At 50.9% G+C, this 68,961-nt stretch overlaps 4 protein-coding genes and 1 long non-coding RNA gene across 7 annotated transcripts; 3 read left to right on the top strand and 2 right to left on the bottom strand.

Moving 5' to 3' along the window:
- The first annotated feature begins 1,265 nt into the window (after positions 1-1,265).
- Positions 1,266-5,912, top strand: FOXF1 (forkhead box F1). The gene is made up of 2 exons (XM_059857462.1): positions 1,266-2,888; positions 4,518-5,912. The coding sequence occupies exons 1-2, from the start codon at positions 1,829-1,831 to the stop codon at positions 4,676-4,678; spliced, it is 1,221 nt and encodes a 406-aa protein (XP_059713445.1). The 5' UTR covers positions 1,266-1,828; the 3' UTR covers positions 4,679-5,912.
- Positions 5,913-17,771: 11,859 nt separating this feature from the next.
- Positions 17,772-31,743, bottom strand: MTHFSD (methenyltetrahydrofolate synthetase domain containing). 3 transcript variants are annotated; one of them, XM_059857460.1, is made up of 7 exons: positions 31,492-31,743; positions 30,885-30,998; positions 29,549-29,662; positions 27,758-27,848; positions 26,901-27,013; positions 26,564-26,689; positions 17,772-18,691 (listed from the first exon to the last, which is right to left on the bottom strand). In XM_059857460.1, exons 1-7 carry the CDS (start codon positions 31,627-31,629, stop codon positions 18,176-18,178), a joined length of 1,212 nt encoding a protein of 403 aa, XP_059713443.1. In that variant the 5' UTR covers positions 31,630-31,743; the 3' UTR covers positions 17,772-18,175. The 3 variants fall into 3 exon arrangements, with proteins under 3 accessions (XP_059713443.1, XP_059713442.1, XP_059713444.1); XM_059857459.1 differs by lacking the exon at positions 30,885-30,998 and adding an exon at positions 30,710-30,823 and having other exon boundaries at positions 31,492-31,741; XM_059857461.1 differs by lacking the exon at positions 30,885-30,998 and having other exon boundaries at positions 31,492-31,742.
- A 4,057-nt stretch (positions 31,744-35,800) lies between these two features.
- FOXC2 (forkhead box C2) lies at positions 35,801-38,748 on the top strand. The gene has a single exon (XM_059857457.1). It carries the CDS (start codon positions 36,353-36,355, stop codon positions 37,838-37,840), a length of 1,488 nt encoding a protein of 495 aa, XP_059713440.1. The 5' UTR covers positions 35,801-36,352; the 3' UTR covers positions 37,841-38,748.
- A 3,923-nt stretch (positions 38,749-42,671) lies between these two features.
- FOXL1 (forkhead box L1) lies at positions 42,672-46,908 on the top strand. Its single transcript, XM_059857458.1, has 2 exons — positions 42,672-44,016; positions 44,839-46,908. Exon 2 carries the CDS (start codon positions 44,988-44,990, stop codon positions 45,852-45,854), a length of 867 nt encoding a protein of 288 aa, XP_059713441.1. The 5' UTR covers positions 42,672-44,016; positions 44,839-44,987; the 3' UTR covers positions 45,855-46,908.
- On the bottom strand, positions 46,718-58,877 carry LOC132332827 (uncharacterized). The gene is made up of 2 exons (XR_009487993.1): positions 58,516-58,877; positions 46,718-55,948 (listed from the first exon to the last, which is right to left on the bottom strand). It is a non-coding gene; the product is annotated as an uncharacterized LOC132332827 (long non-coding RNA).
- Positions 58,878-68,961: the final 10,084 nt, after the last annotated feature.

Here is a 68,961-nt window from a genome sequence, read left to right as displayed (position 1 = left end):
GGAAACCCGATCGGTGCCTATCTTTCATTTAAAAGGTATTAAATTATCATTAAAACCTTGAAAAGCGAAGCTGGAAGACGAGGGGCTTGTGGAGGGGGATGTCCCCTCTTTCTCTTTGCACAGGGATGCGCCCACAGCCCTGCGGCGCGGCCTGCAACGGGGTGCGGGGGGACGGGATGGATTTTTTTCCTCCTTTTCCATTCTCTTTTCTTTTCCCCAATGTCGGGAGGGAGCAGGCGGCCGCAGCCGGCACATCGGCAGCCCTGAGAGCCCAGGCTCCTTCCCCCGTGCCCTCCCACAATGCCACCCCCCCGCACCGCGCAGCTTCCCACGCGCGGGCCGCGACAAGGTGACAAAGGTTTCAAGCGGCTTACCTCGAGTGACAGCTCTGCCGGCGACACGGTGCTCAAAGAGGTGGCTTTTGGGGAAGAGGGGAGGGAGAAAAGGGGGTCTCTACCCCTCTGGCTGTCTGTTCTCCTGCCCCCCACCCGCCGCGTGTGCTCGTGGCACCGCCGGAGCTGAGCGTCAAACTCCGGGCACGGAGCCGCGAAACTCCAGCACGGATTTATACACACCCGCCTGAAAAAACCCCAAACAACACAAAACAAACCAACCCACCCTCATCCCTAAAGCACCTCCGGAGCAGGCGAGGGGTCCGAAGCCCGTTCCCGGCCCCGGAGCGGCGGCGGAGGCAGAAAAGGGCATTTCGCGAGGCAGCGGCAGTTTTCGCCGATTTCTTTTTATTAAAGCACCCCCGAGCCCATGTTTACATTGCGCAGTATAAACATCCTGCCCGGGCCCGCCGAGCTTAAAAAGAGCGCACGAAGAGGGGGTTTGAAGCGGGTGAAGCTGCGCGCAGCGCGGAGCCGGCGGACGGGCAGCGCCGCCCTGCCCCACGCCACGCGCGGAACCTCCGCGCTGCCCGCACGCCCTTCCCCGGCCCGTGGGGCCCGGCCCGTTGCTTTCCAGGGCTGGAAAAGGGGCAGGGAGGGGATGGAGGAGCCGCACGGAGCGTCGCGGTCACGCGTGGCATAAATCACACACACAGAGCTACACGCGCGGTGCCCTGCGCGGCGGGCAGGGGCGCGGCGTGCAGCCCCCCCGGGTGGGGCAGGGCGGCGTGGAAAGGGCTCTTTAAAAGCTGCCCACCAGCGGGGAGCGGCGGCGGAGGGGGCCGGCACGGGGCGGCGGAGGGGCCGCCCGGGAGGGCGGGGGGGAGCGGCTCGGGGCGGGGATCTCCGCTCCGCGCTTACGTCTGTCAAGGAGCGGCAGACGCCGCTGCGAGAGATAAAGTAGAAGGCGAGCGGCGGGGCCGGGGGCAGACTCGACAGCCACCGAGATGGGAAGCAGCTCCCCGCAGCAGCGGCAGCGCCAGCCCAGCTAAAGCCTCCGGAGGGGACGGCGGCGGACCCGGGAGCCCGGCCCGGCGAGGGGCAGCGGGGCAGGCGCGGGCGGCGGCCCCGGCTCCTCTCTCGCAGCAGCCGAGCTCAGCTCGCTTCCACCCGCCCCCCCATCCCGCCTCCCTGCGGCCCCCCCGACCCTCCGCCTCTCGCTCGCCTTCTGCAGCCGCGCTCGGATTTAGGGATAAAGTGGGAGGAGGAGGCAAAGGGGGGGTGGGGGGTGTCGTCGCTTCCATTTGTTTATCCACGGAGGGGTGAAGTCTCCCGGTGGAAAGCGAAGCCGCCGGGGGGCCGGGAGGACGCCGGAGGGAGGGCGGTGGGTGAGTGGCGGCGAGCCCCCAGCAGCGCGGCCTTTTGCGGGGGCGCTGGGGGGGCGGCAGGAGGAGGAGGGCCGGGGCTGGGGCTGGCCGCCGCGGACCTGGCCGTAGATGACTGCAGAAGCGCAGCAGGCTCTGTCCTCTCAGCCCCCTCCTCCTCCGGTGCAGAGCAGCTACGGCCCCATGTCCTCCGTGGCTGAGAAGCAGCCGCAGAGCTCGGCCATGGACGCCGCCTCCGCGGGGACCGGCGGCGCGGCCGGCAGCGCCCCGGGCAGCGGCGGGGCCCCGGGCAGCGGCGGCCCCAAGGCGAAGAAGACGAACGCGGGGATCCGGCGGCCGGAGAAACCGCCTTATTCCTACATCGCCCTCATCGTCATGGCTATCCAGAGCTCTCCCTCCAAACGCCTGACCCTCAGCGAGATCTACCAGTTCTTGCAGAGCCGCTTCCCTTTCTTCCGAGGCTCCTACCAGGGCTGGAAAAACTCGGTGCGCCACAACCTCTCGCTCAACGAGTGCTTCATCAAGCTGCCCAAGGGCTTGGGACGCCCGGGCAAGGGCCACTACTGGACCATCGACCCGGCCAGCGAGTTCATGTTCGAGGAGGGCTCGTTCCGCCGCCGGCCCCGCGGGTTCCGGAGGAAATGCCAGGCGCTGAAGCCCATGTACAGCATGATGAACGGGCTCAGCTTCAACCACCTCCCCGACAGCTACGGCTTCCAGGGCTCGGCCGGCGGGCTCTCCTGCCCCCCCAACAGCCTCTCCCTCGAAGGGGGCTTGGGGATGATGAACGGGCATTTGTCCAGCAACGTGGAGGGGATGGGCCTGGCGGGACACTCCGTGCCTCACCTGCCCGCCAACGGTGGGCACACCTACATGGGCGGCTGCACCGGCTCCTCGGCCGGGGAATACCCGCACCACGACAGCTCCGTGCCCGCATCCCCGTTGCTCCCCGCCGGCGGCGTGATGGAGCCGCACTCGGTTTACTCCAGCTCGGCCTCAGCGTGGGCGCCCAGCGCCTCGGCGGCCCTCAACACCGGCGCGTCCTACATCAAGCAGCAGCCCCTGTCGCCCTGCAACCCCACGGCCAACCCGCTCTCCTCCAGCCTCTCCACGCATTCCCTCGACCAGCCCTACCTGCACCAGAACAGCCACAACACCGCCGACCTCCAAGGTAAGGCGCGGCCACGCGTGAGGCGCACCCGCGGCCACGGGGCTCGGCCGGGGCTGCGGGCCCCGCCTGGATCCCGGCGGTGCCGCTGCCAGCCGGGATCCCGCTTCGTGGGCGGCTTTAATGCTGCTCCCGAGGGGAGGATTTCTTGCCCTCGCTCCTCGCCTCCTTTCTCGGGAGCAGCCCGTCGGGGCTCTCCTCGCTGTGGGGCCGGGGCTCCGCTCTTCCCGGCGGCTCCTTCACGTCCAGGGCCGCCCCGGGCCTAAGGCCGGTGCGCTCAGGCAGCGGGGAGCGGCGGGAAGGAGAGGCCGGGAATGCTCCCTTGGGCTCTCCCACCTCCATCGGAAATTGGAGGGAAAAGGGAGGAATTCCCCATCGGGTGGTCGGCCACCCGCGCCATCCCACCCCGTGCCACCCCGGCCCCTTCCCCGCCATCAGCTATGTTCTCACACATCTCAGGGCCGTGTTTTCCAGACCCATCACCTCCCTCCATCCATCGCCCAAGTCGAAGCCGGTGGCCGGGACCCCCAAATCCTCCGTGCCCCTAAACCCCGGCTCGGTCTCGTCCCTGGGGCTGTCGGGGCTGCATTTGCCCTGAGGCTTGGAGTGGAGATGGTGTTTGGCCGGGAAGAGGCCTCGGAAGGGACGAGGCCAGCGCTGGGTTTCGCTTTGCTGCCCAGATTCCCCTCGGGGTGCGGTGGCTGCGGGGCTCTCGTGGCCCGGGGGAGCCCTGGAGCCATGGGCGGGTGATGGGGCAGATTTGGGGGTCCCTGCCCATCACCGCGGGCCTTCGGGGGACGGGACGTGCCTGACAGGAGCGGCTGCGAAGCGGAGACCAAATGGGTCCAAAACACAAAGCGAAGCGGGGAAAAAGCATCAGCCGGGCCGGGCCGGAGCTGTAGAACCCGGGCAGAGCCCCAGTCCCGGACCGGGGCAGTGCCCACCACTGGGCAGTTCCCGGAGCAGTTCCTCACCGGTCCCGGGGCAGTTCCCGGAGCTCAGCGCATCCAGGGCCTCTGGAAAACGGAGCTGGGAATCCGCCCCGAGGAGCCACCGGGCCCGTGCTCGGCCTTCACCGAAACGCTCTGATTATCACCCAAAGGAGCGGCGGGAGCGCTCCGGGGCAGGGCACCCCCTGCCCAGCGCAGCCCCAATTCCCGGGGCCCTTTTCCATCCCGAGGTGGCGGAAGGGGCGGCAGGAACAGCCCTGCTCCCGGCGGCTCTCGGCCCCGGCCTCCTCCCGGTCCCCACGGCCGCGAACGGAGCTGCCCCGCTCCGCACCCGGCGCATTTTCCGCACGGGCCGGGTGGGAAAAGCAGCCAGGGAGAAAGAAAATAAATCCAAGTGTTGAAACAAACCCAAAAAAACCCTAAACCTAAGGCAAATCCCTTCTCCTCGCAGTGCCCTCGGGCCGGGCAGGGAATCGCCGTCCCGGGGCCGCGGGGCTCTCTCTGCCGCACCTGCCCGCACCCGCGGAGCCCCGATGTGCCAGAACAGCCCCAAATCCGCGCTCGGAGCGGGGCGTGCGGGCGGGTTGGGTTGTTGGGATTTTTTTTTAACCCCATTCCGCATTGCTCACCCTCTGCTCCTGAACTTCTTCGCGCTGCTGACCATCTCTCCCCCGTCCCGCAGGCATCCCGCGGTATCACTCGCAGTCTCCGAGCATGTGCGACAGAAAGGAATTCGTCTTCTCTTTCAACGCCATGGCCTCCTCCTCCATGCATTCGGCGGGCAGCGGCTCCTATTACCACCAACAAGTGACATACCAGGACATCAAGCCGTGCGTTATGTGAGCCGGGCCGGACAAACCGCGCTCCTGGGGCCGGCCAGGCCGGAGCCGGGCGCTGAGCATCCCCCAGGACGCTCTGGGTGCCAGGGGGGTGTCCCATGTCCCCTGTCCCATGTCCCAGCCCGGCTTTGGGCAGCAGGAACGGACCGGAGCTCCGGGCAGCGCTGAGCATCCCCCTGGACGCTCTGGGTGCCAGGGGTGTCCCCTGTCCCATGTCCCAGCCTGGCTTCGGGCAGCAGGAACGGACCCGAGCTCCGGCAGCGAGCTGAGCATCGAGCCCGTCTGTGCCTTCTTCTGCTTGGGGAGGGACGGAGGAGAAAGCAAAAGCAGCCCCCCCCGTCCGTCCCGAAAGCCCCGGCTGCGAGTTTGGGGTGAGGCTTTGCCAAATGAGGTTTTGATGCTTCTTTAAAAAAAAAAAAAATTGCGAACACTGTTTGGGAGTTGGCGGTGAGCGATGCCACCGGCTCGGGCTGAGGGGGCTGGAAAAGACCCCGAACTCAAATCCCCTCGGTGCCGTCTCACTTCGAGCCCGGAAAAATACTTTTAAATTTTTTTTTCCTTCCTTTTTTTTTTTTTTTTTTTTTTTTTTTTTTTTTTTTTTTTGCCGGCCAACACCCAGCGGGCAAAAAAAAAAAAATCTCTCAGAGGGATTTTTTGGAACTATGAATTTTGGTTTTTTTGCCTGCATAAAGACTGCAGGATTGGACCCTATGCAGAGAGAACAAGGCACTTTGGAAAGAGACAGCCGTGCTCATCCTGTTATTTATTCTACAATTCTTTTCTTTTTTTTTGTTGTTGTTGTTGCTAATAATCGAGACACGAATAGTCTCAGTTGATCAGTATTAAATCGGGGAATCTCTGTTGGCAATATTTGCCATATAGATTTGGGTTTTTTTAGTTAACCTCTGTAAATTTGCAAGCGACCGTGGTCTCTGTGTAAAGACAATCCTCCATTTGTTTTTATAGAAATATATATATAATGAAGGATTATTCCCCTCCCTCCCCTCTCTATTTTTTTTCCCACCCTGACGTTGTACAGTTCGGTGACACCTATTTTAATTCTTTCTGCACTGTATAAAATTGTAATTATGTGGGTTTGTTTTTTTGATTTTTTCGCCTTTTTTTTTGTGTACGTTTTGTCCCTAAAGAAAAAAAAAATCCCGAAATAAAACCTGTATGTTATTTGTACATGGGCTTCACGATTGTATGAGCAGCAAATAAACGAGCATGCGGTGTAATTAAGCTTAATTAATGAGGAGTCCGGCCCTGCAAACCCTCGGGCAATAATTCCCCGTCCCGGCACAGACTCAAAATCGACTTTTTTGGGTTTTTTCACCTTGGCGGAGTCCTGGTTGCCAATTTCCCTGCTGGGAAATATTTCAATTGAGGCTATTGAAATGCAGAAGGAGGAAAAGCGGCGGTGCTTTTTATTTTTAGCTTTTTATTATTAGGATTATTCCATTTTTTTCCAAGGCTAAAGGCGCTGTTTGACAGCTCTTTGCCTCTCCCTCGAATTCCAGGCGTGAGGCTGCCGGGATGGAGCCCGCGGCTCCTTTTTCCTCCTCCTCCATCCCGGGAATTTTCTGAGCCGGCAGGAAACTTCCCGCGGGCTTTTTCCTGTGTGAAAAAGAAGTAACAATTCATAAAATTGAAGGAAATTTACCCAAATTAACTCAAATTATTAGGAATTAATAAGCAGGAATAAAAATTAAGCAGATCAACTGCACCATTTCCATTGTGCACGGGGCAGTGATAAATCAGCATTTAAATATTGGTATTTTCCTGCGAAATTTGGGGGGATTTTGGCTAATCCAGGATCCTCCAATATCCAGAATTTTGTGTTTTAATTCGTGGGCCAATCTGTCTCTATTAATATTCAATATCAATGCCCATAAAAAAGAGATGCAGGCAAATTATTCTGATTACGTGGTTGTGGATTTCTGCTTTTAGAGAGGGAAATTTAATCACTGCACACTAATTAGCCCAGCTCTGGAATCATCTTAATTAAAATCCAAGTTCGCTGTAACAAGGGAGAAATTTATAATATTATTGTAATTAAGGCAAGGCTTTATTAGAGCTGGGGAGGCCTTTTCAGAGTGGGGTTTTTTATTATTGTTTTGTGGGGTTTTTTTGAGGAGCATTGTGGGGTTTTGGGTGGATTTTTTTTTTAATTTTGTTAATGTTTTGGGGTTTTTAAAAATCTCTGTTTAGATCTCTTTAAGCCAGCAGCAATCTGCCTGCAGCATTATTGGTTTTCCTCGTTTTTAAGCTTTTCTGGGCTGATCTTTCCCACATCCCTGTCAGAGGTGAGCACGTTGTCTCCATCCTTTTAGGTACAAGGTGAAACCAGAAGTTTTTTTACTCCTGAAGCAAATATCTGTACTAGGTGTGGCTTCAATAATGGTTCAGAGTTGGGAGCTCAGCTCCTTGACATCCCACTGTCACTCCCAAGGTTTGTTTTCATCCCTTTGGATTGATTTTGGGTTGATTTTGGGTCCTGTTTGGCATTTGGTGCTGCTGGAGGCTGGGAAGGGCAGGCAGCACCTAGTGAGGCTCAGGCCCAGCTCGCAGGGGTTCTGTATGTGCTCCCCACCAAAGCCTGATGTGATTCATTCCTCTCTCCCTCCCGTGGCTTTCCAAACCTGGAAAAACAGAGCAGCTGCATTCCGGGGACGCCACATATTCCTCAAGCCAGTGAGCTCAGTCTAAACAGGAGCTCTCCATCCCAGGGCCCTCCAGCAGCCAGGAGAGACCAAACCCCCCAGATCCTACAAAACTCCCAGTTCTCCATCTGCAAAACCCCCGTAACTCCTGCAAACCCCCAGCAAAACCCCCCAGCTCCTGTAAAACCCCCAGCTCTTGCAAACCCCCCCAACTCTCCATCTGCAAAAGCCCAGTGCGGTTTTTCCCAATATTTTCAGTCCCAGGGGATGGCAAACCCCAAGGCAAACCTCCCCAGCTCCTCCAAAACCCCCCCAGCTCCTGCAAACCCCCAGGTCCTGCAACCCCCCCCCCAGCTCCTGCAATCCCCCCAAATCTCCATCTGTAAAAGCCCAAGGGGTCTTTCCCAGTATTTTCAGACCCAGGGATGTCAAACCCCAAGCTGCTTGTGCTTTTCCAGGAATGGCTGGGCTCTGAGAGGAGGTGAGGAGGGATAAACTTGCCCAGAAATGCTGTGGGAGCCCTGGGAGAGCAGCAAGGCAGGGCTTGCTCAGAAATGTGGGATTTGCTGCTGGAAAGGCTCAGATCTGGCTGTGCTCAGCTGCTGGGGCTCAGCTCAGCACCAGCGAGCTGCTCCCTGCTCCTCATCCCTCCCATTCCAATCCTTAGGGGAAATATCCCATTTTCTTTGGGGGTTTTGGCATTTCTACTTCAAGAAACAGCTTCTAATTGCTGATGCCTGTGCAGGCCCAGGAACTTTCTACAGGGATGGAATTGCCCGGGAATTTTTTTACAGGGATGGAATTGCCCAGGAATTTTCTATAGAGGTAAAATTTTGGAGTGTGATGAGAAACACCCTGGTGTCTCCAGGCAGGTTGTCCCCTCTGGATCAGGGCACACTGGTGTCCCCAGGCCTTGTGCAGGGATTCTGGTGGCAAATTATGGCAAATCCAAAAGATTCTGGTGCTTCCCTCTGCGCCTCCCAGGATGTTTCCCACCCATCCCTACAGGGCCACCATGGAGCTGGAGCTGTGTCTGCCACTGTCACCTGCTCGTGGGCTCGTGTCCCCAGGGGTGTTTGTGAGCCCCACGTGGGGAGAGAGCTGGAGGGAGCACAGGGATAGTGCAGGGATCCCAAGGAAGGCCTGGAACAGGGGACGTGGGGCTGGGTCCCCTATGGGGGCCACATATTTTTGGGAGGGTCTGCAGCATTTTTGGGGTGGAGGATGGTGGTGAGGGGTCTCTCAGGGATCCTGGGTGGCTGGAAGATTCTGGTGGGTTTGGAGGATCCTGGGGGGTTTGGAGGGTCCCAGGGACATTGGACAATCCCAGAGGATTGGAGAGTCCTGTGGGAGAACTGGAGGGATCCCAGGGGACTGAGGGATCCTGGGGGCTTTTGGACAATCCCGGGTGGGTTTTTGAGGGATCCTTGGGGGTTTGGAGGATCCCAGTGGGTTTGGATGATCCCAGGGATGTTTAATGATGCCAAAGGTGCTGGAAGATCCTGGTGGGATCTGGATGATCCTGGTGGGTTTGGATGATGCCAGGGATGTTGGAAGATCCTGGTGGGATTTGGACAATCACAGTGGGATTTAGATGATCCTGGTGGGTTTGGATGATCCTGGGGTGCTGGATGATCCCAGGGAGATCTGGATGATCTGGAGGGAGTTTGGATGATCTTGGTGGGATCTGGACAATCCCAGTGGGATTCGGAGGATCCCAATGGGATCTGGATGGTCCCGGGGGTGTTGGAAGATCCCAGTGATATTCGGATGATCCTGGTGGGATTGGATTATCCCAGTGGATTTGGAAGATCCTGGTGATTCCTGGATGATCCCGGTGGGATTTGGAGGATCACGGTGATATTCGGATGGTCCCGGTGGGATCTGGATGATCCCGGTGGGTTTGGAAGATCCCGTTGGTTTGGATGATCCCGGTGGGTTTGGGATGATCCCGGTGGGTTTGGATGATCCCAGTGATATCCGGATGATCCCGGTGGGTTTGGATGATCCCGGTGGGTTCGGGATGATCCCGGTGATATCCGGATGATCCCGGTGGGTTTGGATGATCCCGGTGGGATCTGGATGACCCCGGTGGGTTTGGATGATCCCAGTGATATCCGGATGATCCTGGTGGGTTTGGATGATCCCGTTGGGTTTGGATGATCCCGGGGATATCCGGATGATCCCGTTGGGTTCAGGATGATCCCGGTGATATCCGGATGATCCCGGTGGGTTTGGATGATCCCGGTGATATCCGGATGACCCCGGTGGGTTTGGATGATCCCGGTGGGTTTGGATGATCCCAGTGATATCCGGATGATCCCGGTGGGTTTGGATGATCCCGGTGGGTTCGGGATGATCCCGGTGATATCCGGATGATCCTGGTGGGTTTGGATGATCCCAGTGATATCCGGATGATCCCGGTGGGTTTGGATGATCCCGGTGGGTTCGGGATGATCCCGGTGATATCCGGATGATCCCGGTGGGTTTGGATGATCCCGGTGGGATCTGGATGACCCCGGTGGGTTTGGATGATCCCAGTGATATCCGGATGATCCCGGTGGGTTTGGATGATCCCGGTGGGTTTGGATGATCCCGGGGATATCCGGATGATCCCGTTGGGTTCAGGATGATCCCGGTGATATCCGGATGATCCCGGTGGGTTTGGATGATCCCGGGGATATCCGGATGATCCCGGTGGGTTTGGATGATCCCGATGATATCCGGATGATCCCGGTGGGTTTGGATGATCGCGGTGGGTTCGGGATGATCCCGGTGGGTTTGGATGATCCCGGCGGGATTGAGGGGAGGGGAGGGCGGTGCCGTTCCCTTGGCGGCAGCGCCACCTGGCGGCGGCGAGCAGGGAGCGCCGCCCGCGGCTGCCCCGCGGTTTGGCTCCAGGCCCGTCCAGGTAGGGCCCAGGCAGGGCCGGTTTGGAGCCTTCCCCCACCTGGTGGACGCTAAAAAGCTCGGGGGTTTTTCTTCATTAATTAATTTTTAAAAATCTCTTTTAAAATGTATTTATTTTGTTTTTATTTTTCCTTTCTGGCATCCGGACCTGTGAAGAGGACCTCCCTTTAGGCCATCTTCACACCAGGTGAAAATCCTTTATGGAGCACTTGGGGATCAAACCTTTTCTGTGCCCAGGTGGGACAGATGGGAACACCTGGCATGGAAAGGCATGGGGTAATCCATGGATACAGGCACCTGACACAGGATGCTCTCAGATGGGCTGGATTATCCAGATTTGCAGAAAACCTTGGAGATTTAACCTGAGGGAACAACACCTGGAATATTCTATGGGTATTTGGGATACCAAGGGATGAGTGTGGCACCAAGTTCTTAGCAGTTCTAAAGGCTGAGATCCACAAGAATCAATAGGCACCTGATTTCTCCCTCAAAACCAAAATATTTGGGATTTGTGCACCTCAGGGGATCAAAGAACAGCTCTTACTACTTTGGGAAGGGGACTTCAATTTCTGCAATGCTTTTGGGAGGCCACACCTGAACATCTGTTCCCTTTCCAAGCATAACTCCTGCCTACTGCTCTGCAGGAAAAGGCAGCGCTGGGATGTTCCTGGAGGATTTATCCCTGCCAAAGAATCCTGGCCACAAGGAGGTCATCCTCAGGGATCACACAGGTGGATGAGAGGAGCCCCCTGAGGAGCAGGAGGTGCCCCCAGTGCAGCTCTGCAGCTGGAAGTTGATGTTATTGCTAGAAATTCTCAGCTTGCCTCCACAAGTGAGGAGAGGCACGGGGCTCCCTTGTTTTCTTTAGTAACTTTCCCTGTCAGAATCCAGTGAGGAATTAAAACCAGAATATTCAGATCAGTGGTTGGACTGGATGATCCCGGGGGTATTTTCCAACCTAAATGATTCTGTGGTTTTATTATTAATAAAATGTAACAGAAGGAATAAATCTTATTGAGCTTCTGGCTCAATATCCGAATTTCCATTATCACAGGGTGCCCAGAGAAGCTGTGGCTGCCCCTGGATCCCTGGAATTGCCCAAGGCCAGGCTGGGTGGGGCTTGGAGCAACCTGGGATGGTGGGAGGTGTCCCTGCCTTGATGAGCTTTGAGGTCTCTTCCATCCCAAACCATTCCATGACTGTGATCTCAGGTTGCTCTGCTTCATCCAGCTTCTGATAAATATTCCAACTCCAGTCTTGAAGTAAATTTTTGCAGGGGAGCTGCAGATCCTTTGGCAAATTCCACTGAGGGAGCCGCTGTGCCATCAACAGGGATTTCCTTTCCTCAGACACTTCTCCAGGACACCTCAGAGATCTCTGAAGGAGCACCAGAGAGCAAACGGCAATTCCAGAGGTCAAACCATGGTTAAATCACAGGAAGGGCTGTGGGGACACTGGCAGTGCCACTTGGCTTCAGCAGTGAGAACAGGAGCCTGAGCACAGACCTTCCTTTATTTAAAGCAGCAAGGCTCAAAGCCCCTGGAACAGCACAGAAAGTGCAGCTCTGTGCCTCAGCTCAGCTTCAGCCTAATTACTGCAAAAATAAGCAAACACACCTGGGAAAGCAGGATGACATGGCCTGGAAAGTTTTGCAGGGACTTTGGGGGTACCAGGAGCTCGTTTGGAGCAGAACTTGCTGCAGCAGTTGTGTGGGGTTGAAGAGAAGTCCCTGCAGAGCAGCAGCTCCAGGCTCTGCCTCCTCCAGAGGGATGGAAATGCCTGAGCAGTGCAGGTGCCTGGAAACACTTGGAAAACACAGGATCTCCCTGCAAAAACACGAGTATGGCTCTTGTCTGAGCAATTATTCACTCTGAAATCTGAAGGAGTGGCAGCCATGGGTATGGTAATGCTTAGAAATGTGGCAGCTTTCACCACATGCATGTTTCTCTTTTCCCCCTGGCCTTTTTTTGATCCCGTTTAACTGCCCCGTGTGTTTGCTTTATTCTTTAAGGAAAGGTAAACCTGGCTTGGCTCAAAGTGTGGGATGATGACACATTTGTGTGACTTGGACACCTCTGGAGGTGGCACATTTGGGGAACAATTTGTTTTGTGTCTTGTCTCCCAGAGCAGGAGCTGTGGTTTGTCCCTGGCATGTGCTGGAAAGTTCTGGAGCAGGAGAACCAGAGGGATTAAAGGCTCCAGGTATCCCCTGGGAGACAAAATGTTGGGAACATCACTTCTTTCACACAGAAGAGCCCAAGAGGGGCTTGGTTGGGGGATTTTGGGAGCTTTTGCTGAGTTTTTGGCCTGTCCTCCTGTTGTTTTCCAAAGGGGTGGGAATGACCAGTTGCCTCCAGTCTATCAGGAGCCATCTCTGCCTTCCCATCTGCAAAATGTGGATGTTCCTGGGGCAAAATTCTGGGGAAAAATTCTCTTTGGTGTCTCATGTCCCAGAGCAGGAGCTGTGGTTTGTGCCTGGCAGGTGCTGGGTACCTTGATGGAAAGTTCTGGAGCAGGAGGACCAGTGGGATTAGAGCTACCCCGATGCTCCAGGTATCAAAATCTCCATTGGGAACATCACTTCTGTCACACAGAAGAGCCCAACAGAGGCTTGGCTGGGGTTTTTTAGAACTTTTGCTGAGTTGTTGGCCTGTTCTCCTGTTGTTTTCCAAAGGGGTGGGAATGACCAGTTGCCTCCAGTCTATCAGGAGCCATCTCTGCCTTCCCATCTGCAAAATGTGGATGTTCCTGGGGCCGCAGCAGAGATGGACCAGAGATAGATCCATATCCTGAACTCATTTCTCCCAGGCACTTCAGTGGGATGCCCAGCCCAGAACAATGGCAGGATACACGACCCTAAACATTTCTGCAGGGCTTTGAAAGATGAAAAGCAGAGATCTTGCTACCTATGTCAGAGGAGGGGCAGGGAAACGTTCCATGATGTTTATAGCAGCCATCACGGACATTACACATGGAAACATGGGAAATGCTGCCCTGTTCTGGGAGGCAGATAATCTTTAAGAGATGGCAACCAGGAAATCAAAGCATTTGGTACACAGCAGCCTCCCAAGCAGGGGGGTTTGCCCCAGGAACGTGGCCATGGCCACAGATGTTTCCTCCAGAGGCAGAAGTGCTGCGAGGGGCTGTTCCTTCGGAGGAACCGGAACGAGAGAAATCCCTGCACACGCTTTTCCTCCCCCTCCTCACCCCTGGGCAGAAAAAACACAGCCCCAGTGCTGGATTTTTCAATGGAAACATTGCCCTAAAAGCCATTTGTTTCTCCCTTTGGAGCAGTAGAAGATGATGAAATTAAAAAAAAGCAAACTCAGAATAAAGACATTACTTGGAGACAGTATTTAACCATCCCTTTCCTGAGTTTTTTTTATTGGGATAATGGGATAAAACCTCTGTCCTTCCAGGCTGCTTGTTGGGAGGGGATCAGGAAGATGCTGGAGGGCTGGATGTGGACGTGGATGTGAGATCCAGGAAAAAGCCTTGATGGTGAGAGATTTTTGTCTCCCCTTTTTCCTTCCCTGGAAACAAACAGTGTCTGACTCTTGTAACTCAGAGCCTACCCAGCAAGCCAGCTTGTTTACTGTTGTCTTTGGTGGCTTGAAGCTGTGTGGCCTTGTCCCTGTTCCAGGAAATGCATTGACATGGCTGGCTGAAGGAAAACCCTCACGCCTGTGCAGTTGTGGGGTGGCACAGAGCCACCTCAGCCTCATTGTTAGCAGATTCCAGCCTTGCCTCGCTGCTCTGTGCCACACACCACGCTGGCACCGATGGCCTCCAACAAAAAGCCCCTCCAAAGTCACCCTGTTCTCCCTCATGAAGCTGGTGGAGGCTCCATTCACCCCATGCTGGTTTCCCTCTGCATTTCTCCCACAAATGAGAGTAGGGAGAAAGGGAGAGTGGTCCTGGGAAGGTCACATCCCTCATGGAACACCTCGGTGGTCGCTGCTGATCCCAAACCCAGCCCCAGGGGTTCACTGCAGACCAGCACCTTCCCTCTCTGAACCTCAGAAAGAGAGGAGAGCAGCAACAACAGCTCAACAACAGCATCCCAAATGTTTGTGCCATGAAAGGAGCTGGAAAGAATGTGCCTGACCACATGACAGGCAAGGACATCGGGCTGTGCAGAGAATAGAGAGCCCTCAGTCTGAATTACTGGGAACAAAGTTGGCTCAGGAAAGCATTTCCCATTGTACTGCTGAACGTTTCTTCTCATCACACAGCTCTGCTGCTGCTGCTGCACCCAAGGCTGTGCTAGGGATCACTTCACTCCCTATTAAAAGCAGAGTGGAGATCCATCAGCAGCATTTCAGACTTTTCTGCAGCATCCAGGTGCTGCTTTGCCACTGTTGAAGATTTTCTGAGGAGTCTTAAGCAGGAAAACTGGGCCAGGATGCCGCTGAGATGAGGCACATTTTGTGATTTTGTGCACAGGTCACAGCTGCAGCAGGTACACAATGGGGAATTGTGACTTGAGTTAAGCATTCTGCTCTTTAAAGCTGTTCATTCAGGCAGAGAATATTTCAGGGTATGCATTTTATGGTTTGATTGTTGGTATCTTGGTCTGGGCCAGAGTAAAACATAAGCAGGCTTCGATTCCTCAAGATTTCTTATAAGATCAGAACCTAAGGATTCAATAAAATCCCTTGCACTGCAATTCTGTGGATTTACAGAAATGCCTCCTGACTTTGCTGTAAGTGATGCCTTCCTGAGCAAGCAGAGAGCCTGGAACAATAGCTCTGACACAGGCACACTGCCCCATTCACTTTTTCTACACAATCTGCTGCTTCCTTTAGGGTCAGCCCACAAGAGAACATCCACATCATACAGCTGGAGACACCAGAAGGCCATGCAGGGCTGTGCCTTGGCCACTCTTGGGTTTAATTCATTTCCTTTAATTTAACAGCAGTTTGGCAGCTGGCACTGAAATGTCTTTTAGCTGGAGAAGAGCAGCACCAAGAGCCCCATCCTGATTTCAGAGGAGGATTTACTGACTGAGATGGCAGTACCTGAAAGACCTTGACATTTATTAATAACCTGATCAAAAATACTGGGATCACTGCAGCATCTTCCCAGTCCATTCAAAATACTAATAAACTTAAGCTTATAGTAATTATTTTTCTTCCTAACTACAGTTCATAGAATCATAAAAGTTGAAAAAGAGCTCCAGGATCATCAAATCTAATCTGTGACCCATCCCCATCTTGTCACCAGCTCAGAGCACTGAGTGCCAGGTCCAGCCCTTCTTTGGACACCTCCACCACCTCCCTAACCACCCTTTCCATGAAGAAATTCCTCCTGATTTCCAACCTGTTGCATAGCCCTAGTCAGCATCTCCTCATAGCATGGTTTGGAGTTTCACTCTCAGTTGGGAAAGCAACAGGATATTGGGTAAATACAGTGAAATGTGGCCTTGAAACACGGGACAGAAAAAAGCGACAGGCTGGAAAGAGCCAAGGTTTTGGACACTGCTCACCTGTGGGCTTCACCCAGAGCCACAACTGCAAACAGAAAAACATCCAGATGTTTGTCCAAACAAAACTGGGCCCTGACTGCAGGCTGGGCTGACAGGAAAGCAAGCAAAGTGCCCACATTTACAGAACACAAACAGAGCTGCACTGAAACTCAAGATGGGAAGAAAGGAAAGAAGGTAGAGGATGTGATTCCCACAAATGTGACCAGAAAAGGGTGGTTCCACCTGAAATGCAACAGGGAAAGTTTGAGATGCTGGAACTTTTCGTTGGCAGAGTTGCTGGTTTTTAACTGCTAAGGTCACCTGGATATCTTCAGCAGAGCAAGAAATATCCCAGAGTGAAAAGGAACAGCAAATGATCTCATTACTCAATTTGCCATCATTTGGAAAGAGCAGGCAGGGATGGGGAATTATTTTTTTGCTTTTCTTTCCTCTGCTTTGGAAGCTGATGATGCAGTGAGTGTGTTTGGGTAGTAACACAACCCTGGCTCTCAGCCCTGAATGCCAAGCCCTGCAATGAGACCCAGAGGGTTGTGCAGTGCTTGTCTGAACTGGGGCTCAGTGATACTGGAAATCATTTGGAGCTGCACAAAGAATGGAATGGAACTACTGATTTGTTCCAGATCCTTTGCTGACCTTACAAGAAGTTCACAGAATGACAGAATGGTTTGGGTTGGAAGGGATTTGAAAGATCATCTTGTTCCAAGCCCTGTGCTGTGACACAGGGGACACCTTCCACCATCTCAGGGTGCCCCAAGCCCTGTCCAGCCTGGCCTTGGGCACTGCCAGGGATCCAGGGGCAGCCACAGCTGCTCTGGGCACCCTGTGCCAGGGCCTGCCCACCCTCCCAGGGGATATCCCATCTAACCCTGTCTGGCAGTGGGAAGCCATTCCCTGTGTCCTGTCCCTCCATGCCTTGTCCAATGTCCCTCTCCACTGGGAGAAGGGATCACTTCCATTTGGAAAGTCATGAGCTCACCCCTAAACCTTCCTTCCTCCAGGCTAAACAATCCCAGTTCTCTCTACCTTTCCTCCCAGCAGAGCTGCTCCATCCCTCTGCTCATCCTGGTGCCTCCTCTGGACTCTGTCCAACAGCTCCTTGTCCTTCCTGTGCTGGACTCAGGGCTGGGGCAGCTCCAAAGCTTTCCTTCAGCTCTTCCCTACAGAGCCACATAATAATGATGAGAACTTTATATTTAATACTGAATAAATGGTTGACCCTCAAGGCATAATAATCTGCTTAAAATATACTTAACAGTACTCCCTGGCTAAAAAAAACCCAAAACTTTCCAACTCTTACTTAAAAACAAAAAAAAATCCATTTAGATGCTTTCTTTGACTACGTGCCCAGCATCACTGGCAAAAGTGCTTCTGTTTAGAAAGGATGGCTGGGCCAAAATTTAACTTGTTTTTCAGGAATAGGAAACCCAAGAGGGAAAAAAAAAGTAGTAAGAGCCATAGCAGATAAATCATTATTGGCCATTCCACTGAAAGGGAATGTTCATGTCCAGGGCAGTGCCTGGGAGCATTTTCACCTGGAGAAGTTGGGTGGTGATGCCTCACCCTCCTCACTGATGATGTGGAAGAGCATCAGGGATGGTGACAAAGCATCAATCTCCAGCAAATTCCCAAAGAATTCCATGCCAGACTAAACACCAACAAGTTCTGACCATGGTGTGCCTGCTTTTCATTTCAATAGTATTATTATTAACATTATTTCACAGAGGCAAAGGAATCACATCCCATTAGAAGAGACAATCAGGAAAAGCAGCTGAATTATAAAATTATACAGCTAAATTATAAAATTATAATTTTATTATTATCTGATCCATCAGAAAAGCAGCTTTGGGGAAAAGCAAAGAAAATTGGGATTTGCTTTCCTCTGAAATAAGAAATATAAGGTTTACCAAGGGCTGATTTAGCAAAAAGCTGAGAAAAAGGTTCCCATCTTTCCCACCTGATGTTACCAGCTCCTACTAGAGCTAGAACTAAGCCAGTGTTTCCACAGACACTCTTCAAGGCACAAGAAGGACAATCTCTCTCTCTCCCTGGTCATTTTTATAAGAAATAAATTGAAAACTTCCAACAGGTAAAGCCCATTTTTCAATAAACAGAATTGTTACCCTTAGGACAGATTTCCTGCTGCTGCCTTTTAACCTCCCAGGTATCAAGGGGCAGGGCTTTAAGCCAGGCTTAACTAAACCACCAAACAGCACCAAAACCAGAGTGTGGGTACTTTGTGGGCAGTTATCTATAGAGAAATGGCTCCTGTGTCACCTGTGGGGACAAACCTTTGCATGTCCACGTGCAGAAGTGAGGAAAGGTTGTGCAGAAATTTGGTTTTGTTAAACCTGAGGGTTACAAAAAAAACCTTAAAACTTCAGGTTGGCTTTTCACAAAACAATGAAAACACCTTGTTTTGTTTTGTTTTCCTCCTCCATACTCATTTGTGACTATTGATTTCTCCTTGCCCTTTGTTCCTCTGGCTCTTGGCCAGCTCCACTCTCAGAGCATTGCCCCCAAGGCTCAAGCCTTGCAAGGAGCACAGAGCTCTGTGTGCAGCCTCCTGCTCCCTGAAGTCCAGGAAAGCTCTGTGCTGTGCTCCCTGCCACTTCAGGGCAGCAGGAACCACCTGCAGTTCCCTCAGGGCACTTTTCAGCTGGCTCACCCTCAGGCTGCCAGGCAAGTTCCCCAGGAACACAGTGGTGATTGAGTCAGATCCCTCTGATTTGGGATTTACAGGATCCCTTCCCACATGGGGTAAAAGCACTGGAGCTGAGCCTGGAGCAGCCCGTGGTTGGGGATGTGCAGCCATCACCTTCTTGTCTGAAACTGCTGCTCTGTTGGTGTCTGCCAGGGCTGGCTGTTCATCCTGGAGGGTGACATCCTTGCCAGCCTGCTTCTCCCTGCACCGAAGAGTCTTTAGGATGGGGATTTTTCCCAGCATCTCAGAGCTGACCTAAAAAGGAGGAAGATGGATATAATTATTGTAAAAGGATTTCTTGCCTTCCAGAAAAAGATGATGAGCATCATGGCTCGTTTGTGCCATAAAAAGAGAGGAACCTTATTATCCTCCTGCCATGCAGAATGCCAGAGCATTCCAAATGTTCCTAATTGCTGCTCTGATTGGGAAAGCTCCCTAAATACACACTGCAGGACAAAAATAAACATTGGTGACTCCTGAAGTGAGCAGCACAACGTGGATCCAGCAGGCAAATCCCAAACAAAGTCAGGACTATTCCAATTTGACATTTATTTGAGTGCTTTCAGATCTGCATTCTCCTGCTTCTCCCTCAGTGTTTGCTTTGACTGAGGGCCTGTGCTTCTGCCCTGACAGAATCCTACACAATCCCTGTCCTGGCAGAATCCTACACAATCCCCTGTCCTGACAGAATCCTACACAATCCCTGTCCTGGCAGAATCCTACACAATCCTTGCTCTGACAGAATCCTACACAATCCCTGTCCTGGCAGAATCCTACACAATCCTTGTCCTGACAGAATCCTACACAATCCTTGCTCTGACAGAATCCTACACAATCCCTGTCCTGACAGAATCCTACACAATCCCTGTCCTGGGAGAATCCTACACAATCCTTGCTCTGACAGAATCCTACACAATCCCTGTCCTGGCAGAATCCTACACAATCCTTGTCCTGACAGAATCCTACACAATCCCTGTCCTGGCAGAATCCTACACAATCCCTGCTCTGGCAGAATCCTACACAATCCCTGTCCTGACAGAATCCTACACAATCCCTGGCCTGGCAGAATCCATCCCAATCCACCAGACACTTCCATTCTGCAGAGCTCCTGGTGCTCTCTTCCCCCAGAACAGGATATCCCGTGGGCTGGGTCACACAATGGTGGAAGCTGCAGCAGGAGCGTGCCTTGGAGCAGGGTTCCTGTGGATGTGGGCCCAGCTGGAGGCACGTCCCCTGCTCGGGGCACATCCCCTCTGTGCCACCCGACCTCCCACAGCACCCACAGCTCCTCAGACCCCACATGGAAGTGCTTGGACACTTCACGCTGTGAGCCCCTTATTCCTGCCATCCATCCACCCATGCCCCGACCCAAAGAGCTTTTCTGGAAGGGCTCTTCCTCTCAACAGCTGAACCCCATCCATGTGAGGCATGAGATGCCCCAGGCTGCACTCAGACACTGGCAGGAAATGCAGTGGTTCCCCAGCTAATGTGGTCGAGCTCTTGGCTTGCACACTGAGCTTGGAAGGAGGAGGAATTCCTGCTTGGCTGCTGGACAAGTCCAACATCCATCAACACCAGATCCAGTGCTGAAATGTAGGGAGCAAAACAGAGCCTGGGGAAGCAATGCCTGAGCTAGCAGAGACCCAGGCTAGTAGCCCAGGATGTGAGAGGGCCACCACCCTGAGCAGGCTGGGCTGGAGCAGCAGCAGCACAACCCAGGCAGCACACGCCTGCAGAGCTCCCAGCTCAGACCTCACCCAGCCCAGAACCTCTGAATTCCTGCTCCTACAGTTACAGTCACAGCCAGCCTGCATCTGCACAGCATCAAGCTCAGCTCCCTGGGGACAGGAGCCCAGCTCTGAAGTGACTCGAGGAAAAGCCAAGGCAGGGTGGGGGCAATGTCAGGATGAGGTGACAGGCAAGTCACTCAACAGAATTCTCTTCGTCTTCTGAAGAGCAAACAGGCAGGTTTTATTTCAGGCTGGAACTAAATAAATCCATAAAGCCTGTGCTAGTTCTGCTAACACAACATCAAACAGCAAGGACTTGCTCCAGGAGCCTCCACACTCAGAAAGGTGCAGAGCACTTCCACACTTTACAGAGTTTTTACTCTGTGGATCCCGGGGCTGATTTGTTTTTCTCAGCCAAGACTTCCAAGTGCTGTGTTTGACAGCAAGCTCCCCTTCCCTGAGTGATACAACATCAAACTGAGGGCTGAAGGATCTCACTTTGTTTGTACTGGCCAACAATTAAGAAGGTTTGTTGTCCCCTGTCAAATTTCCATGTGAAATGTAAGCTCTATGCTAATTAAACCAAACAGGAAAAACATTTTTCTGTTCTCATGCAACCCAATCACTCCTGGCCCCAAAGCACAACCCCAGAACAGCTCCTTTCATCCTGAAATTAAACTCAGTTGCCAAGGCATGGGGTGGGTGTTTGGTTAGAAAGGGAAATGCTACCAAGTGCAAACCCTCAGGGCTTTGGGGACTGGGGCAATCAGAGATGGGCACTGAGAGAATAAACCCTGGAATTCCCAGGCTTGCAAGGACAATCCAAGGGCAGGATTTAGATAATCCAGGGAACAATCTCCAAGAGACTTCCACCAGACATCTCCTCTCACTAAGTAGATTTTGGCATCAGCCTGCAGCTCTTGGAGCTACTGTTTCAGGCTCCTGGCAGCCTCAGGAAGAGGCAGTGACAACAGCATTTATGTTCCAGGAGGAATTTCTGAAAGGGGGATTAGACATTGGAATTACTGCCCATGGTGGAGTCCTCATCCCTGGAGGTGTTTATGGAAAGACAGGACATGGGACTCAGCTGTCTGGTCTGGGATCAGTCACAGCTGGACTTACTGAGATTGGAAAAAACCTCCAAAATCATCGATTCTGGGATTTTTGTAAGGACTGTGAACCATTTTCATTAAAGTTCTGGTCAAACACCACCATGAAGTGATTCTGTCATTCCCTCAAAATCCAGCCCTGTGCAGACACAACAGCAACAGACCTCCACCAAAGCAACAGAGGCAGCTGATTTAGGACTTTTATTTTTTTGTATTAGCAAAGATTTGTAAAAAACATTAGACAAGTTCTGACACTGTCAGCTGACACCCTCCTGTCACGAGAGGCACAGAGGATTTACCTTAAGGGTTTTTTCTTCTGGGTTCTAGGAGAACATTTCAGCTAGGCCAAACCTTCTAAACCCTTCCCTGTTTTCTCTCACTTTTATGCCACTGAAAGGCAGAAACTCCATTTGGGGTTTCAATTCAACAAACAAATCCATTGGGGTTTTGGGGTTTTTGGGGGTATGAACTAAAAGGGCAAAGGGGGCAGTGGGTGGCAGGGGAGAGGAAAAAGCTTGTTCTGCTCTGTTGCAAAAGAGCAAACAAAAGAACCCTGTGATAGCACAATGTGTTGCTAATTACAATCATGCAAAAAGTTCCTTTTGTCCTGTGAGCTGGGGAGGATTGCAAGGATTTATTTCCATGTGGAGAGAGGCCAAAGATATTCCTCCTCTCTTTCAACAAGCTGCACACTTCTGGGTGCTGGGCTGGCTGCTCAGGCCTCCCTAGCCTTGCTTATCCCTATTCCTGTCCCTACTGCTTTAGGCTAAACCAGAATTTAGGGACATTCCAGCCCAAGTCTGGTAGATCCATCTATGTGAACATGGGCAAACCCAGCACTGGAAGCTTCCCCCATCCCTTCAAAGCCAAGGCCAAAGCATTTACTGATGTTTTGAAACTTTGGATTGAGTGTTGGGATTTAGCTTTGCTAGTGAAACCAAAGCTGAAGAATTTCCCTGTCATCCCCTGACCACCAATTCCACGCTTCAGCCCTCTGGGGTTGGCCAACAGAAATGCTTGTGGGTCTGTGCCATAAACTGAAATTATTTGGGTTAAAAATAACTCCACCAACGGCAATTAATCATTTAATAATCCCTGCCATGGCTGGGAGAGCCTTGGGGAAAGAGGACAGCAGGCTGGATAAATTCTTCTGGCACACAATTACTGGGAAAGGAGCTGAGGAGGGGAATGTGGCCCCTTTCTGACAGAAACCTGAGGAAAAAAGTCCTGGATGCTGAGTGGCAACACAAATCTGCCAGCACTTAACCCACAGCATCCATGGCTATGACACCTGGTTTGATCCCAAAACATGGTGGCAGATGGATCCTGCAGCATCCCAGGGCTCTCCTCATCCTCCCCACACAACTCTGATCAGAGCCACTTTCAGTATTCTGCTGTGGAGAATGAAGGATGTGTTTGTGTCAGAGTGAGAAATGCTGAGGCAGCCCAGGGCAAACAGCACTGAGATCTCCCTGGAAGCACTGCAGGCCTGGAGAGAGGCACTGGGATGGGATGGGATGGGATGGGATGGGATGGGATGGGATGGGATGCTGTCCTTATCCTGCTATTTCATTCTGCTCCTCATCTCACTGACTCAGGAACATCTGGATCTTGTGAGCCCCAACCTCCCCATGGAATGTTGGACTGAGTCCAGAGGAGGCCACGAAGTTGGTGGGAGGACTGGGACACCTCCCCTGTGGGGACAGGCTGAGAAAGCTGGAGCTGTTCAGCCTGAAGACATCCCAGCACCTTCCAGGAACTGAATGGGCTCCAAGGAAGCTGGAGAGGGACTGTTCATCAGTGACAGCACAAGGGGAATGGCCTCCAAATGGAAAAGGGGAAAATTTAGTTTAGATATAGAGAAGAAATTCTTCCCTGTGAGGGTGGGGAGGCCCTGGCACAGGTGCCCAGGGCAGCTGTGGCTGCCACATCCCTTGGGGACATTTGGAAGTGTCCAAGGCCAGGCTGGGGAGCACCCTGGAACAGCTGGGAAGGTGTGCAGGGCCTTGGAATAAGATTCTCTTACAAATCCCTCCCAAACCAACCCCTTCCATGGTTTTAAAATGGAGACTGATGCAGCTGCCCTGGCAGGCTGCAAACAGCACCGAACACCTCCAGAGCTGCAGATCCACCAGCCCTTCCAAACAGGTGGGCAAAAGTGTTTGCAAGGTTCATCCTCAGAGGGCTCTGACCCCACATTGTTCAAAACCTCCAGCACAGACCCAACATTTTGTGCTGTGTCTTCTTTCCATGCTGTGTCCTCGTTTCCAGGAGCTCTGAGCAAACAGGGATTTGTGGCACACACAAGGCCAGGACAGCAAGGCCAGCACAGTTGAATATTTTATCACTCATTTGCACAAAATGTCCAAATATGTGCACACAATCCAAGGGCACATTGCTGGGAGCTGGCAGCCTGCTGCTGTCCCTCAGGAGAATTCTGCAGCCCACACTGGGAATCCATCAGGGCATTCTGGGCACTCTGCAGCGAGGCTCAGCTTTGCAAAGGTGCTGAGATGTGTGACCAGGTGTGGAAGCATTCCCTGCCCCCACCATCCCAAAAACCACACCAAAACAAAGCCCTGCCTACACTGACTGCAATTTCCTTCTGCTGAAGGATTTGCCAGCTTGGATGGGTGCATTTTTTGAGCTTTCCTTTCCTGATGTTCTATCACACACCCAAAGCTGTTTGCTGTCAGAGGGTTTCCATCTCTGCCACTGGGACTCCCCCCCAGTTCAGTTCATTTCATTTCAGGAAAATTCTTTTCCTACTGCTAGAAAATTCTCAGCAAAAGAATGATTTCAAAGCCAGAAGGAAATGCTTGCTAAAATATAGTGATTTTTCCACCAACTACTCTCCTTTCCCTCTTCATGAACCCAAATATTTTAATTTGCCTGTACAGTTTCAATTTAAAATAAGCACAGCACAAATAACTTGATAATTGGGACAAATATAATAGCCAGTGTCCCAGATAAAGATCACAGTTACCCATAGAAAATATTAAATGAGAAAGCAAGTAGCTTCATGAATTTAGAGTTCCCAGAAACAATGGGTTGGATTCTCAAGACAGATGAAGCCAAATAATTCTCCACTGGCATCCAAATAAAGTTTTCCAGAGTGCTCAGCTCTCAGCAGCTCTTGCTGCCCTCCAGTAACTCAAATTGATGTCCCAAACCTCTGACCTCAGAGGCACAAAAGTTCCACAAACACCCCCCAGCACTGGGGATTTTGAAGTGTTTCTGGAGTGCCTGATAATGATTCTTTGGTATTGATGATGTTGTGGCTCTCCCACTTCCTTGGAAGCCTTTAAACAGCTCGGGAAACACGAGAGCACTCCAGGAAAACACAGCAGCTCCTTCAGCATGGAAATGCAGCCATGGATTTGTTTGCTGGGTGAGCACCTCCTTCCCTCTGGAGCTGAGTGTGCATTACTGGCAGCACATCCTTCCAACAGCCCTTAGCTGTAATCCCTGATTTGCAAACACCTGGATTTCAAACTCCTAAACACTGTCCTGACCTGACCCAGCCCTGCTCCCCAAGGATCAGCTTTTTGTTACAATGTATTTTCCACTTCACAGGTCTTCACAATGAAGTTAAGCTACTGTGTGCTGACAAGAGCCCATGTTTAGAATTGGATGATTTATTTACTCACTGCCTCTTGGTTCATTTAGTTTTGCTCTGAGGAACAGGAATGCACCAGCAAAGCCAGGATTTGAAGGAGAAAAGGATGGAGAGAAAATGATGGAGAAGTAGCCAGGAAAATCCCAAGGACAAACACTGAAATAGCCCCTATCAAATGCTGCCTTTGTCACTCCCTGGTGATTAACCAGACCTCCCACCTCCAAACCCTCTGTGCAAGAGCTGAACACCCAGGTACCACCACAGGCACACACAAAATAAATGTCACTCATTTCTCTGGGCAATGATGGTAATTTCTGCTTCATATAGACACCAAACTTTGTTCTGGCCCCAAAAAGACAGACAAGTGATTATCCCTGGTCTTCTCTAATATTTCTATTTAATCCACAGAGCTCCAAACAAAAGGTGTTAAATCAAAACTCAAATATTCAAATAAAGGGTCAATCTGTGCTCCATTCTCAGTGAAAGCTGCAGAAAACTCAGTTTCTACTGAAGGCATAAAAAAAGAAATAAAAAAGTGTCAGCAAGGCCACTTACTGAGAAGTCTGACACCAAGGCAGACAAACTGATCAAAAATATGTTGGCAAGATGGATGGAGCACAAGGGGTAGGCCTTCAACACAATTACATCCAATAATATCCAAAAAAAAATTACAATTAAAAAATAATTCAATGGAAAAAATGCACTAGGACAGACAGAGCTGTTATTTATTTATTTATAACCTCAAATCCTCAACCACAGGCAGGGTAAAATGCTCTCCCACTTCTGAAATAAAAATAGTCCTGGCTAGAATTTGTTTGTTGTAGATACATTACCTAAAGAAACTTAACTCTTTCAGCTCGTTGGCAAATTTTAACAAACAACTTCAGATTTCCCTGGGAGCATTCCCTTAAAATTGCTCAGTTTGTGCAAGATGTGGGTGCACAATTCCTCATTTCAGCAATCCTGCTGTACTCACTCATGCAGGATTGGGTCTGCTCCCTGACTGGATGATTTCAGAAATGAAAATCCAATGACAAAGTCAAAGTTTTCCCAGCAGGAACCTCCAGTAAAATTCACTCAAGGCCTTCCTCAAACTATTTGGAAAGCTGAGGAAGTTTCTGACACTGGGCAGGGGGAAAAGGCCAATCCATAACAGAACCACCAATAAATAAAGATTTGTGTTTGAAGTCCGTGTTCTTCCACCTGAAAACGAGCTCCAGCCACAGATTTATCCCTGGAAAGTGAATCCACTGCAGAAACAGGAATGTGCCAGCAGCAGGTTGTGTTTTCCCTTCACAACCAGAGCAGCACAGACTTCTACCCACCAGTTCCACCCCCTGGGACACCTCCCACCACCCCAGATTGCTCTAAGCCCATCCAGCCTGGCCTGGGACACTGCAGCACCTCCTGATAATCCATGGATGGAACAACCTCAGATGTAGGGAACTATCTCTCCTCCTCACCATTACCCCTTAAACCCCACTGCACACAGATGCTGCTGCTTTGTTTCACCTGACAAACACATCTGCTCCTTTACCAAATAGTTCTAATTTAAAAATTGTTTCTATATAAAAATGGGGGGGGGAGGGGGTTTATCAGCAGGTTATTGGTACCAGTAAACCACCAGCAGCAAAGGTTTAAGATTTAACTGGATGAAGATTGAACTTGCCTTGTGCCACATTATTCCCTGAGGTTTTGGTCGTTTGCAGTTGGTCTGGATGGTCCTTGTAGGAGTGAGGATGTAATCCACAGTTAAATCATGATCACCCAGCAGCTCCTCCGCTATGTCAAGCACCTACAAGGCAGAGGTTTGGTTAAGGAGCTAAAAACAAACTCACTAAAGCTGTGCCCCATTCCTGATGTCTTGTCACATGAAAATCCATCAAAGACAATGGGAATGAAGATGCCAAACCAGCTTCATTCCATGTCTCCTCTGCAGACAGAGCAGGCAGTGTCCCAGAGCTCCCTCCCAGCTGCAGAGGGGATATTTGAACATCTCAGCTCACCTGGCAGTCGTGCACGATGGTAACCACAGGTGTGTCCTCCTGCACTGCCCCCATGGACACCATCATTGCATACTCCATGTCTGCATAACCTTCCCCTTTGCCAATTCTCCAGCCTGAAGCACAGAAAAGTGGGGGAAAAAGAAAACTAATAGCAGAGTGGAAAGTTGTTAAAATGGTGTAATTAACCCAGCAGTCTGCAGGTTGTAACTCTGGAAAAAATCAGATCAGCATCTCTCACAGAGTGCAGCTTTCCTTGAAATCAGCACTGAAATGAAATAAAAAATCAATTTTAATGACTCCTAAAAGATCCCAGAAGCTTCCCATTCAGAATAAACAAATTCAGTGCAGTTAACCCAGCAGTTTATTTAGCAATTGTATTTAGAACCTTCTATTCATGTCCAGCACAGGTTAATGTGGGTAAAGAGGAGTCTGGGTCACACATAAAAACTGTGTTATTTTAGGCAAGGGATAAAGTCAGTGGAAAATTTTTCGGCACCAGCAGGTTTCCAAAATACTAGAAAATGCAAAATCTGATCCCCAAATAGGTCCTGAATCAGCAGGTTTAACACAAGTCCTTTCACACAGCCTGTGTGAGCAGAGCAGATCTCTGACAGGGAGCCTGCTTGGAGTCCTTCAGAACACAAAGAACTGCTCTCCTCAAGAGCTTTCCTGAACATCTCTGAGGCCACTGCTGTGTGCCCACTGCATCCTGGGCACCCCTGCTTCCTGCTGGACTGCCAGCAGGGATTGGCCACGCACAGGAGCAGAAGCCAAGACCACAACTCAGCTCCAAGGAGAAATCTGGCTCTGCCACCGGGCTGGCACTTGGGACCTTTCTGCTGGAAGTGTTTCCTTACCTTTTTCAGAGACAGCCACTGACCCCACAACAACCAAGTCCACTTGTGCTTTGCTATCCAGCCCCACAGGCACGCTGAAGTCTCTTACACCCTGCAGGAAAAAAAAGCATTTGAGGTTTGCAGAGGGCACAGTCTTCCAAGAACTGAGGCAGAAATCCAGGATATTTTGATAAATCCCAGTAACTCCCCACGTTTCCAAGTGTCTCTTCCATGTTTAGCCAAGCTGTACATGTCTGGGAAGTTATCCCCCAGGGAATCCTAGAATAGATTCCCTACTACAGTGACAAGAATTTTGGCACACTGCAAGGAGAGCTGAGGGAGGTGGGCACTTTTAGAAGCAAGGTTTTGAATTTAGGATCAAAACCTGATATTTTGAAACACTTCTTTGGAAATCTGTTCCTAAAAATGAGGGCAAGTGACACTTCCTATTGACACTTCCCTACTCTCCTAAAAGCTTGAGGAATTCCAGAGCACTACAAATGCTTCAATTAATTCTGAAATACAAAACACAATGTTAATTTAGACACAGACAGCTACAGCACAAAGAAATCTGAAGTTACACAAAGTGATACAATTATTTTTTTTCCTCCCCTCTCTCCTTGTTCAACTCCACCCACTCCTCTTCAATCTGTTCTCATCTTAACGAAAATTCTGTTCAGATAACAGAAATTAAAAATTATGTTTACTTGAGTTTTTAAATATCAGAGGTTTAGAACTATTAAAAATCCACCTTGTGATTCAATCATTCCCAATATATGTGTACAGCACACTGCAAATGCTCATTACACCAACTCAACTTGCTGCTAATTATAAATTAACAATATTAAAATCACAACAAAGAGCCACACATTTTCTGTGCAGAGCAGAAACCCCAAAACCCCAAGAATTCAGTAATTTGTGGCTGGCTATCAGCACTAATGCCCATCAGGCACTTCCCAGCAGTGTGGTAAGGATTGTTTGCACAGTGCTTTGTAAATACAAACTGCCAACAGCATTTTTTCATTAGTGGGCTGGGGGAAAAACCAGACACATGGTGGTAAGAGCCCAGATCAGACAGCAGGCCAAGAGAAAGGTTTCTTGCAAAAGTGCTCTTCAGCCCTGAACAGCTTAATTAGTTAATGACTGCAATAGAACTTCCAACAAAGAAAGTCACTACTAATTACCAGCCTTTACAACCTCGGCTGTTTATGGGGTTGCTGCAGAACTTTACTGCTTTTAGCAGGAGATAAAGGCGGAAATAAATCCCTGTGGTAACCTCTTCATGTTGGGTTTTCATGGCAAATCCAGATGGATATAAAACGTGCAGGGCTCTCTGGCCACAGCCCTGGGCTGTGCGCTGAGATCGGAACACGAGAGGGCAGCAAGAGACCGCGCTGCAGAGCCCGACCTCCCCACGTGGCCGGGCCCGCTCATGCAAATGCCACAATTCCCGGCTCTTTGGGCGTTGTATTTATAAAAAACCTCGACTTCCCTACCTGGTAACCCCTAAGAGCACTAAACTATTCCCCAGAGGGTTCAGCAGCTCAAAACTGCAGAATGGAGGAGCACGAAGCAAGATCTAAATCACCTCAAGCCATGATTTTCCAAAAGACACTGAGAAATATCAATTCAAATCCCTTTCAACCCTGCTGAGACTGAATTTTCTCCTGATTTCAATATTATCAATGTACACAAAGCCAGGAATAACATCCTAACAGGGAGATATTTCAGTTTTTCCAGCTTCCAGCTGGTCCATCCTAAGCCCACACTGTCCCAAGGTTAATTCAGCCTTCCCTGATCCCTCAGTCCCACCTGAGATGTGGCACATCTCCTCAGCATCTCCTTGGTTGCACCTGGAGGGGGAACAATCCTGTTGAACAGCCCAGACCTCAGACGTGGTGTGGGAACCAGCAAAGTCTTCCTTGCCTGAGGAACCACGTGAGAAGGTTCATTTTACACTAAAGAAATATTTTTATTGTCATACAGTAAAAACTACATGGCAAAATATTTATTTTTTTTATGTTGTAGATTGTGCAGTGCTTGTAAGATTAATTTCCTCCAATACAGGAAAATTCCATCAAAAGGTTTATTGAAGAAATAAAAGGTAAGACAGACATTTGAAGATATTTCAGGACGTATCTTTAAAGACAATTCCTCCTTTACAGCTATGTCTCTAAATAGCTTTATGAGATAATATTTTCAAACTGACAAAGGGCAGGGTTGGGATATTAGGGAGAAATTCCTCCCTGTGAGGGTGATGAGAGAAGGTGCCCAGAGAAGCTGTGGCTGCTTCTGGATCCCTGGAATGTCCAAAGCTAGTTTGGACACAGCTTGGAGCACTCTGGGATGGTGGAAGGTGTCCCTTGCCATGGCAGGGGGTTGGAACTGAATTATTCTTCAAATCCTTTCCAACCTGAACCATTCCATGACACTTATTGATTAGAGCTCCACAAATGAGCTGCACAAAAACCCCTTGAAGATGCAGCACCAGGTTTTGCTGAGGTGTGTTGTATTTTCTCCTCCAGCCAGGTCTAGTGAGCTCTCAGAGAACCCATCACACCTGAGATAGCTCAGCTACCTCAATGGCACAAAATCAGCAGGAGGCTTCTGAGGCAGTGCTGGAAACAGAAAAGTTTTAATTAAAAAATAAACAAAGCTCTTCATAGAATCAGGGGCAAGAGCTTCTCGCTCCTGGTAAAAACACCCCACAAAAGGGATTATTTCCTTTGTTCTCTTCTTTTTCTAGTGAATTGCTCAGGTGGGACCCTTTGGCTTCTGTCCAATTGGGCATCCTGAGGTTTGAGGTGAAGTCCCCTATGAGGTGTCTTTTTGCCCAATTGAGGAGAGAAACTTCTGGGATTTTTAAGGAGACAAAGGATCATTTGTTCACTCAGGGAACACATTCCCACTGAGGTGCTCCAGGCTCTGCTGTCCCCTCCCAGCCCCTCCTCAGGGCTGCCCAGGTGCCTTTACCTGCAGAGCTGCCAGCCGGGCACCTTCCAGAGGTTTGTCAGGATCCACCTTCACCTCCCGTGCTCTGCTGAACACATCCAGCTCCCTGAGAGAGCAGCAGGCCTGGAGGGAGCCCTGGCACAGTGAAGGAGCCAAGAGCAGAGGATTCTCACTTACTTTGAGTGTTCTCACTTACTTCCAGCGTTAGGAAGCGGGCGTTCCTCTGGGGGGCATCGGGGTTTATTTTTACTGCACGGGCAGCCCGGAACTCCTGCAAGCCCAGGAGCCTGGTGGCAGCGTGGGAGGAGCCCTGTTTGCATAAAATATCAACTCACAGCAAAAAGGGGCAATGCAGAACCTTGCACCCTCTGGACAGGGCTGATTTCTGCAGATTTTGAATTGAGGGGCTGTTAATTTTCTGTGAAATGTCCAATGCCAGCTTGGACAGGGCTGGAAGGGGGATAGTGAAGGTGCTCCTGCTGAGGGAGCTTTAAATTCCCTTCCAATTCAAACCATTCTGTGGCTCGGGAATTGACAAGGTGGTTTTGTTTGCTTTCCTTCCAGAGCTGCCAGGCGCTGCCCAGGGCACTGGGGGGCAACTGGAGAGGTACTGGGGGAAACTGGGGGGGCATTGGGGGGGGACTGGGGGGCATTGAGGGGCAGTGGGGGGGCACTGAGGGGCAGTGGGGGTACTGGGGGGCAACTAGGGGGGCACCGGGAGCACTGGGGGCACTGAGGGCCGCTCCCCGCAGAGCAGGGGAGGGAAGGAGCAGCAGGAGGGGGCGGCCCAGCGCCGGCCGTACCTTGAAGTTGGGGATGCGGCCGCGCACGGGCCGCGGGAACTCGGCCAGGCCCGAGGCCTCCAGGTGCTCCCACACCTCCTCCCGGATGTCCCACTTGGAGCGGGCCGCTGAGGGCAGCGCCCGGCCCGGCGCCGCCATCGCCGTGACGTCACCGCCATCCCGCACCCGCCCGCCGTGACGTCACCGCCATCCCCTAACGCGTGCCCGCTCTCCCCGCCGCGCCGTGACGTCTCCCTGCCCCCTCAGTCTCATCACTTTAACGTCACCACCACGCCCTCCCCTCACAGCTGTGACGTCACTGCCGCTAATCCACGCCTCCTCATTATGTCCGCATCGAGGGGCGGAGCCTCCGCATTGGCCACACCCCCTGCGCGTGCGCGGCGGCTACGGCGGCGCTGAGGGCTCAAAAGGCCTCAAGGCAGAGTTGGGGAAGCGGCGTGAGGGGAGGTCGCTGAGAGCCCGATTTATTTCTGGGATTAAACACAAAAAAGGCTATGCTGCCGCATTAGTGGGAGATTTCCGCCCGCATTATACAAATATCACGGGCCTTCCATCACGTCTTATGGCTGGGGGTAAAATCCCACCCCGCTTTTCGTAAAATTCTCCCTCACATTAATTACTTTTCCATTTAGAACTGGCTGCTGATGAATAAAACAATATCCAGCCTCTACGTGCGTTCCCGCAAGTTCACTTCTTGCCCGCCTTTAATTGGATAATAAATTATTTGTTTGCACAATTTAATTTTAATAAAATTAGCTCATTCTACTAAAACCACCCCAAAAAAAGGAACTTGAGAATCCCGACGTTCTGAGCGGGATGGAGGGGTCATGGGATCAATGAGACGGCGAATAAAATTTATGAAGGTTTATTTTAAAGCGTGCTGGGGAATGGGGAAATGTCTTCAGAGTTGGTATATTTATTATTATTTATATTGTGTTGTATATTATATTATATTATATTATATTATATTATATTATATTATATTATATTAGTATTTATATTATATTCTTCCACCCCACTTGGCCGGGGTGCTGCAGCTCCTTGGTCAGAGCCGAGTGCAGCTGTGCCAGCCCAAAAAATCAGAATAAATTGGGATGCTCCTCTCTGAGGGCTGCAGATGCAAACTCTTTTTTTGAGTTTTTTTCTCTCCACAATGACAAAGACTCTGCCAGGTTCAGGGGTTTTCCCCTCCAGCTCTGAGCGATTCATGTGCATCAATGGGTCTTGGTTGGACTGGTGCCAGACAGTCAAAGCCCTTTCCCCTTTCCCTTTCCCCTTCCCTTTCCCTTCCTTCCCCCTTTACATCTCTTCCTCTTTCCTTTTCTCTTCTTTCTTGCTTCTCCTCTCCTTCCTTCCTTCTTTCTTCCTTTATTTCTGTCTTCCTCTTTCTTTTATTCTTTCTCTTCCTTCCTTCTTTCCTCATCTTATATCTTTATCTTCTCACTCCTTTCATGTCTTTCTTTGTTCTCTCTTTTCCTTCCTTCCTTCCTTCCGCCACTTCCTTCCTTCCTTCTGCCACTTCCTTCCCTCCCTCCCTTTTCCCCCTCACTCTTTCCCTTCTTCATTTCCTCCTTTCTCTCTCCTTTTCTCTGTCTCTTCCATCCTTCCCTACTTTCCCTCTTCCTTTGCCCTCTCTCTCTGTTGTTCCCACCTCCATCCTCTCTCCCACGCTTCTCTCTCTTTCCTCGTTTCCTGCTCAGTCTCTCTCTGTCCCCATTTCTGTCCCTCTGCCCCTGTCCCTCCCTGTCATCTCTGTCCCCGTCCCTCTGTCCGTCCCTGTCCGTCTGTCCTGTCCCCGTCCCTCTGTCCGTCCCCGTCCGTCTGTCCTGTCCCCGTCCCTTGCTCTGTCCGGGCACTGCCGGGGAGCGCTGCAGTCCCCGCGGTGTCCCCTGAGGGGCGACACACGCCGCGCGGAGCCCCCGCGGGCAGGTGAGACCGGAGCGACACCGGGAACAGCCCCGGGAATGACACCGGGAACAGCTCCGGGAATGACACCGGGAACGGCCCGGGAAAAACACCGGGAACAGCCTGGGAACGGCCCGGGAATGACACGGGGAACGAAACCGGGAACAGCCCGGGAATGGCACCGGAGCGACACCAGGAACGGCTCCACAGCTGTCCCAGAGCGGCCACGGGAACGACACCGGGAATGAGCCCGGAGCGGCCCCGGGAACGGTCCCCGGAGCGCCCCGAAAGCTCCGCTGCCGGTAAAGGCTGCGAGAGGAAAACCGGCGGCTCCCCCGGAGAACCGGGCGAAGGGATCCCCGCGGGGAAAATGCCGCATTTCCAAGCGCCTCCCGCTCTCCTCCTCGAAGGGGCTCCTTTCCCCGCGCTCCCTCCCGTATTTTTCATAATGCTGATTTTTATTTTATTTCTTTTTTGTTTTCTTCAAGCCGTTCGAATTTTGGGCTGTTCCGAGCCCGCTGGTTCGGTCTCTGCTCAGTGCCCAGCTGCAGCAAGCAAAAAACTTTTGCTGCTTCTGGGGGTTCTGTAGAAATTCACCTCGATAAAGTTTTCAGCCGAGGAGAGGTAAGATTCCATCAAGGATATTTCTCCAGGCTTCTAGGAAGGGACAGCACTGTGACACCGCAGGGGTGGCTTTACTCAAGCTCTCTTTTATAAAATTCCAGCATTTTATAAACTTATATCGTTAAAGAAATCCCATGTGCTTGTCTACGCTGAGACACAGCCCAGGTTGTTACGAGAAATGTGATTTATTTGAAAACCGAACATAAAAATGTGAAGTCGTTCTCAAATTATTCCAGAAATTAAATAAAAGTTTTCTCTTATACATTTACATGAAAAGTATCAGCTTATCTCGCTGAATTCACTGTTTGTTTTCCCAAACAAAATATCCCCGGACATTTTCTCGGTGGATGAAACCCTCCCCGAACATTTAAAATTATTTCCGTCAAAACTAAATCATAATTTTGAAGCGCTCGGAGAAACTCCCCAATCCGTTTTTCCATCGCAGATCATTTTTAACCATCCCTCCTTGTAGAGGAGCTGCTTCATAATTTAATTTTTTCCCCTCCCTTTAGTTATGGCATAAAATCGTTTCCTTTCTTATTAAGAAAATCTCCGGTAATTAACAGCCACGCCGGGTTCCCACGGCCGGAGCCGCCCGCGGTCTCCTCACCGCCCGGGCTGCGAGCGGGAAAGGGACCCTCGGTGCCAGCAGCCGCCCAAAATCCCAGCCCGACTTTGGGGGGAAAAAATATCTTTGTTTAAAGCCTTACGAAACCGCACAAATTGCAAGGAGGGCAAGGCAAAATTACAGTGTAAGAAACCCAAAAATCACCGCTCGGGAATCGGAGTGGCAGCAGCCAGGCTCGGGGGAGGAGGCGGGAAGGAGCCCGAGCGAAGTGACAGCAAATTAATTTCGACCTTATCTCGGTCTTTTCGGGCTCGAATCGATTTTGGAGCGCTATTTTTGATTATAGATATAATCTGATTTTTTAATTTTTATTTTACCCTGCGGAGCGGGGAAATCGCTGGTTTCCCACCTCGGTTCTTTCCCCCGGCAGATCCACGTTTCTCCCGGGGGGAGCAGAACAATTCGCAGCAGTTTCCCCCAACACTTGAGTTTACACTTGGTCACCATGCGTCCCTAATTGTCCCGCTCTGATTGCCTCTAATGAACTCATTAGGGACAAGGCAGAGGGGCGGATTTCACAGGCACAAGAAAATCCACCTCAACGCCCGGAACGAAAAAAAATTATAGACACTTAAATGCGCTCGCTTTTTGTCGATTTTGTTGGGTATTTTCTATAATAATAAAATATCCCCAAACTCCCCCAAAGCGGCAGAGCAACCTCTGAAGCCGCAACGACGGCGCCACCGGGGCCGAGACGCGATGTCACCGTCACCGTGCGAGCACCCAGCGGCCTATCCCGATGAACCCCATAGAAATACATCTCAAACCGTGAACGCACGCCCCGCCGGGCACGGGGACACCGCGACACGGCGGCACCGCGACACCGGCGCGGTGCCACCGCTCCCGCCATCAACCTGCCTGCAAACAGCGCTGACGAACCCCGCCGTTAGCACGGGGCGGGCAGCGGGCACATCCCCCGGGGGGCTCGGGGCTGGTTTTTGGGGCAGAACCGCCGGACCCCGCACGGAGGGGCCGGGGGTGCCCGGCCCGGCCCGGCCCGGGAGCGCGCGGGGCCGCCCGCCAGCGCCGCCGCGTCCCGCGCTCCCATTGGCTGCGGCCGCGGCGCCGCGCGCTCCCATTGGCTGGCGGCCGCGGCGGGGGGCGGGGCCGGCGGGGAGTAAAAGCGCGGCGGCGGCGCGGGGCGAGTTTTGAAGCTGCGCAGCGCGGCCGGGAGGGAGCTCGGCGGCGGCTCCCGCACCCCTCCGGGGGCTCCGCTACGCTTCGGGCCGCTCTTGTGACAAGGACTGGGCTTTCCGCAAGGCTGCTTTTTCGTCTTTTTCTTTTTAATTTTTTTTTTCAAGTACCTTTTTTTTTTTTTAATTCTTCCGTTTTGTTTTGGTTTTTTGTTTTGGTTTTTTTTTAATTCCCTTTTCCTGCGAGAACAGGCCCCCCCCCCACCATCAGCCCAGCTCCCCGCAGCAGCGCCCGCCGCGGGCCGTAGGCGTGTGTAGCAGAATCACAGTCATACAGAGGGAGGGAGAGGCCGGCAGAGACCACCCTGCCCCCGGCGACCCGGAGGATGCCGCTGCGGTGCCGCTGCTAGAGGACACGCTGGGATTTAGCTCGGCTCCGAGACTCTCTCTCTCTTTCTCTCCCGCTCTCTCCCTCTCTCCCTTCTCCGCGGAGGGGTCCCGGACGGGGGTGAGGCCCTTCCACCGTCCTCTTCTTCCTCCTCTCCTCCGCGGCCGCGGGCAGCCCCTCTCCATGATGCAGGCTCGCTACTCCGTCTCGGACCCCAACGCTTTGGGAGTGGTGCCGTATTTAAGCGAGCAGAACTACTACCGGGCTGCCGGGACCTACGGCGGCATGGGCAACCCCATGAGCGTCTATTCGGGCCACGCCGAGCAGTACGCGGCGGGCATGGGGCGCTCCTACGGCCCCTACCACCCGCACCAACCCACCGCCCCCAAGGACCTGGTGAAGCCACCTTACAGCTACATCGCCCTCATTACCATGGCCATCCAGAACGCCCCCGACAAGAAGATCACGCTCAATGGGATTTACCAGTTCATCATGGACCGCTTCCCTTTCTACCGAGAGAACAAGCAGGGCTGGCAGAACAGCATCCGCCACAACCTCTCGCTCAACGAGTGCTTCGTCAAGGTGCCCCGCGACGACAAGAAGCCGGGCAAGGGCAGCTACTGGACCCTGGACCCCGACTCCTACAACATGTTCGAGAACGGCAGCTTCCTGCGCCGCCGGAGACGCTTCAAGAAGAAGGATGTCTCCAAGGAGAAAGAGGAGGCCCGGGAGCGGCTGCTGAAGGAGCAGCCCAAGCCCCCCGGGCTGCCCGGCGCCGACCTCCCCAAGGAAGCCTCCTCCTCCTCTTCCTCTTCCTCCGCCTCGGCGCCGGCCTCCGAGAAGAAGGTGGTGATCAAGAGCGAGACGGCGTCTCCCGAGCTGCCCGTGATCACCAAGGTGGAGACGCTGAGCCCGGCCAGCGGCGGGGCCCTGCGGGACAGCCCCCGCAGCGCCGCCTCGCCCCCCGCCGCCGCCGCCTCGCCGGACGCGGCGCTGCCCGAGCATCACCCGGCCGGCAACGGGCTGCCGGGCTTCAGCGTGGAGAGCATCATGACCCTGCGGACTTCCCCCGCGGGCGAGCTGAGCCCGGTGAGTGCCGCCTCGGGCAGGACGGGCGGCGGGCTGGCGCTGGGCTACCCCGCGGGGCAGCCGTCGGGCTACGGCGCGGCGTGCAGCCAGGCGCTGGACACTAGTGGGAGCTACCACTGCAGCATGCGGGCCATGAGCCTCTACAGCGGCGACAGGCCCGCGCACATGTGCGCTCCGCTGGAGGACGGGCTGGCCGAGCATCCCACCGGCGCCCCGTCGCCGCTGGGCACGCTGAGCCTGCCCGCGGGGCAGGACGGAGCGCTGGGCACCGGGCATCCCCACGGCGGCGGAGGAGGAGGAGGAGGGAGCGGAGGGGCGGCGGCGGGGGGACAGCCCGCGGCTTCTTGGTACCTGAACCACGGCGCTGAGCTGAGCCACCTGCCCGGGCACACTTTCGGCTCTCAGCAGCAGACTTTTCCCAACGTGCGGGAAATGTTCACGTCGCACCGGCTGGGCATGGAGAGCGCGGCGCTGAGCGAGCACCAGGTGAGCAGCAACTCCGCCTGTCAGATCCCCTACAGATCCGCGCCCTCCCTATATCGCCACGCCGCCCCCTACTCCTACGACTGCACTAAGTACTGAGTAGCCGCCAGTAACCCCCGCTTAGGCCCGTTTAAAAAAATAAAATTATTATTATTAATAATAATTATTAAAAAAAAAAAAGATCGGGAGAAATAAACCCACGGCAATAAAACCAAATCTGACAGCTTCCCCGTGGACTTTGCGGCCACAGAGTTTGAAGATCCCAAAAAGCCTCGGTTTTGGGCTTCCTTAAATTTCGGACAAGTAGATTTTACTTGAAAAAAAAGGGGGATCTTTCATTTGAAAAAGAAAAAAAAAAAAAAGAAAGAAAAGGTTAAAAAAATTATATATATATATGTCTATCTAAAAGTGGCAAATTTTATATGCTAAAGTATAGGGGGTCTCAGAAAAATAAGTTATGGACCAATATCACAACGACCATTTATACGTTTTAAAAGGAAAAAAAAAAAGTTTATAAATATATATATAAATATATGTCCTGGGTATTTTTTGAGTTCTCTGTTGTGCTGTAAAAAATATGTGGATTTCTAATCAGGCTGATTTTCAGAGCCATTAATATAATATTTAAAGTTGAGTTCACTGGATTATTTTTGTCTCGCCCAACGGTTCCTAACTTCCAAATTCATGACAAGTGATTTCTTCTTCTTTTTCTTCTGTGTACAATTATGCAATAGATTTTCTTTCGTTTTAGAGCTGTTCTTTTTGCAAGACGAGGAAATAATTTATTTTTTGCTGGTGGATTTTTTTTTTAAGGAAAAAAAAATAGACAAAGTATCTGATACTTTTTTATTATTATTTACGACGTGTGATGTTTTGTATAATAGATTTCACCTTTACCATTCCTAAGGACTATTTGCTTTAACCTGCTTCAAAGTTCGTTTGTTTTATGTGGTCCTAATTGTTGTACTTACCTTAAAATAAATCCATGCTGGTTTTTTCTGCTCCAAGTCTGGCGCTTCTCTGTGTATAAACCGGGGATTTTTTAACAGGTTTTTTTTTCCTTCCTTCACGCAGAAAACGTGGCAGTGTTTTTTTTTTAAACAAAAATGATTTTCCTGGAGGTTTCTTTCTTGGAGACAAGGTTGAATTCACGTGAAGAGCTGGAATTGTACAACCGGGGAGGGTGGGGAAGGAAAAGCACGGCGGGGCTGAGCCCCCTCAATCCCAAATCGCTGCCAGGGTGAAATTTCGGGAGTTTTCCCAGACCTGCCGTGGGGAAAACAGGAAAACAGGAGGAGCAGGGAGGGGAATTTCTGCTCCTCTCGCCCCGTCCTTGCGAGCGCGGCCCTTGCACGCCTGGAGCCGCCTCTTTCCCGGGCAGAAAACACCCACCCCCCTAAAAAAAAAATCCATTTCATTTATTTATTTGGTTTTCTTGAAAGGAATCCCGAGTGCCTGGGAGTGAGAGCGATCATTTCAACCCGGCCTCGCTGCGGACTCTTAGAAAGGTGGAAAGTTCACTCGAGAATCTTTCCGGGTTGGAAATCCTCTCTTGGTTAAGAATCGGCTGATTTTTAACTTTTTCTCCATTTATTGAAGCTCCCGTTCGCAAGGCCGGGCGCTGTCAGGTATTCTGGCTTTCCCCAAATCATCTTTTAACCTGTTCAAGCCTTTTAATCCAGGGCAAACCGCCGGATTTAGGAGCCCCGAGAGCCTGGGCATGCCGGCAAAGCCCGAAGCCGAGTTTAGGAGGTCTTTGGAACTTTTCAAACGCAGCTCTCTGGAGCCAGGCTCCTTTCCCAGCTGGAAAATCACATGCAGGGGAAAAATCCCAACCGTGCCCCATCTCAACCCCCGCAGCCCCCCAGTGCCCCTCAAACCCCTTTTTTTTTTAAGTTCGGCAGGGGTTATACCCATGTCAGGCTGTTGAAATCGATGATCTAAATTGGTTTTGACCGGTTCAATTTCGCCTGCGCTTTAAAACTGGCAAAAAGCAGCGAAACTCTCGATTTAAAAGAGAAAAAAAGTCTGAACCCCACTTGATCTGTATTTTAAGGAACATTCTTAAGTAAAAAAACTCCCTGCCGTTTCTCCTGGCTCTCAGAGCGTGTTATCTATTTTTCTATTTTCTTCTTTTTCATTATTTTTTTTTACGAAATAAAAGCCAAAGTGCTTTCTTAATAAGAGAAAATACAGAGTGTAAAGGATTAAAAAAAAAATAGGGAAATTAAAGGAGCAAAATGGTGAAAAGAAAATAAATAGGAGAAAAAGGGGGTAAAAACACGAATTGGGAAAGAATTCTTCCTCGGTCCGGACCATCTTCCTGTGGGATTTTTTTCCTGCGTGGGGCCCGGGGTGGCTGTGGGGGGAGATGGCTGCAGTCAGGTGCCTGCTGTGGCTTTTCCCAGCCGCGTGGAGCAACCCCGGGATCGCTCCCACATCTTCCCACCAGGGCGCTGGGAATTTGGGGACCCTTTTCCTCAGGCAGGGATGGGATGCGGGACCGGGATCAGGGACACCCCCAGGGCTCAGCAAGCTCCCCCCGCGCTGCTGCTGGACAGTTCCTGACATCCCCTTTCCCCCAAAAATTCTTTTTTTTTTGGTGTTTCTTTCCCCACCTCGCCCTGCAGGAACGCTCCCGCACGGGATCTGCGCCGCTCCCGTCCCTCTGGAGAGCTCCTGCGGGGCTGCGAGCATCGTCCCCTCGCTGTGTCCCCCTGCTGCGTCCCCTCCTGGCCCCTGTCACCCCCAGCACCCCACGGGGCGCCCTTCGGGTGGGCTGGTGTCGCAGAGGAGCCTTTTGGGGTGGGCTGGTGTCTCATGAGAGCCCTTTGGGGAGGGCTGGTTTCACAGGGGAGCCCTTCGGGCGGGCTGGTGTCTCAAGGGAGACTTTTGGGGTGGGTTGGTGTTTCTGGAGAGCCTTTTAGGGAGGGCTGGTGTCTCATGAGAACCTTTTGGGGTGGGCTGATTTCACAGAAGAACCCTTTGGGGGTGGGATCGTGTCTCAGGAGAGCTTTTTGGGGTGGGCTGGTGTCGCAGGAGAGGCGAGAGGATCCTTTGATGACTGTTTAAAAGCTGTGATAGGGAGCTCGGTACCGCGATCAGAATCTGCTGTGACAGGTGACTCCAGCCTGGCCGGAGCAGAGGGGAAGGAAGGAGAAGTGAAGGAAGGAGAAAGGCCCAGGGCACCTTTTGAAGGCAGCCATGACCAGCTTTGGCTTGCAGCCCCCTGAAGGAGCAGCACCACCCCCACAGCCCCTCTCCCCGCAGGTCAGGGGCAGGCTCGGCCCCGGCACTGGCAGATGTGCGTGGCCAGTAGCCCCGAGCTGGGCCCAGGGTGGCTCCGGCAAGAGGATGAGGATGGTGGATGGGTTTCATAACTTTTTTTTTAAATTTTGTATTACCATTCACCACGGAGTTTGCCAGCCTGTCCCAAACCCCAGCCGGTTTCGGTCTTGGGGAGAAGGGCCAGCGGTTTTGCACCTCGTCCCCACAGCCCAGCCAAGGCAGCGTTTCCCTGGTGGAACACATTCCCTCCAGGAATCCCTCGCACAGCCCAGCAGGGCTGCCTCGTCCCTCCCAAGCACTCCCACCTTCCCTGGAGCTCGTGGGACGGCGCCGGCCGGGCAGTTTTTGGGGAAGGCCACGAGCTCCTCTGTCATTTCCGAAGGGACTTTGCAGTAAATCCATAGCGGGCATTGGAAGGCCGGGAGAGAGGGAAATACATCCCTGATCCAGGGCCGGTACCGAGACCCCGGGCACCTGTGCTGGGCCAAGGGCGGGGAGCCCCCGCCTGGAGAGCGTTCCTGAGGAGCCCGGCCGGGATGGAGCAGGAATGGGGAACTCAAATTCACATTCCTCAGGAGCCCGGCCGGGATGGAGCAGGAATGGGGAACTCAAATTCACATTCCTCAGGAGCCCGGCAACGGGATGCAACGGGAATGGGGAGCTCTGGTTCACATTCCCTCTCCTACCCAGGCCGGGATGCAGCAGGAGAGGGAAGCTCAAATTCACATTCCCTCTCTCCCCCAGGCTGGGATGCAGCAGGAATGGGGAGCACTGTTTTTTTGCCCTGTTCCCCACATCCTGGGGTGCAGCAGGAATGGGGAGCTCTGATTTACACCCCCTTTTCCCCCATTTCCTGCAATGCAGCAGGAATGGGGAGCTCTGGTTCACATCCCCACTCCCCTCCGGGCTGGGATGGAGCAGGAGAGGGGAACACTGGTTTTTTGCCCTGTTCCCCACATCCTGGGGTGCAGCAGGAATGGGGAGCTCTGATTTACACCCCCATTTCCCCCGGGCAGGACCAATGCGGGAGTGGGGATCACTGATTTACAGCCCTTCTTGCTCCCAAAATTGTGATGCAGAAGGAGTGGGGAGCTCTGATTTTTGGCTTGCTCCCCCCATCCCGGCATGGATCAGGAATGGGGATCACTGATTTACACCCCTTCTTCCCCATTTCCCGGCATGGACCAGGAATGGGGAGTTCTGATTCACATCCTTCTTCCCTCCAAGACTGGGATGCAGCAGGATTGGGAATCCCCGATTTCCACCCTTTCTTCCCCCGTTTCCCGGGATGCAGCAGGAAAAGGGAGCTCTAATTCACACCCTTCTTCCCCTCGATACTGGGATGCAGCAGGAATGGGAATCCCTGATTTACACCCCTGCTCCCCCAATCCTAAGGTGCAGCAGGACTGGGAATCCCCGATTTCCACCCTTTCTTCCCCCGATTCCCGGGATGCAGCAGGAATGGGGAGAGCTCATTTGCGCCCTGCTCCCGCCGGGACCTCTCCTCGCTGCTGCTTTAAAAGGGGCTCGTCAGCTGGAGAGGAGGGGAAACCCATCCAGGAGCGCCTCCATCGCCGGCTCCGCGTTGTTTATTTTTTTTTTTTTTTTTTTTTCCCCTGTGTTTTTTTTTTTCCTTCAGTTTAGGGAAAGAGCGACGGAACCAACAGCATCTAGAACCCCCTTCTGTCGCTTTTCCCCGCTCCCCCCGCAGCCGTCGGAGCCTCTCGGAGGCTGATCCCGTGCGGATAACGCAGCTGAGGAGCTCCAGCGATGCCGCCGGCAGGGAAGGGATAACAGGGACAACACGCAGCACACGAGCTGGGAAGAAGGAACGGAGGGAAAAGCCGCATCCCCGCCTCCAAGGATTTCCCATCGCCAAGAGGGGAAAACAAGGGAGGAAGCAAGAATTTGACTGGGGGAGGGAGCTCGGGGAGAGAGCGGGAGCCCTGGGACTGTCTCCTGCCGTACACGCGAGTATTTATTGTTCTACTAATCCGTGCCTGGAGTGTCTCAAGGAGCGGGGGACTCCTCGAGGTGGCGAGAGGAGGAGGAGGGTGAGGGGGAAAGACCCTCGGCCGGTGCCCTGAGGATGCTCCGGGCGGCTCAGAGCAGCCGCGCTCTGCTCCATCCCTCCCCGGCGAGGATGCTCCAGGGGAGGGGAGGCTGCCCGGGAGTGCTCCTCCCCGGTGTCGACAGGCGAGGAGCCCCCAAACCCTTCCTTGAACCTCTCTCTTTATTTATTTGGGGCTTTATTGCGCGTTTGGCACGGCGGGCGGGTGCTGCAGCTCCCGGGGGGCGCAGGGCGCGGGAGGGATGCGGAATTCCGGGCGAGGGCGGTGTTAGAGGGGTGAGATCCCCTCCCACGCGTGGGCCCATCCAGTGAGAGGGGAGACCCCCACTCCCCCGCCCGAGAAACCGCCTCCCTGAGCACCCTGTCTGCGTTTCCCAGGCTCTCCGGGCGGTTTGCAGCTTTCAGGACCCATCTGGAGCTCCACAGCATCGCGCTGGGTTTTACCCGCGGGGATAAAAATCCTTCTCCCGACAGGGGAGAGACGCTGGGCCAGAAACCCCACGGGTGAAGGGGAACTTGCAGGGAAATCCGGGGATGGCACCTCCAGGGCCGGGTGGTGCTGGGGGACAGCTGGAGCTCGGCTTTTACCTCCTCCCCTGCCAGGTAAAAATCCCAGCAGGCCCGTGGGAGCTGCTGCGCTGTTGGGATGTTTCTGTTTGAAGGAGAAAAGGATCCCCCTCAGGCCTCTTCTTCCCTCCCTCGGAGAAAAGATGCTCCACAGGACAGAGGGTGCCGCAGGTCTAATCCCGCGGGGGGACTGGGGAATAGGCGACACCTCCAACTGCATCGGAATCCCTCGGGGCCTCGGATTAAAGCTGCTACGTCAGTACATTAAAAAAAAAAAAAATCCGACAACAGAAAACACAGCCCCAAACCTGGACGTTTATACAGAAAAAGAGCATCACAAATTCCTAATGTAAGCACCGGCCAGCTGTGTGCACTTGTAAAGTTGTTATAATCCCCCTCCTTGTTATAAACAGGAAAGTACATAATATAAAGCAACAGGCCCGCATTCACAAATACTGACCCTCCTCCCCGGGCCTGCCAAATTCCCCTTTTTGCTGCAGCCTGCCCCGGCGCAGCTCTGCCTGCTCGGGCTGCACCGGGGGTCCCCCTTCGCCCTCCCGGGGGTGTCCTCGGGGTGGAAACCCGGGAGCGGGAGGTGCCAAGGACCCCTCCACACCTGATCCCCCTTCCCTTTTCCTTCCTCGCCATCGCAGCTCTGCTCCTCCCCTCATCCACCCATTTCTCTTCCTTTCTTCAATTTTTAAATTTTTTAAAAATTTTTGTGTTGTTGAATGCCCCAGTTTGGCTGCGGGGATCCCTGCCCGCTGCTCCCCAGCTCCAGCAGTGAACATCCTGCTCTGCTGTGTGTGCTTACAGCGTCAAAGGGTGGACGTGATATTTCAAACATCAGATCAGTGCGTTTATATATTGGGTGCCCGGAAATTTTTCCAAATAAACACAGCTTGATTCGACTTGGGTGGGCAGACTTATCAACAGACTAATTCTATAAACAAATGAAGGAATAACCCGGAGACCATTGGCTGGTACCAGCGAGACACGTGGAGAGAGCTCGGAGTTTTGTAGCAATGAAATTTTAATTAATGTGGGTGGGCTGAGAACACAAACGACTGTTTATCAGAGACAATTTATTTTCCAGCGCTAAGTCAACATATAATAGCAAACTTACAACAATTATTTAACTTTTTTTTTTTCCTCCCCTTTTTTTTTTAAGAGCTATGAAGCAGGGACAGAGGCAGAGCGAGCTCCTTCAGGCAGGGCTGGGAGCTGAGCTCGCACAAACAGCTCCCCGGTGGACTCGTCCCACGTTCCTGCTTCGCTCGGCTCCGAGGGGGAAGACGCGGAGCTGCGAGCCCGCCGGCGATGAGCCACCTCTACGGCAGCCACCTCTCCCCCCTGGGCAGCCCGTCCATGGTTTACCTGCCCGCCGCCCTCGGCTTCGCCCCCGGGGGGGCGATGTCCCGGCAAGACCCCCCTCAGAAACCCCCCTACAGCTACATCGCCCTCATCGCCATGGCCATCAAAGAAGCTCCGGAGCAGAAGGTGACCCTGAGCGGCATCTACCAGTTCATCATGGACCGCTTCCCCTTCTACCACGACAACAAGCAGGGCTGGCAGAACAGCATCCGCCACAACCTCTCGCTCAACGACTGCTTCGTCAAGGTGCCCCGCGAGAAGGGCCGGCCCGGCAAGGGCAGCTACTGGACCCTGGACCCGCGCTGCCTGGACATGTTCGAGAACGGCAACTACCGCCGCAGGAAGAGGAAGCCCAAAGCCGCGAACCCTCCGGCCGCCAAGGCTGCCGAGCAGCCGGGGCCGCCCGCCCGCCCCGTCGAGCCCAAGCGGGCCAAGGGCAGCGCGGCCGCGGCGCCGGGGGACGCGGGGGTGCCGCGGCCGGCCGGGGGCACGGCGGCTTGTCCCCCGGCCCCGGTGCCCCCCGCTGCCGCCCCTCCGCACAAGAGCGGCTCCCGGGGCCGCAGCTTCAGCATCGAGAGCATCCTGGCGCAGGGGCTGCGGCCGGCGCCGCCCGGGGCAGCGCCCAAGGCGGCCCGGGCCAGCCCCGCCGGCTGCCGCGGCGGCTCGCTGGTGGCCAGCGGCGGCTTCGGGCCGGCCCTCAACGCGTCGCTCATGCTCGACTCCCAGGTGCACGGGAGGCTTTACCACATCGGCATCCCCTTCCTCTCCTGCTTCCCTCTGCACTTCTCCGAGGCGGTGTTTAATTTCCAGTAGCTGCCCCCCCTCTCCCCAATTAAGGCGCTCCCGGCCCCGAGCGCTGCTGCGGGGGGCGCGGTGGGAGGGAGAGATCGGACCCAGACCTCACCACGCGGGTAAAGACCTAAAAAATCCCCCCCAAAAGCGATGTTTTAAAGGTGACTCAGGATTTCAGGGCATTTTCAAGGCGCGTCTTGCTGCGGACTTCCTTTTGCGGGTGCCTCCCACCCCCTCCAGAGCGACTTTGGAAGGTAAAGCGGCTTTGTGCTCCCGTGGGCGGTGGAGGCAGAACCACGCTGGCCCCAAGACCCGTGCTCTGCACCTTTAGTCTTTGCATCCCTCAGGTTCCTCCGAGAAGGTTTCCCTCGAGCCCTTCAGGTCTCTGTTTTCTTCTTTTATTTTTCCTTTGAAAGCCAAGCCCCATCCCGGGGGGATGAGGCCGAGTTTTGTTTTGCCATCAATACCCACAGGGATTAATAACGCCCGTAATTTTGCCATCAATACCCACAGGCACATGATAATTCCTGATATTCCCCACTGGCCCAGTCCTCCCAGTGGGTAACTGGAGCTGAACTCATGGCAGACCAAGCAATCCAGGCTCATCCTGAATATTCCTGCTTGCAGAGACCCAGCATGGCGTGGAACTGGTTTTCCTGCTCAGCACTGGTACTTTGGAGTATCCCCAGAGAGTTTCTGCTCATGGATGTGGCCAAAAAAAAAAATAAAAGGGGATGGATGAGCAACCACAGAGATTTGTCTTGTTCCATCTCTTACTGGGATCAGTTGCTTCTGACCAGAAAAGACTGAGGCAGGGTTGTGGAGGCCAGGAGAAATACCAGGAAAAAAAAATACAAAAAGAGACATCAGCTATGTTTCTAAAGTTTTATTTTTGAAAAGAAGGGAGAATCCTGACACATTGCAGGAAATCAGGAATATTTTGTATTTTTGTTTGCCATAAATAGAGGCTCTTTGTATATTCGTGGATAAATGCCCTTTTGGGGGAAAAAAATTATATTCTCAGTTTTCATTATGAAACCGAACCTATATCCAATAAAGGTATTTTTGTTCAGGATTGTGGCTGGTGTGATGTGAAACACCCCTTGGCTTGTGCTGGAGGATGGAGGAGTGGGGCCTGCTGCTGACATGACGGGCCACAAAAAGATGGGAGAGGCTACAAAAAGGCTCCTGGGAAATTGCCTGTTCCTTGAAACTGATGAAATCTTTCCCCAAATGATTGTTCCTCCTTCTCTTCCCCTTCATTTCAACCCACCCCGTCTCAAAAGCAAAGCTTGCTCTTAAATGAGCACCTGGATATTGGAAATGTGGGGTTTTCAGGTGAGTTTTGGTTCAGTTTTTGCAGAGGAAGGTTGGCATCAATTCCTTGATGTTTGGACCAGGGTTGCTCATTTCAGCCCAAGGCAAAGAACTCTCACGTGGGGAAGGACAGAAAATCTCCAAAAGGTGAGAATTGTTATTTAGCTTCCCCAAAAAATTTATGCTCATAGGCAGATCCCTGGATAGCTGAGCTGGAGCTTCTCAATGTGGAAAAAAGAGAATTAAAAAATAGATTTTCTTTTTTAAAATCAGATTTGCAGAATAGACTTTATTTTAATAAAATCCCTTATTAGCTTTCTATTTCTGGCAGCTGCTGTTTGAATATCTATTGAGTCCATTATTTAAAGTTCTGGCACTGCAGTAGAAAATGAAGAAACACTTTCAAAAGGTTGTGAAGGTGTCACAGCTCAGTCCCCACCATAATTCCCAGGACTGGGTGAGTGCTGAGAGGGTTCAATGTCCACCCCTGGCCCTGCAGTGCCACTCCTGTGAGCATCAGGGACAGGTGCCAGGTACAGAAGGGGTCACCTGGCCAGGAGGTTCCATTCCAGGCTGGCACTGACACCACCCACAGGAGGCTGCAGGGGAGGGAAATGAGCCCAGCAGAGCCCTCAGATCCCCCCTGCACCCGCCGTGTGGGGATTTGGGCTCGGGGTGGGGTGGGAGGTTGATGCTGCCTCCAGGAACTGTTTGATGGGTCTCCATCAAGCCCTTCCCACAGGGAGGGACCCTGCATCCCTGGTGTCCCCACAGCCCAGCCCATGGAAAGGTTTCACCCCCCAAAAATGGATATTTATGCTTCATCACCACTTTTAACCTCTGTCTTGAGCTCTTCTCTTTCCCTTTCTCCTAAGCTGGTCTCCCAGCTGTGACCCCCAGTTTTGTCACCTCTCAGCTCCTATTCCAGCCCCCAAAATGCCTTTTTGGACCTGCAAACAGGGCTTTTATTCCTTTCCTACTCACACATGTGGGACCTCTCCCTGTCCCAGCCCTTTCTGCACAAGAGCAGTTTTTTAGTGGTGAAAAAAAGCAAGTCTCAGTTTAATGCACGACGTATATTTTTATCACAGACACGTTTTTTTGGAGAACCAGCTTTTCCTAAGCAATGGGAATTTGTTTCTTTGCGAAGCTTTGCTTTGACATTTGATCTTATTTCTGTTTTGGTGGAGTGGAGTGGGACCAAGTGCAGCTGCAGCCTTTAAAAGCCACATTGAGCTTGATTTTGGTTCCGCTCGAGGGAGTGAAATTAGTAAACTTAACATGCTCTGCACAAAAGTGACACTAACTCCAATGAGCTCAGAACCCGGTGAGCAGTTCTGAGGGGCAATTTGGAATTAATTGGGATCAGGCCAGTGCTGTAACAGGGGATAAATACCAAGAAAAAGGGTCTTATTGCCAGCAGGCTGGATGAGTAACCACACACGGCTTCTGCACGTCATCTGTTTATAGAGAGGGGAGAAGTCATGGTACAATAAAAACATACAGTAAAAACATAAAATAAAAACACACAGTAAAAACAACAGCACAGCAATGGGTGTGCAGTCGATTCACCAATTCCTGCCCTTTGCATGGGGCTGAGCATCTTTTAATCCTCTCCACATCCACGTGGATTTTGGTGCCACGGAAACATCGAGGACCTGAGGAGCTGCAAGGAATTGGTGCCAATGGTCTCACACCTGCTTCACAAGCCAGAAAACCACTGCCAAGCTCAGAACTGCCACCCAGCATTTCACTCATCCCTGGAATCTTCCTCTTCCTGGCTTTCCCAGCCTCTCAGGGCTGGTTATAAACACCAGTCTGGAATACTGGGGAGAAGTGGAAGTAGCCTGGGATGCAGGATAAACAGCACACTGCCTGTGTGGGCGATGGAGATGCCTTCCCCTTCCTCTGCAGAGGAATGACCTCTCCCAGCCCAGCAAGGTTTCTCCTCTCCCAGCTCTGCAGCCAATTTTAACTCCTAGGAGCAGGGAGATCACAGAGTGGGAGAGGCTCTCAGAGGAGCTGTTTGGTTCCCAGAGGGGCTTTGCTCCAAACGTGAGTTTCCTATGAGGGGAACTGAAAATTGGGCATATTAAAATAATTCCGGAGTTTAATTCCTCATAAATGGGGCTTCCAGTCTTTAAACAGGCTCAGTGTGTGTTCTCCTAAAGTTGGTCTCACAGCATGGATAAAATATAATCAAGTATTTAAGCCTGACCAGAAGCCACTTTCAGGGTTTGTCACTCAAGGTGTGGCTGTCCATGCTTGATTCCAAGGTGCCATAAATCTGAGGGACTTTGTAGCCTCTTCTCCTTCCCCCATTTTAAAATTTAATTCTCTTTCCATTCTTTACCACAGAAAACACATAAAGGAGGGTCCATCCCTTTCCACACCAAAACCCACTGGCTTCCTGCTGCCCGCTCCTAAGCCTGGTGTGAGGAGCAGCCAAATCCCAGAGCAAAAAAGGGAAGAAGGATCTGCTTCCTCACTTGATTCATAGCCCCACACACCCAGAGAAGAGATCTCCCAGGAGACAGCATTCAGGATATTAAACAGATCACATATTTGATTTGAAGTGAAAGACCAAGAAGACAAGATCACAGAATGAGAGAAGTTACAGATGGAAAAGGTCTATGAGGTTATGCAATCCATCAGTCTGGACGTTGCATAATTGCTCCCCACAGTATATTTTTAGTGCTTTATCCAGACAAATCATTAAGTGCTTTAAAATGGGCCAGATTCCTCAAATGCAGTGCGTGCTAAGTCACAGCTGATTTCCCTGAGCCTCGCAGCTCCAGTGTCTAACAAGACACCAAGAGGAAGTTTTGTGTGGTCAGAGAGAACAGAACGGGCTCTTCCAGAAACAATCCAGCCTATCCCTCACAGGAATCTCTCCTAAATTGACTGAGTGAGACCTCTAAAATCTCATTTTCGGATTACAGCGAATAATACATTATTACTTATTCAGATGTTCTCTTAGGCCAAAGTCAAACATTGCCCATGTTCATGTGAACACCATTTGTTTTAAGGCAGCTTCAAAGCCGGCTCAGCAAAGCGTAAAGAATGTTTATTTAAAATATAGTTGCTAAATTTAGCATGAGCTCGGTTAGCCTAAATCTTAGGGACATTTTTAGAGAGCACATTGCGAATCAGGAATGCATGGAGAAATAAATAAACTTTCCCACATTTTTGGAAATCGAGGGAGAATTTGCGAGCTCTTTCTCGCACGGGCGATTTCCGTGGATTGGAGGATACAAATTTCCCACTGAACAGACAGTTGGAAATGCACAATGCCGATCATTTTCACTGCAGTTTGGTTTCAAATAATGCTCCCTCAAGGAGGAAACAAAAGCTGTCAGCTTTTTTTTTTACAGAAATTACGCAGAGCACCAACATGTTTCAATATTTACCCAAGCTCTTTGAGAAGCAAATGGAGCTGGGCTTGGGCACGAGCCAAATCTCAGGTTTGGATTAGGCCTTGTGACCTTTCCTAGGAATTCTGATACTGGGTTTTACACCCACCTCTTGCACATTGGCTCAAACATCCCCCAGCTGGATGCTGGGCTGGGTGAAATGCCAGCTGGCCTCTGGGTTGGACATTTAGACAGAAAATTTTTATAAAGAAACTTATTAAAATTTTTACATTTTTTTAGACAGAAAATTTTCACTTTCCTAAGCTCCCATGGCTTAAAGAGACACCTTTGCCACAAGTGACATTGTCTGAGAGACCTGAGCAAACCCTTGATGAGCAGACATGTGATAAACAGTTAAATTCTCTTTTACCAGGTGACTTTTGATGAACTCCCTCCATTCTTCCCATCCTTTGGTTGCTGTGAGTGGAGTGTTTCTGCTCCAGAAGTGGGAGGATTCCAGCTGTGCCCCTCATGGGGCTACAGGACACAAGGGACGTGTCCAAGTACCCCCACTGCCTCTGGTGGGATTGGGATCAGCTCCTCCCCTAGCACCCAGGTGGAATAAGGAGTAAGATTTCTTCTCCTTCCAAAGTCAGAGCTCCGCCACTTCCACTGGCTCTAGCAGCTTCCAGCACCTACATCCCGTGCCTCAGCTTGCTGTGGCAGTGCCAAATCCCACCTGCAGACCCATCCTTCCCAGAGCTCTCCGGATGAGCCTTTGCAAATCCACTGGCCCAACCCAGGAATTCCCAAATCCACGGTGAGCTGGACCCCCTAATTCTTCACTACCTATCTCCAGTTGCTTACTGAGTTTCTGTTTTCCTTAGAAGAGCAATATGTAATAATAGTTGTTACAATAATTGTATTTCTGTTTTTACATCTGTAAAGATTAAGTTAAACAGTATGAAGCCCATTAAACTATTTCATGTCATGCTGCCATAAATTTCCTCCATTCCCATTGCTACTATTATTCCAGAGTAAACTCTGAGATCAAGCTGCTGCCACAGAGAGTTATTTATAGGAGCTCATTCATCAATAAAAACTTCAAAAGAAATCTGTTACTCTTCTATTGGGAAGCCAAAGAAAACTAACATAAAGACAACCCTGTTAAGAAACAAAGCTAAGGAGACCACAAGACATTTAGTTAAGAAAAATCCTGATTTCTAACAAATGCCATGCAAGGAGGGGAAGAAGAGGAAAAAAAAAAAAAAGGGAAAAGATTGTTGGCAGCATGAATCCTTTTAAGTTGTTTTGCTCTCATTGGATGGTTAAAATAAACTGTTAAACAGTTGTATTTGGCCTGGCTCAGCCCCCTCATTAGGCTCCATGTGATGGATTTGGGATCTCACAGTGTGTAAGGAGCTCTTCATCCCCTGCAGAAGCTGGTGCTGTCCTGCCACGTGTCCCAGCTGCTGCTACACCCGTTCCTCAGCACAGCAGAAACCCAGCCAGGAGTGAGGACTGGGCACCAGAAAGCATCCACCTGCCTAAAGGTAAACTGATAAAACAGGTAAAGTCGGGGTTTGTCATCTCTGCTTTCTCTCACTTCTTGTTGTGCCTTTCTCTGTCTGCCTGAGCTGTGCAGGGTTGGATTGGGTGGTCATGGTAGTCCTGCAGAAAATTAAATGGAGGAGAGCTCCAGTGCTGCCCTTCCCTGTCCTACCTGAAAACCAGCCTGAGAACAGGCCAGGGGAGGGGATTCTGCCCCTCTGCTCTGCTCCTGTGAGACCCCACCTGGCATCCTGTTCTGCTGCCCCCAATACACGAGCATGGAGCTGTTGGGAAAAGTTCAGGTGAGGCCATGGAGTTGATAAGGGGACAAAAGCACCTCCTCTATGAAGACAGGCTGAGAAAGATGGGACTGCTCAGCTTGGAGAAGAGAAAATTGTGTGGAGATCTCACAGCACTTCCCAGAGTCTGCAAAGGCTACAAGGAAGCTGGAGTGGGATCCTTCACCAGGAGCTGGAGTGACAGGACAAGGGGGAATGGCTTCACAATGGAAAAGAAGAGGCTTGGATTGGATACTAGGAAGAAATTCTTCTTTGGGAGGTCCTGGCACAGGTGGCTGCCCCTGGATCCCTGGAAGTGTCCAAGGTCAGGCTGGATGGGGCTTGGAGCCATCTGGGACAGTGGAAGGTGTCCCTGCCCATGGCAGGGGTGGAACAAGATGATTTTTAAGGTCCCTTCCAAGCCCAACCATTCCACGATCCTGTGCTCTCTCTCCTTTTGGTCCTTGTGTCATTAACAGCTCCACAGGAGTGAGACCCCCCTGAAGGAGCAGGCACTGAGGATCAGCCTCACCATGGGAACAGGAGCCTCAAACTGTGGTTTTTGAGCTCAGCAGAAACACTCCCTCATTTCCATGACAGGATCTGAGTCCTGAGGGCAGTATGGACCCACAGCTCCTGGCAGGACCTGGGTGATGATTTGGAACATTTCATAATCACATCCCCAAAGCTCAGAGGGGAGGGTTCTGGTTCCCAGGGTTCTCTTTCCATCCTTACTCACACAAATCTGGGCAGGGCACTTTGTGTAGATTCACCTCCATCAACACTCATCACACAGCAGCCCAGTTTCTGCTCTGAGCTGGCCATCAAAATTATCTCCAGGATCTGCCAGGACACAAAACCAGAGGGCTGGAGCTCCCAGACACTTGAGGCTCAAGCTTTGGTGAAATCACCCTTTGGTTCTATGGGGAGGGGCTGGATAAAATCTATGGTTTGGGGAATTAGGGGAGGTGGAATTTCACCTCCAGCAAATGCAACCTTTGCCTAAACTGTCCTCTCTACACTCACCCAAAAGGATGCTTTTATTTCCCTTACAACCTGTTCTTGGCAGTGCAGGTGAGGCATCCTTGTGCTGAGGATTCACAGCAAGAACTCCCAAATCCCAGTGATGTGACTTAAAAGCAGCCCCAGCATTTCCTCCCAAAACTGAGGTAAAAGGTAAAGAAATCTGTCAAATTCCTCAAATCAGGGGCTGAATAAATCTCTTTGCCCACGACATCTGAAACAATTACTCTCAATTTTGTCCATCTTTGCTTTGCTCCAAATTGAGGCTCATGTAGCCAGCTTGAAACTGATGTAATTATGGTTGTTCAAAAAGAGTGGCAGAGCCAAGTCAGTCCCAGTGACTCAACCATGCCAAGAGAAAAGTTATTATACATTGCTACAGCTCAGATTTGGAACTGCTCTAAACACCAAACACAAAGATTATTAATAAACATGCAACGTCTCTCTGTACAAACCAGATTTATTCCCATTTAACTGTATTTACTGTTAAATAGAATTGGTTTGTTATGAAAAGGGCAAAAAGAAGCCCTCAGTTGTTGTGTCTGGTTTCAGATCAGACACTACATAATTTCTGAGTAACAATAACAGCAATTGTGACCCACTTCTCATGGAGTATTTTTCACTGATTTCTCCTAAAGTGCTTTGCAGGGAAGGTCAGTAGAAAGACCCATTGTAAACACAGGGAAATCTCCTGATTATTTGTTTTGGATGGTTAGAGAGGAAATTGCATATGCTTTCATGGAAAAAAAAAAAAAATCCTCTATTATTATCCTCTGTCCTAAAAAGGTGGTGGTGGGGGAAAGCCTGGTGACTCTGATCTAAATTATCCTAAAGCAAATTTCTGGCAAACCAAATGAAGCCAGACGACTCTGGATTTAATGAGAGTAAATAGTAGCAGACCAAGTTAAAGCTTGAACCAGGGCACCCAGCTGGTGCTCTGCACAGCTTTGCTGCCTGTCTTGAAGCCTTTGATTGCCCAGTTTTATTTTCTTAGCTAATTTCAGAGATATTTTTCTTTGCTTGAGCATCAACAGGTCAGCTGCTGGCAAAAGCAAGTGGCAGAAAGCTGTAGGCGTAGTTTATAGACAATTAGGAAAAGAATTGTGTTTAGAGTGTGAAATGCAATCACCTAGCCAAACTGGCCTGATAAGGCTTGAGGCTGAGCAGAGCCAGTCCCAGAGCAGACTGAGATGTGATTCAGCCCTTTGAAGTCTCCTGATCTAATTCTCAGTGCAGCCATACACGATTTCCGTTGCCGGGGAAAACAAAAATCCCATCCCACATCCCAAAACTCCAGGTGCTCTCCTGTCTCTCTTGGCTGTGGAAGCTCCTTCTGGTGTGACTCCCTTGGAGCTCAGGGTGGGTGTTTGGAGGGGGTTCTGCCTCTCAGGGCTCAGCCAAGCTTTGCTGAGTGTTTAATTTGCAACACTCAGGCTTTGCCTGGGCAGGCACCTACAGAGCTTTGCTGGGTTGGCCTCCCAACCTTGCTCTCTCTGCCTTGCTCTTGTCAAGTCTTTCATCAAGACAGGACTCGTCATACTCCACCCTGGTGGCTCAGCAGAGACCTTTTGGCCTTTCCTTGGGTTTCCAGAGGTGGGGGCAGGTTGTGAAAAAAGCTGGATGAAGGGAGGCTTCTGTTCCCAGTCCTGCTCCTCGGCAGGGCCAGCATTCTCTCGGGGTTTCCAAGGACTCAGAAGTGGTGGACAAGTGGTCACTGCTTGTAGATTATTGCTTGTCCATCCAAATAAGATGAAGAATTAGTGGTTCCATGGCCTTCTCCAGTCATTTGTTAAGATTTCTTTGTTAGCATCTCCAAATGAGACACACTTCCCTCTGCTCTCACCCCTGTTTGCTTTACAAGGGATCTTCTTTTCTTCCATTAAAAAAAAGAAACCAGTGGGGGGAAAAAATATCTTTAAAATGTCTAAGGAATGAAGTTTCTCCTTGAGAACATTAAAACTACAGAGGAAACATGAAGAATCAACTCTGACACACATGACAAATATTGAAAGGGAGCTGAAGCTGAAAGGCAACTCCTTGAAGACTTTGGATCATTAAGAAAGTAACATGAATGAGTTGGAATTCTTGAAAGAAAACCTATCCCAGGCTTACTCCCTTGGCTCAGAGCCAGGGGCTCTGTATTTGCCTCCCAAACTCTACTGCAGTTGTGATGTCTGAGGGAAAATCCATCTCCTCTGATTTCCTAAGATTGGGCAGGATCAGGGAGCTGGGGGTTCCTGTGTATTCATTCGGGGGCTTGGAGCAGCACTGGGAGCCCATAAAATCCATAAAATCCAAAAGCCATAAATCCTGGCTGCCTTTGCCCCAGCCAGGGTAAGAGCAGCAGCTCTGCTGTGGCCCAGAGGGCGACCACCAGAGAGCTGGGCTGGGCTGTGCAGAGCTTTCCCAGGCTCAGGCTCTCCCTGGATTGCTCTGTGTCCACTGGAAAGGGCTGGGATGCAAACCCAAGGTCGTGGCTGCTCAGTCCCGTGTGGGTTCTGCAGTCCTGGGGCTGTGGCAGAGAGATGTGAACGTGGAGTTTTTCACAGCGAGGGCTGTCTCTCTAGGAGGTTCCTTCTGTTCTTCAGGAATGCTGTGGGATTGAAGGTGAATCACTCACATTTTGTCCAGGGCAGCTGCACCCTCAGCTAACGAGGGAACCTTTGGATTCTGGGGGCAGAACATCTCTCCTGGGTGGCCTGAGAAGAGCCTGGCCTCTCTGCACAGCTCTCCCCGGCTTGGGCAGGCGTGGGAGCTGAGCCCTGAGGGGTGTCCAGTCCAGAGGATGATGACCTTATGGACCACAGAAGCTCCACATGTGACAGATCCAAGCCCACACTCCTTCCTGTGCCCCCACACTGCCCCACACCACGCCACCCCAACAGCTCTGAGCTGACCCAGCTGCCCAGCACCCAGCTGAGGGCCCACACTCAGCTCTGCAAGGGGAAGGGAGGTGGTGTAGGAAGTGGCTTTGGGGTGGTTTGGAGTGGGAGAGGAGGGAGGGAGGCAGAGGGATGTGGAGCTGAGCTTTCCCATGGTGGCTGCAGCAGAGTCATCTCCCAGGACTCTCTGTGTCCTTTCTGCCATGCACGTTTTACAACCAATTCCCAGCTAGATTTTACAACCAATTCCCGACTAGTTTTACAACCAATTCCCAGCTAGTTTCCCTCGGAACAGCGGGGATGGGAGCTGGCCCAGGCTGGTGAGATAACGCCGTGAGCGAGCCGCGATCCGCGAGCTCCGAATTTCACAGCTGTGGTCAGACAGCCTTTAAAATCCCCGAGACAGAACTGGCCCTGTGCAGAGCAGAAATTGTAAGTTTTGGCCCTGTCTCTAACCTTTGGAGAGCTGCCCAGCTTCTGACAGTCTGTGATGATGTCTCTGTGGAGGAAATCCTACGCTGAAGAAAAGCATGTTGCTTTCTCCCAAAGTTATATTCTTCCTTTCATTCGGCCACCATAAAGGACACTTTGTCATCTTGGCAGATCCTAAATATTCCCTTCTAATTTTATGGGAGGCAGATACAGGGACAAAAAATTAAGGATTATTCAGGAGTGTTATTTATGGCTAAGGATATAAGGGATTTGAATGGAAATAACAATTAAACTCAAGAAAAAATTCACACTACAGGTCACTGCAATCCCAACTTTTCCCCTCGTGAACTCAAGCCGAGGAGGTTTTCTTCCCCTTTGTGATTTAGGCTTTGCTAAACTTCTCTGAAAATAGTTCATATATCACAGAGAGGAATTTCCATGGGGAACATAAATACATCTGTGGAAAGAAGGGAAAATTTTTCCTTGTCTCTGGGAATGGATGAGAAAGAAAGACAGTTGACGCCAGATATTAATGATGAGTGGAGGAAGCCATCCAAAGAAAAAAACTACTGAGAACACTAAAACTACCCCAAAGTCACAGACCTATAAAAACCTACTATGGAACAATGACTTTTCCACTAATACAGGCTTAGATTCAAGAAAATATTTAAGCACAGGCTTAAGCTGGTCCCAGTTTGGAACAGCTCTTGAGTGAATTTCAGCTTTGTGGATGTGTTTTTCAGCTCTGGGGATCCCAGCTGGCATTAAACATGCCCACAGTTAAATCCAAGCTTAAGGACTCTTGGGAGGGGAGGTTTTTTCCTTCTGGTGGGACCAAGGAACACAATTTTCAACTTCTTTGGTCCTGCAGGAGTTTGCATTAAATTCATATTTCAGGGGGCAGCGCTGAGGGCATTTTGAGCTTACGGGTTTTGATCAGAAGGAAGTTGGATCAATCTAAAGGAAATACAAACCACAATATTCAAATATTTGTGGTTGATTCATTGAGATATAAACCTGGATCCATTGTGTATGTGGATATATGGACACATCCACTGTGTCCACATCCAGAGGATGACAGCCACCGAGGGACATTAACAGCTGATCCTTTCCAGGAAACACCTCTGCAAAACAGAGCTTTTGTGATCCCTTAGAGGTGGAGGGAGGGAGGGATAGCTGAGGGAGATAGCTGTGCTTGTTTCTCCTATTCCATTTTCTCAACTAAAGTAAGGAGAATTAAAACAAAAAGTGGGATCAGTTTGGACACAGAGGTGTCCCCCTGGCTCATCAAATCCATCAATTTTCTTCCAACCTCGTCCCACAGAGGGATGGAGGTTACATTCATGGGGGACACCTGAGGGAAGTGCAGGAACAGCCAGCAGACCAATCTTTTTAATAACCCTTCAGAAAAATGCTTTTCCCCAGCTCTCAAAATTCCCACCCCTCTTTGCCGTGCTGATAGCTTTGCACACATGGTAAGATATTTACTGGGGTCAGCTCAGCAAACTCTACCTTGACTACAGCAAAAATATTAACTCAAATAAAATAAAATAAAAAAAAGGTCCAGAAGCAGCCTGGGGACAGGACACCACCCCCTCCCACACTTCTAGGGGGTTCAAAACACAAGTGCACAGCAGTGGCTGGAGCCTCCCAGCGGGGCAGGGACACATTCCTGCCCTCCTGAGCTGGATGGGAAGCAGAGGCACAGTCACCACAGCCCTGCACGGGCACGTCCACGCAGCCCTGAGCCCACCAGCTGCTGGGCTCTCCTGCCATCCCCCAGTGTCTTTGCCCTGGGAATTCCATCCTTTGCACAAGGGCAGTGGGTGTTCCTTGTGTTCCTCACCTCTGAAGGCCACGGGCTGAGCACCTTCTGCCACGTCTCCCACAGGGCCTCGTGTGTCCCTGTGCCCCTGACACGCTCAGGAAGTGCTGGGGGTGTTCAGTGCCCATCCAGCTGTAGATTTTAGCTCTTCACTGCCTCCACCCTGCTCAAGACCCCTGTGGGGATGAGCTGGGGTTGCGTGGCAGCCACAGGGACGTGGCTTTGGCGTGCTGCAACGCGGCCCAGGCATTGCAAGGCCGAACGCGCCGGCCCGGCCTTCCCCGAGCGCTGGGATTTGGCATAGCTGGGTGAGCACTTTAATTGGGTTATTAACACATCTCCACGCTGACATCAGGAGCATTAAAGGCTGTGTAAATACTGGGACAAACAGCACTGCCAAGGTGCTGCAGGCAGGTGGGAACGCCTCTCCCCAATCCCTCTGGCTGCCCTGGAGGATGGGAGACCCTGTCAGGGGGCTCACAGACCTTGGCACAGAGCTCAAGACCCCTGTGCCTTTGATCTAGCCCTTGGAAAAAACAATTACCAACCTTTATATGAAGGATTACAAGCCACCAAAGTTGAAGTAGAATGAGAGTGAATTTATCACAGGGTGAAAAATAGATATTTTGGGGTTTTTAGGATGGGGGTTCAGGGGGCAAGATGGAGGAATCTGGGTGTGTCCAGTCCTTCTCCTTCTTCTAGGCCTCCATCTTCTGCTGTGATGGTGGCACTTTTGGATTGGTTTAGAGTAGAAGCTCACTGTCTAACACAGGTGATGGGTATTGGGAAGTAATTATAAATAAAGTACACCTAGTTTTTAGTATAAAAGATAACACCGACCCAGGGAGGCAGAGTGCCTCTGTCTGTCCTGCTGAGCGGATCTCGGCTGGACAGGAGAAAAAATTTTATAGATAAGAAACAACAAAGAACCTTGAGACTGAGAACTGAAGAGCTCTGACTCCTTCTTCGAGCACCGGGCTGGGAAAAGAGACTTTGTGACACATCTTGGGGTCACTGTGAGCAGCTAGAGACCCCGAGACTCTGAGAGCCCCATGGTTTGGTGCTGTCTGTGCACCCCGGAGGTCCAAGCTGGTGGAAGGCAGGAGGCAAAACCTCAGTTCATTTCTGAGCTGAAGACAGGATTTGTATGGTCCACACCAGCCTCATATGGCCCAATTCTACTTCAGAGCATCCTGGGAGCTGCACTGATGTATCCTAAAATATTGTGGGGACCTCATTCCTACCAGAGCCTTCTGTGGTTTCATCCAGGAGGTGAGATGGGCTTCCCAAACATCACAGTCCTGGTGCTGCTGCCTCCCCTGGGGTTCCCATGGCTGCTGGGGTTCCTGCTCCTTCTCTGGGCTCCTTCCTCCTCACTCATGGGCTCCCAAAGAAAACTCAAAGGGGTTTTTTTGTTGTTTGGAAAGGGCTTTTGGGTCTCTCTCTAGGGCGCTGTCCTGAGGCAGAAGTTCTCCAGCGCCTCTGCTCTGAGCCAGAGCCAACATTTGGGTGAAGCTCCGTGGCTGTCACCGCTCCGAGCTGTGCCTCACGTCCCGAGGGAGGAGAGGATTAGCAGGGCACTTCAAAGCCTTGTGTAATTGCACTTTCACTCAACTCGCACGCCTTTGTTCGCTTGATTTCCAAAAGAAATGTCAGGCGAGCCTCCAGGGACAGGCGAAAGGATCCCTCTGATGGTGACACCGGGTAGAACAGAGCCCGCACGTCCTGTCCCACACGGGATCCTCTGGTGCCTGGGAGGGCAAATAAATCAGCTTGGGGTTCAGCCCCTTTGGCCTTTTGAACCCGCAGCAGGGAGCTCTCGGAGCTGCTGCTCTGTGCTGGAGCTCCTCTCTCTGATTTAGAGGGTGAGAGCCAGGGCTCCTGCACCCCCTTCCCCTCCTGCCACCCCCCAGGGGACGCTGGGCTGGGCTCAAGGCCTGCTCCTGCCTCCCTGAGCTCCCATTCCTCTCTTCTCACACCCCCCGAGTTACCTAAGGGAGTAAATCCCTTCATTCTGTTTGTTGTGCTGCTTCTGAGGGCTCAAAGTTTGGGGCAGGGGAGTCTGGAGGTGCCACCAGCAGCTGGGGGGTTGGTGCCCACCTCTCCTCCCCCTTTCCTAAATGGAAAAGGTTATTAAAGATTATAAATGCTTTGAGAAAACAGCACGGCAGAGAAGAAATCAGATTCCCTTGGCTGGTATCTCAGGGAGTACCAGCAGTGCTGCCTGGAGCAGTCAGAGCCTGGCCCTGCAGAGCTGCAGTCACAACCAGGGTGGAACAATCAGCTCAGAGCTGCTGACCCTGCACCAGGTGCTGCAGGATTCACAGTTTGCAGGCTCTCCCATGGAAACCAAATCATCCACCTCTGGGAGAAAGTTTTAGGTTTTTCTTCAAAAGGTGCAGATTGTGCAGAAAATGGCAGTGGGGCATTTCACACAGGCACAATCTCCACTTCAGGGGATCTTTAAGTCAATCCTGTCTTAAACTTTCCCTGTTTTGTCCCCTCTTTTTCACTGTCTCTGACTAGGAATCTTCCTGTACCTTCCTCAGTTTCTGACAGTTCATCCACTGACCAAACCCTGGCTCTGGGGATGTCCTCTTCGCTTTGATTTAATCAATCTTTCTGGCAAGTGGGTTTTGAAGAGAGAATGAGCCATTCACTTAGAAAAATGAAACTGGTGCATCACAGAAGATAAATATTGGGAACTGGTTTATCTGGTTTGGAAATATGCTCTGATTTTCTTCTTCCCCTGTTCCTGGTGAAGAGTGAGCTGTTGTCTCTGACGCTGCTCTGGGCTCTTCTCATCTTGGTCGGGACTTAGAAGAGAAGAAATTGAAAAGAAAAAAAAAACCCAAAAGAAAAACAAGGGAGTGTTTTGAATGTTGGGTGCTTTTGGTGGGATGCCAGACAGAGGTGCTGGGTGAAGGCAGGTGATGAAGGGTTTGCCTGGCTCATCCCCAGACATTTTGTTCCTCCTAAATCAGCTTTGCCTCTGCTGAGTGTCAGGTGAACTCAGAGCTTGTCTGTCTTCAGAAACACCACAAAAACTTCTCATCTGACAAAGGTTTCCTTTGCTAACTGGAATAAAATTCACAGGCTTGAGTCACTGTCAGCTCCTGCCATTTTGACTCATTAAGATACGGAAATTTGATTTTTTTTTTTTTTATATTAAATGTTGTTTTTATGCTGGAGATCTCTGGGGATCCCAAACCAGTGCTCAGCTTGTGGCATTTAAAAGTGGGCTTGCCAGTTAAGTTTAGCCTTCAAGGTGGGACCTGCTGCCACAAGGATTTGAGAAGTTCAGTACAAGAAGATATTTTTAATGGCTTCACCTTTTATTTTCTCCTTCATTTCCCTTTCTTCTCTCCTCCCTGTTTTCTCAACCCTGGTGCTAATAAATTAGATTATCACTTGCTCTAGACCCTTTTATCCTTCAGAGGGCTGCAATGGGAGCTGAAATGCTGCCCCAGTTGGAGGGTTGTGATCTTTTTTAAGGCAGAAGGAGAGGGAAATCATTTGATTCTCATTCTTTAGAAAACCCCTTTTGAAGAAGTCACAGGGTTGTACGGTGTATTCCTATTCCCCCGATTTTCTTGGGAACTGCAGCATTACCCTCAGAGTCAGGAAAAGATTTCTTCACATTTCCAATTCTGACCAAATGGGGAAAAAAAAAATAAAAGCCCTTCCCCCTTGTTGGTCTGGCTGACTCTAATTCACAGCATTTGGGATGGGCCAAGCAGATGACAGAAAAACATCACCCTGCAGGTGCTGTCACACCCCAGCCACTCTTGGGACTGGCTGCTTTCCTTCCCCATTCCCAGGCTACCAAAATGGGATGGAGCTGCTTCCCAGGGGGCTTGGGGCTGGAAAACTCATCAGTGCCCAGCTCAGCCCGGGGGAGAGGGGGCTCATCACCACGTTTTCCCACCAAACAGATTCTCAGGTTAATAAACAAAGACACAAATCTTCTCAGTTGCTGGAGTTTTGGGGAGCAGAGCTCCCACAAAAAGCAGAATTCAGCGGCTGTGTGGCTTTGTCAAGTGGAGGGAATGCTCTGCTCCCATCTGATAAGGTGAGAGGCTGTCCAAAAACAACACTGCCAGCCCCATGATCTCATCCACCCAACCAGGAACAGTGCAAAGAAGTGAAAAATTAATGTGAAAAGAGAGAGATATCCAGGAGACAGGGGGAATAAACCCTCAGGAGTCACCAAGAGCAAGAATAAACCAGAATAAAACAAAGCCGGGCATTATGAGGACTCTGATCCTGCCTCCACTCCTGGATGGGAATCAGGATGAGGGCAGGAAGGCTGAAGGGTCAGGATGGAACCGTTTTGGGCTGGAATTTTCACTCTGTAAGAACCTATTTACACTTTCAGAGCAAATTGTGCCGCACAGAGGTGACACTCAGGGAGCAGCATCACCTGCAGCAGAGAGCAGGGGTTGGGAAATGTGCAGGAGGATGGATGGGGAATGCCCTGGATAATGAGGAGAGCCAGCAACTCTTTTTCCCCCACATGGAATGTTTCTTTTGAAAACTAAAATTTAACAGAACAAAGAGAGCATTTTCACATTTTGAAAACCTGAAACCTGCTTTTTGTCACAGCAGTGACAAAGTCCCAAGTTTATTGTTGGAGTGAAAAGTGAAGGATAAGGACACTCAAAGATCCAACCACAGCCACAGTTGGTGGCAGAGTTCAGAAAGCTGAAAACTTTTGTGGATCGAGTGACAAAATAATTTCTCTTCTTGTGATTTTTGTCTCGAAGCGGAGGTGTGGGAAAACCCAGCAAATATTACAGGAACAAAATTCCTGAGACCCATAAGTACCTTTTTAGGCTTCATTTGGCACTTGTAAAATCTCCCTTCAGCATCAGTTCTGTGCCATTCCTCCTTGGGTTAGGAAATACTGACACTAACCAAGCACATGTAAATAGAGAGTAAATGAGAATCTTAATCCATTATATATTTTTAATGTTGACATTGATCTCGGAGCCTTTGTGGGTCGTAACTCCTGGTGCCTACCCAACCAAAAGGAAATATTCAGCCAGCAGCAGTGATTATATTTGCATCTTCAGCAGAGATGTTTATGAGATTTGCTAAAAAGATCGTTGTGCCACAGAAGGGAACAGAAAATTGACACGCTCTTAAGGCCTTTTGAACACAAGACAGAAACCAGCAGGAGAAGAAGGGTGGAAAGTTTATACAGAAATTACTTCTGAGAATCTGACACTGGCAAAAACAAGAACCACATTTCCTTGGTGGAGCGAGGATTTGGGTTTGCAGGGACGCAGTGAGAGGGCACCAGTTCTAAGTGAGGAAGAAAACGATGAATTTCCTGAAAAGAGAATAAAAACAAAACCAGAAGTCTCGTTGTGGCTGGAGTGAGAGATGTCTAAAAACAACCAGGAAAATAAGGCAGAGGTGGGAATTCCTGGAGGAGCTGGGGATGGGGAGGAAAGGCCAGCTGAGTCCAATCAGGGCTCTCTGCTCCTCCTGTCAGGGGCTGCTGCTTGATGTGTCTTATCTTCTGCATCAGCCCCACCGAGCCGGCCGTGTTCTTAATGAGCTGATAAATGAGACACTGAGAGCTGCGGCTTGGGGAGAATATTGTCCCTTCAGAGACCCCATTTTTCAAAGGGAACAAATGGCCTCTGGAGCTGCTGGTGACCGGGGTAACGGATGAGCTGTCTGGAGCAGGGTTTTTTTAGGGCCGTGTGTAGGAAAGGCGTGTTGTGAATGAGCTCTGATGGCAGTGGCAGGTTCTCCTGAGGCACTGCAGCCGTGGGGATGGGGCTGACCCCATGTCCTGGCTGATTCCTTGTCTTGGGATGAGCATCTGGGGATGTGTCCCACTGCTGCTGCTGGTTTTGGAAATCCCATTGTAGAATCATCACGGAATGGTTCAGTTGGAAGGGACCTCAAAGCTCATCCCATCCCACCCATGGGATGGGACAACTTCCACTCTCCCAGGGTGCTCCAAGCCCTGTCCAGCCTGGCCTTGGACACTTCCAGGGATCCAGGGGCAGCCACCGCTTCTCTGCGCTCCCTGTGCCTCCCCACCCTCACAGGGAAGAATTTCTTCCTGACATCTGACTTAAATTTCCCCTCTCTCATTTTGAATTTCATCAGTGTTCTCGCACAGGGAAATCAGAGAGCCCCTTGTTAATCTTGAGATCTTGAGCCCCTTGATTCTGAGCTCGTGGTTGCAGGAAATTCTCCCACACTGTCCTAAAACATGGGAGCTGTCTGTGTGGCTAATTACATAGTGGGAAATATTTCCTTGGAAATATTGTGAAGCTTCATCCAGCTGATGGAGCAAATAGGGCCCAAACCCATTTTGTTGGATAGGATATTGGGAAGAAATTCCTCCCTGTGAGGGTGGGGAGAAGCTGTGGCTGCCCCTGGATCCCTGGAATGTCCAAAGCCAGGTTGGATGGAGCTTGGAGCCACCTGGGATAGTGGAAAGTGTCCCTGCTATGGCAGGGGTGGCACTGGATGGGCTTTAAGGTCCTTCCAACCCAAACCATTCCATGATTCTAAGACAGTGCAGCCCCAACTGGAGAGGTACAGCTTTATGGACACACTTAATTTCCTTCCAATCCACAAAATTATCATAGCACTGGCTTTGAACAACATTAGGCAGATGATGCAATGGATACAACAAAAGCTGCAGTTATCCTGAAGGGATTTCCATGTAATAATATTCAGGCTGACACAATCAACAGAATCTCTGAAGTGGTCAAGTTTCAGCCAACATGGGCAATTAAGAAATTTTACCAAGAAATGTAACTTAATTCCTTCTTAGCACTTGGATCCCTATCAGGAACGCTGGGAAAAAAAAAAAACAAACTCAAAAAAAAAAATCCAACAGCATTTTTCAAATTAGCAGCCTTGAGGGCAATATAATCTAAGTTCAGCCAGAGCAAATCGAGTAGGAATAGTTAATTTAGTTCTAGGAAATTTAAGAATCCCTCATCTCCTCATCAGCAGTAACTTGCTTGTTAAAGGAAGACAAATGAAAAGGTTAATCAGCAAAGATTCACACTGGGGGATTGCTTGGAATGAATCCCTCCTCCCCAGCAGCCCTGGCCAGGTCATGTGTGAGTAACGGCTCCACCAAAACACTCTGGGCTGCAGAAATGGCATTTAAACCCTGCCTGGCACAGCTGGGTCTGGCACAGCTGGCCAGGGTGGCTCCGGGGGGCTGCAGAAATGGCATTTAAAGCCTGGGTCTGGCACAGCTGGCCAGGCTGGCTCCAGGATCATGAGCAGCACTCTCATGAGTGCTGGAGGTGGTCTGAAAAATTTTTTTATTGCTCTCTGTTTCATCCAGCTCTTGGTTGGGGCTGATGAATGTGCCCTGTGTTGGATCTGACATTGGTCCTTGAGTGGCTTTTGGCTGGGATGTTGTGCCCTCCTGGGAAGGGGAGGCAGTGCCCTCGGAGCTACATGGCCAGGCAAACAAATTATAGACTTTTAAAAGCTTGCTAATTTTTCTTTTCTGTTTTTTCCCCCCCATTTTTTAACAAGAGAACCAGCTCTGGCTGGTTCTATGGACCAGAGATTTAAAAATAGCTGGGTTCCTTCCTGTCTGAGGTAGAGAGAAAGATATAAGCCTGATTTATTGGCTGTCCAGTAGACTTTATATTCAATTTCCTCTTGTCACATTCCTATCAAGTAACTGCAGGAGTGTAGCAGAGACAGGGTGAGCCTTCACAGAATAAATACATTCATTTACAGGATGAATACCCATATTCACGTGGATAAGAGTCCCTCTTCAAACACTCCAACAAATAAAAACCAGCCAAACATTGTTAGCAGCAAATCGGTGGAGGAAAGCAATCTCCCATACTTTAATTCAGTGTTTAAATTCCCATTTTGAATTCACTTTGGTAGGATGTGCATGTGGGATGCACTGAAATTACTTGTCCACATCCAATGGAATGAGGGATAAATCCTGATTTCTGGAGTACAACCACACCTTTCCTTTCCTCCTTTCCTCCTTGATGCCTTGGGAAGGCTGAGCTAGAACAGAGGCTGGACAGAGCTAAAGAATAAAGCAGGGATTTATTAAAAGGATCTCCTCAGTGGATCCACCCTGGGCAGCACAAGAGCCCAGCCAGGGCTGCACCCAAAATGAACTAAAATGGTGCCAAAATGAACCCAAGGTGAACCAAAATGGCCCCAAAATGAACCCAAGATGAACCAAAATGGCCCCAAAATGAACCCAAGATGAACCAAAATGGCCCCAAAATGCACGAGCACTCCCGGGGTCTCTCCCTGGGATCAGCTCTGCTCCATTTGCACCTTGCAGTTCATTGTCCCAGCCCAGCTTTAGCCCAGGCAGTCCCACCCTTGTTTTTCTCTCTCCAGCCCACGGGGTTTGTGCTCCTGGGCTGAGATTTGGATCATTTGTCCTTGGTGCCCAGCTGGAGCAGGAATTGTTTTGTCTCCCTGCTCTGTGCAGAGAGCTCACCATCCCATAATATGAAGCTCAGCCCCACACACTAAAGCAGCACAGAGTGTGAAAAATAGAAAAGTTAAAACCTGAGGCATCACCTTGTTGTGCCTGTGGTGGCTGATGCTGCTCAGCAGAATCATTAAGGTTGGGAAAGATCTCTAAAATCCTCAAATCCAGCCCTCAGCTCAGCACCACCACTAAATTGTGTCCTCAAGGGTCATATCCACGTGGAGTTTGGACATTCCCAGGGATGGTGACTCCACCACTTCCCTGGGCTTGGCAGAGCTCAGCATCCCCCATGTGCTGGGGGAGGAAAACAGCACTGGCAGAGCCAGACTTGCTCAGAAACAAGGCTGAAAAAGGGAAAAGAGGAATGAATAAATTTGTTAAAATTTAAATAAGTCAGATTTAGAGCTTCTCTGCAAGCTCATATCCCATTCTGGGCCCAGGTTTGCACAACTTCTGCTGGATGAGTGCAAAGTGGATTTTCCTTGCGGGATGTTTCCACAGAGATGAAGTCTTTGATGTTCAGAAGGTCCAAGTGTTCCTGCTTGGACCATCAAGAGCTCCATTTTACATTTCCAGGGGTTCCAGTAGCTCCCATAAACCTCACATTGCACACAAAACCAGCTCTTATTTTTCACTTTCATCATGTGTTAAAAATTTTTCTTCTTTTCAGAGAAAAACTTGGCCTTTTGAAAGGTTTATGAACTCACATGTATTTATGGAACTGGGACAGGGAACTGACACGAAATGTTCTCAGGATGATGGATGCAATCCTGTCTCCAGGGAAAAAAATTAGGAATCCAACCAAGGAAAAACACTCTGGAACACTTCACATCAAACAAGGAAATGAAGGAGTGAGAAGAAATGAAACACATTGAGATTATGAAAAGGGGGTTAGTTAATGTCTGAGTTTAGTCTGATGCCCTGGTGATGGCCATCAGTGCAATCAGTGTGGGGACTGATTCCACTCAGGAATTACTCAGGAATGATTCCAGCACCAGGATAAAGGCCAGCACAGGGATCACTGCAATGGTCAGTCTCGGGCATTGAAATGCATCCAGCTTGATTTGCTCCAGCAAACTCAAAAATCCTTTCCCTGCCTTGTATGAAACATAAACAAAGCCTTCACTTCGATTGCATATTCTCCTGCACAAGAATGTTATTTTAATTTCCCCCAAGAGCTAAAAAAAGAACCTTTTTTTCCCTTATTTTTATTTGATATACATAATGTAGGCTGGCAGCATTAGTGTAAGTGTTTTCTATTCATGGCTTTCTGAAACTTTCTGTTAGAAGTCTTTGAAATCAAACACCCTTCTTTTTATCATATATTACTTCCTCCCTGGGAACTATTCCCTCTCTGTGCAGCGATCCCATTAGGCTTTTAACTTTCAGATGTTAAAAAAAAAAAAAAACCTACCCCAAAACCTGTGATAAAAATGTATTGATGTTTGAACACCATCCAGCACAGGCAACTTCAAAAAACAACACACAAATTTTGTGAATGGAAAATGGGAATTTGATTTGCTGGGAGGGGAAAAGCTTTTCCATAGGCAGTTAGGATGTTTAATGGGCCATCTATTGATTTTGGGCTTGCTTGGTACCACTGATGTTTGCAACAGCATTTAAAACAAAATTTCCAAAAGAATGGGCCATGGTTTTATGGAAAACCACAAGTGACACAAGTGACTCGTAGGCTCGGCCGTGTCTGCAGGGTTGTTTATTCTTGCAGCACTCACAGAGCCCAGCATGGCTGTGGTTCTCCTTGCAAACTCTGAGGTGGTATCAGGCAGGAAAAACTAGATTTGAAAGACTTAAAGTTATTAGATACATTTAAGAGCTTGAAATTCTGAGCTGAAATGGATTTTTTGGAGGTTCAAAATGCTTCTTTGGATCAAATTTTATGACAAATTTCTTTTCAGCCTCACACAGGTCTGTTCTTTCACTCTTGAGTATTTCAGTGGGCTTGGAATATCCTCTTTGAGTAGTTTTGATATTGATGA

Source organism: Haemorhous mexicanus, chromosome 12 (assembly GCF_027477595.1).
Source record: "Haemorhous mexicanus isolate bHaeMex1 chromosome 12, bHaeMex1.pri, whole genome shotgun sequence".
NCBI classification, from domain to species: domain Eukaryota; kingdom Metazoa; phylum Chordata; class Aves; order Passeriformes; family Fringillidae; genus Haemorhous; species Haemorhous mexicanus.
The sequence above is the reverse complement of the archived record's forward strand: the minus strand, read 5'-3'. Positions and strand labels throughout refer to the sequence as shown.

Coding starts and splice junctions, on each gene's coding strand:
- MTHFSD (XM_059857460.1), bottom strand. CDS start 31,629: ATGGCGGCGCCGGGCCGGGCGCTGCCCTCAGCGGCCCGCTCCAAGTGG. Junction 27,014..27,757: donor AGTGGCTGTCTCTGAAAAAG/GTAAGGAAACAC, acceptor TCTGTGCTTCAG/GCTGGAGAATTGGCAAAGGG. Junction 26,690..26,900: donor CCATCGTGCACGACTGCCAG/GTGAGCTGAGAT, acceptor TCTGCCTTGTAG/GTGCTTGACATAGCGGAGGA.
- FOXC2 (XM_059857457.1), top strand. CDS start 36,353: ATGATGCAGGCTCGCTACTCCGTCTCGGACCCCAACGCTTTGGGAGTG.
- FOXF1 (XM_059857462.1), top strand. CDS start 1,829: ATGACTGCAGAAGCGCAGCAGGCTCTGTCCTCTCAGCCCCCTCCTCCT. Junction 2,889..4,517: donor CAACACCGCCGACCTCCAAG/GTAAGGCGCGGC, acceptor CCCGTCCCGCAG/GCATCCCGCGGTATCACTCG.
- FOXL1 (XM_059857458.1), top strand. CDS start 44,988: ATGAGCCACCTCTACGGCAGCCACCTCTCCCCCCTGGGCAGCCCGTCC.